This window comes from Ictidomys tridecemlineatus, chromosome 5 (assembly GCF_052094955.1).
Source record: "Ictidomys tridecemlineatus isolate mIctTri1 chromosome 5, mIctTri1.hap1, whole genome shotgun sequence".
Lineage (NCBI taxonomy): Eukaryota > Metazoa > Chordata > Mammalia > Rodentia > Sciuridae > Ictidomys > Ictidomys tridecemlineatus.
The window spans coordinates 68,481,615-68,553,703 of NC_135481.1; positions in this window are offsets into that span (position 1 = coordinate 68,481,615).

A 72,089-nucleotide genomic window follows, 5' to 3' on the forward strand; every position below is an offset into this window, starting at 1 on the left:
TCAATAGGTGGTTATGTTAATAAAAGTTCACAAACAAAGCTTGACCACACTGAAAGGTCATTAAATTTCTTACCAAAAAATAAACTAAGAAAAATCGAGTAGCAAGTCCATAATAAATGACTATGCTATAAATACAAAGAGATGGAAAAATTTATGCAATACAAATAACACCTAAAATAATCTGTGGTTATTTTTGTTTGTTTGCTTTGTTGTTGTTGTTTTGTTTTGTTGTGCTTTAGTGGTATGTTTCTTCATCTTTATTAAAACTTTCTAAAGAAGGATTCCCTATAAAAAGTTCTACAGATATATTAGTCTCCTATAAAATTTTACAAGGATGAAAGTTTATGCAATGTTTCTGAGTAAAATTGAGAAGGAACAGCTTCTTAAACAATTCCATTGAATTGTTTACTTTCCCTGAACTCTGAAGGCAGAGATGCCATATATTTTAAGCATTCCAACTATATGCTCATTAGACATGATGGTCTTCATGAGCCTATCTCTGAAGCTTAACTGTCATGCTGTCATATCCCTTACACTTCTTGTGCACAACAGAAATATATTGGCTTTCCCCACTGGAAATAAATATTCACTGTGGAATGTTGTCTGTGTTGAGTCAGTCTTTTATTCATGTGACCAAAATAGCTGATAAAACTTAGAGGAGGAAAAGTTTACGTTGGGCTTAATGTTTCAGAGTTTTAATCCATGGTCTGCCAACTCTATCACTTTGGCTTTGATATGAGACACAGTACCATAGCCAAAGGGCATGGTGGAGGAAAGCTGCTCAACTCATGGTGGGGTCAGGAAGCAGAGGTTGGTGGGTAGTGACCCTGCAGGGAAGATGAGCCTTTCCAGGGCACTCTGAAGTGACCCATCTCCTGCAAACACATCCCACCTGCCTATAGTTACCACACAGTAGCACATTCAAACAGAATGGACTGATTGGTTACAATTTTTAAAATATAATCATTTTGCCTTCCTTTGCACAGGAATTTTGGGAGGAACACCTCATATCCAAACTATAACAGTATCCAACATATCGAAATTTATCTGTTTTACTCTTAAAGGAAAATAATTTTTCTGAAGAAATTTTCTTAGCGTTATTTTTTCATCTGGTTTTAATTATTCACCTTGTGAGTCAGTATACAAAGACTTTCAAACCATACTTGGGATTTATGTTAATTCTTAAGAATTTCAGTTTTGTTTTGTTTAGGTGAGGAATTTTTTGTTGTTGCTGTTAGCCCAAGTATCAAATGTTTAGATTTCATGTTAAACTGATACCAGCATTAAGACATTTATCTTTTTTTTTAAGCTTTTAACTTCACTTTATTTTTTTTTATTGTTGGTCGTTCAAAACATTACATCTAACTTGATATATTTCACAGTTTGATTCAAAAGGGTTATGAACTCCCATTTTACCCCGTATACAGATTGTTGAATCACATCAGTTACATCAATTACATTTCCATTGATTTACATATTGTCATTTACATATTGTCATCCCCTCCCCTCTTCTCTCTCAACCCCCTCTACTGTAAAACATTTCTTCCACTTGTATTATTCTTCCCTTACCCCTCACTTCCTCTTGTATGTAATTTTGTATAACCCTGAGGATCACCTTCCCTTTCCATGCAATTTCCCTTCTCTCTCCCTTTCCCTCCCCCCTCTCATCCCTATTAATGTTAATCTTCTTCTCCTGCTCTTCGTCCCTACTCTGTCCTTAGTTACTCCCTTTACATCAAAGAAGTCATTTGGCATTTGTTTTTTAGGGATTAGCTAGCTTCACTTAGCATAATCTGCTCTAATGCCATCCATTTCCCTCCAAATTCTATGATTTTGTCATTTCTTAATGCAGAGTAATACTCCATTGTGTATAAATGCCACATTTTTTATCCATTCATCTATTGAAGGGCATCTAGGTTGGTTCCACAATCTTGCTATCGTGAATTGTGCTGCTATGAACATCGATGTAGCAGTGTCCCTGTAGCATGCTCTTATTAGGTCTTTGGGGAATAGACCGAGAAGGGGAATAGCTGGGTCAAATGGTGGATCCATTCCCAGCTTTCCAAGAAATCTCCATACTGCTTTCCAAATTGGCTGCACCAATTTGCAGTCCCACCAACAATGAACCAGTGTACCCTTTTCCCCACATCCTCCCCAGCACTTGTTGTTATTTGACTTCCTAATGGCTGCCAATCTTACTGGAGTGAGATGGTATCTTAGGGTGGTTTTGATTTGCATTTCTCTGACTGCTAGCAATGTTGAGCATTTTTTCATGTACTTATTGATTGATTGTATGTCCTCCTCTGAGAAGTGTCTGTTCAGGTCCTTGGCCCATTTGTTGATTGGGTTATTTTTTGTCTTTCTGTCTAATTTTTTGAGTTCTTTGTATATTCTGGATATTAGGGCTCTATCTGAAGTGTGAGGAGTAAAGATTTGTTCCCAGGATGTAGGCTCCCTATTTACCTCTCTTATTGTTTCTTTTGCTGAGAAAAAACTTTTTAGTTTGAGTAAGTCCCATTTGTTAATTCTAGTTATTAACTCTTGTGCTATGGGTGTCCTATTGAGGAATTTGGAGCCCGACCCCACGGTATGTAGATCATAGCCAACTTTTTCTTCTATCAGACGCCATGAATTCAGCAAAGTGGCAGGATATAAGATCAACACGCATAAATCAAATGCATTCCTGTATTTCAGTGACAAATCCTCTGAAATGGAAATGAGGACAACTACTCCATTCACAATATCCCCCCAAAAAATAAAATACTTGGGAGTCAACCTAACAAAAGAGGTGAAGGACTTATACAATGAAAACTACAGAACCCTAAAGAAAGAGATAGAATAAGACCTTAGAAGATGGAAAAATATACCCTGTTCATGGATAGGCCGAACTAACATCATCAAAATGGCGATATTACCAAAAGTTCTCTATAGGTTCAATGCAATACCAATCAAAATCCCAACAGCATTTCTTTTGGAAATAGATAAAAGAATCATGAAATTCATATGGAATAATAAAAGACCCAGAATAGCAAAAACAATGCTAAGCAGGAAGTGTGAATCAGGTGGGATAGCGATACCAGACTTCAAACTATACTACAGAGCAATAGTAACAAAAACAGCATGGTACTGGTACCAAAACAGGCAGGTGGACCAATGGTACAGAACAGAGGACACAGAAACCAATCCACAATATTACAACTATCTTATATTTGATAAAGGGGCTAAAAGCATGTAATGGAGGAAGGATAGCATCTTCAACAAATGGTGCTGAGAAAACTGGAAATCCATTTGCATCAAAATGAAACTGAATCCCTTTCTCTCGTGATGCACAAAAGTTAACTCAAAATGGATCAAGGAGCTTGATATCAAATCAAAGACATTTATCTTTTATTTATGTTGACTTTGTATACAATTTTATTAGGTATTTTATATTCATCTGCTGTTCAAAAAATTGCATGGGAAAATTTAGTTTTCTACATTTTATGAAAATTAAAATCTTTAAGTGGCATAGGTTGAAGCAGATCAACTTGAAATTTTATTCAATGATAAAGAAGCCTAAAAATAAAGGAAGAAAAATAATTCTTGGAGATTGTTAATTGAGATACTGTTGACAGAAGGCTGGAAAGATTTTTGACCTACTTATAATTTATTGCATTACAGTTTTTGTGGTCTTCCTACATAAAAGTGCTATATTTAGTAAGGCAGATTAAAGCTTTCATTGTATCACAGGTCACCACTAATATGGAGATATGGAGATATCAAAAACCACAATGGTTCAGATAAGAAAGCATCTATGGAGGGCAGTCTGGCCAAGACCCAATCTTACAGATAAAGAAATTACAGTAAGAAGAATGTGGGTAATTACAGAAAGTTACATTTCATTTAGGGACAGAACCAAAATGCTAATCTGAACTGGTCCTCTTATATTTTTAAAGGACAAGAATGAGGAAATTGGAGAAGCAGCATCAGTTCTTAAATTGACTGAAGCTTGTTCTTGTATTTTTCACTCAAAGTTTCAGGTACAGTTTGTTTCAGGCTTTACTGGTCCATGCTGATCTGTAGAATGATGGTAACTGTGAGAGTAGGTGGAGGAAGGTTTAAGCAGAAGTCAAAGACTTTCTCAGAATATTTTTAATGGCCATTGCTTTTTTTTCCTAATTTAGTGTATATTCCCTCTTCTGATGAAAAGCAAAAATATAATATTTAATTTTAGGAAAATCTTGTCCTTAATACTTTCCTATTGGGAAGTGAGTTAACTGAACCCTTTGTTCTGAGTTCAGACATGTCTATTAAACTATTCACTGTATATTTCTATTTAGAAACCTCAGGGGAATTTAATTTCAATATGTCTAAAGCTTTACTGATCAATACTCCTTCCTAAGTGGAATAATCAACAGAATGCACTGTGCCAACATCTAATCAGTTGCCCACACCAGACACTTCAGGCATCCTTGACACCTGGAGTCCGACTAGTTGTCTCCTATTATCTAAACTAACTCCTCATCATCCCCACCAAAATTTGAGTGCTTCTCCCCAATCCACCATTGAGATATTTGTTCCAGCCTTATTGTTTCCTATTTGCACTACTTCAATAACTGCCTGTTTGGCTTTCCTGCCTCTTTATTTTCTGTTTTATATCATTCTCCAAACAGCTCCTGAAATGATCTTTCTGAAACGAAATTCATCTTTCATTTCCCACACCCTACAGGATGAAGTTCAGCTCCATTACCCACAACATACTGAACCTCTAGATCAAAGTTATGTATTGAATATAAAATTTAATTTATTTTAAATTTTAAATTGGATTGAAAATTTATCGGATGTAAGCTACTGACCATCTCCATTTCCCAATTTGCTCATCTGTAAGTAACAATAACAACATTTCCTTCTTCATGGTATTATTCTTGAATTTTTAAGTATGTGTTTTAGTCAACTTTTTTGCTTCTGTATCTAAAGGATCTGACCAGAATAATTTTAGAGAGAGAAATTTTATTTGAGGGCTCATAGTTTCTGAGTTCTCAATCCATATACAGTCAGATCCATTTCCCAGGGCTCCACGTGAGGCTGAACATCATGGCTGAAGAGTGTGGCAGAGGGAAGCAGCGTACATGATGATCAGGAAACAGAGATACTCTACTCTCCAGATACAAAATATATGCCCATAGCCAGGCTCCCAATGAACCACTTCCTCCAGCCATACCCCACCTGCCTCCTGTTACCACTTAGTTGATCCATCAGGGATTAATTTACTGATTCATTTAAATCTATAACCTGATCATTTCCCCTGAACCTTCTTGCATTGTCTCACACGTGAGCTTTGGAGGGGCACCTCACATCCAAACTACAGCAGTGTGGAATCTGTTACACAGGTGTTGTCATTAATGGAATTGCAATGAGGTTAGTTCAAGAAATTGTAGATAAGTTGAAATTTACTTGAAACATATAATGAATGAGAACATAAAAAGATCATGTCACTTTTAAATTAAGAAATGACTTTTAATCTAGTAAACTTACAGAAAATGAATGGAATTATTACTATACCTTTAATAAGAAGTGGCTTTGATCATAAATGGAAGCAAAAAATAAGAAAGATAAAGAAAAAAGAATAAAAAGATGAGAGAAGAAGAATGGAAGAGAGAGGAGACATTACCTTAGCCCAAGTTTTTAAAGCAGCACCATATAAGCAAAAGAAATTTATTTTTTTAACAGCTCTGAAAGTTGCAAGTCTGAGACGAAGGTGCCAGTTTGGTCAGATTCTGGGCTACCAGACTGCCATCTTCTTCTCTGCTAACAAGAGAGAAGACCTGATAGCTCTCTAAATTCCCATTATAAAGGAATAATTTCATTCATGAGTGCTCCACCTGATGACCAAATTACTTCCCAAATTACCTCTCAAATTACCTCCCGAAGTCCCCACATTATTATAACGTCACATAGCAGGCTAGGATTTCAGCATTTGAACATTGGGGGTATAAAAACATTTGATTCATAGCAACTATTTTAGGGGGAAACATTTGTGTAGCATACTAAATGATGCCCAACATAGAATATGATTCAGAAAAAGAAGCTGATTCACTTGTTCTCAAGGACAGAAATATGCCAAGGAGAAAGATAAATATCATTAAGCATCTGAATCTGATGTCTAACTTTTCTTGACAGAATTTCTTTCATGTTTTCCAAAACCTTCAGATTTTTTCTTCAAATATTTTCCTAAAGGGAGATAACAGTTTGTACATTAGATGATGAATATAACTACTTCTTGAAAGTTTTGTACCTGGCTCTCTGAAAACTTGGTTGAAGATTTAAGAAATGGGTCCATTCTCAGTCTGATATCAAGTCATGATTCTCAATCTATGAGGTTGAGTCAGATGTTAAACTACACATAGGAAATCATTTACCTATAAGGACCTACCTCAACTTCCTCAAAGTCTTTCCCAGGTGACTCTTACTCTCCATGTAGATGGCTAACTTGACACTTCTAAGTAGGCACAACATAAATATTGTTATTTAAGATCATTAATTAAGTAGTGCTTTATTCTAGGTTCTCTTATTAAATGGCAAGGTGCTTATGAATATTCATCTTCTATCTTTTCATCCTGGTTAAAACATTTTATGATAAAGAAGATCTAGTCATGATGAACTCTTCTATTTGTTAAGGAAACATTTGGAAGCATATTGCATTTTTCTTCGGGTCAAAACCAAAGAAAGGCGGGGCACAGTGGCATATGCCTATCTCCCAGCTTCTCCAGAAGTTGAGGCAGGAGGATTGCAAGTTCAAACCCAACCTCAGCAACTCAGTGAGGTCCTAAGCAATATAGTGAGACCCTGTTTTGAAATAAAAAATAAAAAGGGGTCTGTGGATGTGGCTCAGTCATTGAGTCCCTGAGTCTAATCCTCAGTACAAAAAAAGAAAAAAAAAAACCATAATCTCATGTGTTTTATACAACACATATGATTTGAAATATTTTTACCTTAGTTGATAATACTGGCTATCATCTTAAAGCACCCACTTATTGACTATTTAATATATGCTAGTCATAGTTTTACACATTTTACATGCTTTTTTTAGAAAATACATTAAGATTAAAGGGATTAAAAGCATCATAAGGCAACTATAACTTTGATATTTCAGGGATTTTTATGTCAAGAATTTACAGCCTACATTGGTAGCTGTTTATGGAATATGAAAAATAAAAGGCAAAAATGTCATGCAAACAAGATATTGAATGTGTTATAGGACTTAAACTGTATGAAATTAACTAGATTGAGCTAAAACAAATCCATAATTTCTTTTTCTTGCTATATAGCCTTCTAAAATTCACAGACAGCCCTGCTCGGTCTCAAAGCATATTACAGAAGTGATCTGTTTAGGGCTGGGGATCTGCAAAGAGTAGAAAGAAATTAACCACATTGCTCCTTACGCTTTGTTCCTCTTCAAATGTGTTCTATTGAACCTCTAAGATTGCTGGCACTTAGATAATCAAGATGTATTAGCCTGTTGCTTTACAAAGTACAGCACACAGACCAACATCATTGCCATCACCTGATAGATTATGAGAAAGAGCTATCTAATAATCAGGCCCTTTTACACACCTGCTAAACAGAAAACTATTTTTAAAGATTCTCTAGATGATTTCGAATCATATTAAAAATTGGCAAAATTTGTACTACAGAATTTTTAGCTCTTTTTACTCTACATTCTCAGCTAAAGCAAAAAATGACTACTTTGGTCTCCTTAGGACATATAATTATATTTAATATTTTGAATTTAGATAGTACTTGCTGCAACAGAGGTATGAACTGTCAAACAAATATAAAGGTCCTAAGTTTTGGGTAAGTTTTGGTCCTAAGTTTGGGGTAAGTTTGTTTCTCACTATGAATACTCTGTTCTCACTTCTGCAGAAGTATCAAGGCCTGGACAATAACATGATCTAGAGCCCAATGTATTTGGTGATGACATATAGAATTCTATAGCAGGTGAGGTTAGTAGTTTCCCTATATCAACCAATTTTCATAATTTATATATTTTGAAAGTAATTAAAAATGGCCAATCATTTATTGTCATATCAACTAATTGGCCATGCCAAAGACCAATAGGAGAGAAGCATGCCTTTACCTATACTCTGGGCAGACTGAGGGACAGTTTTGGACAGCCATGTTCAGCTCGGTAATTGGCTTCCCATGGAGAGTGAGACTTGTGCTATAATATCACCGAAGGGTTTCTTAAGAATAGGAATACAAGCATCCCTTTTCCTTTTATTTCATCAAAATATTATTGTGCACCTAAGATTTACCAGGTACCCTTCTAATGATAAAATGATGCATAAGAAAGAATAGTTATTTATGTACAATCCAGTATAATTTTAGACTGAAAATTAGGTCATTTTTTTTTCTGGGCATAGAAATATGTTCTGTATAACTTCAAGACTCTAATATGAACTTAATTTGTTGATATTGACTAGTATCATAATGTTTGATGATATTTTGTTTTGCTTTTTGTGAGAAAATCTCTGTATATGATTGTAATCAATAATTTGATATATACACTTGACACCTGATACACATCTACTTGTAAAATGCAATAAAAGAAAATTATTCATTTATGTAGGACTATGAAAATAAAAAAAAGAGATTCAGAGAATGTCATTATCTTAGTCTGTTCAGTCTGCTATAAGAAAATTCCTTAGACTGGAAAGCTTATGCAGAAAAAAAGTGTTTCTCTCACAGTTCTAGAACCTAAGGAGTTCAAGCTCAAGGTGCTGGTAGAGTCTCATTCCTGACATGTAGACAGCCCCCTTCTCACTGTGTGCTCTCATGATTTTCTCCTCAGTATGTGCTCATGAGGAGGAAGAGCTTACTCCTCATACTCTCTCTCTTCCTCTTCTTATATTGATGCCTATCCCATCATGAGGCCCCAACCTCATGACTTAATTTGAGATTATTTTCCAAAAATCCAGCACCCAATTACAAACACAATGGGAGGTGGGCCTTCAAATATATGAATTTTGGTATGAAACAAACATTCAGTCCCTACCAGTCATACAGAATCCTAACGTACTGTGTAGGATGCTCCATGAGCAGAATTAGGGGAAAATATGGGAGGGAGGAGAAACTATTCTCAGTTCATCAACAATGCTCTGTGTTAGGGTCCTCAGGAATTGTTGGCTCACATTCCTTAATATTTAACGACTGCTTTAGCCCTTTACACAAATATTAGAGATACATGTGGTTCAATTAAAAAATATATTATAATTCAGAAGAGTGCACATTATAACTAGGGTCTGAATCCTAAAGACCATAGATGATAATGTAAAGCAACATACCTATGCACAAAAGTAGTGCTTATTGAAGTTTATTTCTGTAATATGTGATTTTTACCATCCTTCATCCTTTCTCATAAATAAAACCATTAATGTGATATTCAGTTAATATCTATCCTTCTCAAGTATGTAAAACTTGTAATGATACTTGGAGGGATTTTTGGTAAAAATTTAAGAATAAAAGGCCATTTTGATTTATTAACTTTCAATTTCTCCTCATTAAAGAAATTGCAGGGATGATGGAAGGAGACCCTCATTGTTATACAAAATATATGTATGAAGATGTGAGAGAGAGAAAAAAAAATAGTGTTATCCTAGATTAGGTAGAGAGAAGTGATGGGAGGGGAGGGGTGGGGTTGGGGAGATAGGAAGGATAGTAGAATGAAACAGACATTATTATTACTGTGTGTATATACGTGAATGCATGACCAATGTGATTCTTCAACCTGTATACTCAGAAAAATGAGATATCCCATTTGATTCAAATGTATGATATGTCAAGGTCATTGTACTGTCATGTGTAACTAATTAAAACAAATAAAAAAAGAAATTGTATGAACTCACAGTCAATGATTCCATCTTCAAGGTTCTGTTCATCTTCTTTTTGCTTTTTATTTGATCAATGACAGCTGATCTGTCTTCAGGAAAAAAAATCTTTCTGAAGTAAAAGTCTTTTCAAAATTATTTCACCAAATTTCTCAACAGCTTCTTTCAGGTATAATCACAAAATTTATATTTCTTAGCATGGAAACATGTTAAGATCATAACTCTATGGTTAATTTATTGGTACCACTTTTATACAAATCTGTATTCTTCTAGTGATATTATTGTAATATAATTCCTTAAATTCAACTTTATGTTACCTTGCCTCAGTGGCTCAAACCTATTATTTCCATTGCTGAGTATGTATTGCTTTTCCTCTTACTTGGCACTCAGAATTTAAGTTCAAATATTCATGTAGAAAGTCCAAAATTCATTAAATCATAAAGTGAACATTGATCAAATGTGGTTAAAATATGTTTTATTTGCTCTCCTGGACTTTGGACTTCTATTTGAGAATAAAATCCATGTGATAATAGATGTTCTAGCTTTATTCTAAGATATTATCAATCTTTCCTTTATTTATAAACATTAACCATAGGGTGTTCATATAAACCATATATGCCTTCTCTGATTAGTCTTATTTGACATTTCAAATTTAAAAATTTGAAGTCAATTTCCAAGTATGAAAACCTCAACAAACTCTATAAATAATTGTGGCATATTCCAGAATAATACAAGAGATTCATCAAAAACCAACCACAAAAAGAAGAGGAAAACCCAGTGAATCCTAAGCAATGAAAATTTGAAAAGGTCACTGAAAAAGCCCCAGGATTTGAAGAAACAAGTCATTAATGCCAGTGAATTCATTTAATTTGATCACTGTGCAATACACTCTCTTTATAGTCTATGAAATTAAAGAGATCTTTCTTACTTAAAAAACAAAATATCCTGCCTTGACTTTGCTGCCTCTCTGGTGAACATGATATTTTCATTGTCTCCTTTATGGTCAAAATGTTACATGCCTGTCCTCAACCCTTACAGTCATAATTTCTTAAGAAGTCCCATTGCCGTATTAGTCATACTTATGTAATGATGTATGTCCAAAGTCAATTGGACCCTATTTGCTAAAACTTATGTCTTTTTTTTTTTTTGCTTTTTTATCCTCTTTGACAATTCTTCATTCTTTGATACTATTGATTCTATTTTTTTTCCTTTTTTTTTAAATTTCATCCTGTGCTATTTTCCTAGAGATAGGTGGTCTACAATGATTCCCATCCTTTTGGCCATTTTGTTTCAGAATTATTATAACTTATGTTCCTATTCACCTCCTGACTTGCTCTTTCTAGGTCCTATATTTAATTATCGTTTTTTTTTTCCAGGTAAACATTCTCTTTCAGCAGTTTTATCCACTTCTGTCATTTCTTTAGGCTAAGTTTCTCCTTAAACATGAACTTTGGCAAATTTATCTCAAATACGCCCCTATAACAAACTGCATTTATTTTTCTAGCTAATTAATCGATACGATACTCAACCTCATAACATTTTAACCAAAAAAATTTAATCTCCCTTCAAGAACAGGCACAATTTCAACTCCTACATAAAATGATTTTTCAAAGTGTAAATAGTAACATGAATTAATATTAAAAGTTTATTTTCAACTTTTATCCTTATCATTGGGTATACCATCATATGGCACATAGGAAACTATAAAAAATTTCAGTCAATATTCTTTTAGTTCTTCATTGCAGCCTGTCTATAGAAGTATTTTTCATTTATAGTCGCAGAAATTTAAGTTCAAGGTCTTTAATCAATACTTAGAAGATAACCTACAAATGTTATGGACAATATAAATCAAAATGTACATTGAAGAATCAAAGGATCCTTCCAAATAATACAAACTGATCAGTAGCTTAAAGTATAAACTAAGATTACCCAATGAAATAAGAGGATTCATTTAATGTACAGGCACAAAACCTAGTTTATGGTGTGTTTGGTTGACAGAACATGAACAAATACACAGAGAATAAACCATGGAAATGTTCTCCAGGAATTGTATCCAATTCTCTAAATGGAAGGTGGATTTACATGACTATTGTGATGCCTGATTTTGAATATCAACTTGACTTGATTAAGGGATACTCATCTAGTTGGAAATGATTCAGTAGATACTTAACCTACACACCCGTCTACTAAAAGGGAAACCTAGGTGGTTTTGTTTTTCATCCAGATGATTGAACTACCCCTGGTGTGTCTGTGGGGTGCTTACAAGGAACACAGGTGTGTGAGACAGTGAATCCACCCTTAATGTCTGGCATCATTTCATGACCTGGGGCCCTAGATGTAACAAAAAGATGTGGGGAGGGTGGATTCTCACTTTCTCTTTCAGTGCCAGAATGCTATTCTTCTTCCTGTGGAAATCAGAGTTCCAGTTTCTCCTGCCTTTGGACTACTCCAGGACTTGCACCAGTGCCTCCAGAGACTGCAGGTTTCAACTATCAAGCTGAGAGTTTCTTAGTTTCAAGGTCTTCAGTCTTGAACTGAGCCTAGCTGAGAGGAAGTAAGACTGGGAGCAGGTTAGAGATATGTTTGGTTTTAATGAATATGAAGGCCTAACCCAAAAGGACAGACTGAATGAATGAAAAAGGTAATCTGAGGACTTGTATAAAAGTGATGAATTAAAATTAGAGAGAAAGAAGAGAGTCGTGGAGAGATTGGAAAAAGCAAAGATATAGGCCACTTTTGAAACTGAGCAACTCTTATTTTTAGCAGTGATAAGATTTAAGATTCGGGGGATAAAAAAGCCAAAGATTAGAAATAGATTGAAATAAATTGAAACATAGATTGATTATTCATAAATCTTTACAGCTAAGAAGTTCAATCTAGGGTGGAGTAAAAGTTTTAATATCACCCAGACAGATGGAGGCTTTTTCCTCCATACCTTATTATTTATTCTACTGTTAACAGGAAACCTCGATTCTCCAACTGCTGTGTTCTCTTAGGGTCTCTGCTATTGAATGTTGTTGGCTGGGGGACCTCCAACCTCCAAAAATATTCTTTTCTTTTTGTTTTTTCACTTTTCCATACAAATTTTATCAAGAACCTGCCAATTTATATATTAAAAAATCTTATTAGGATTTTGATTATAGAGTTGTAATTGCATTAAAACTATAGATAAATTTGTGGATAACTGATCTCTCAGCAGGGATTTTTCCAGCCTATAAATATGATATAACTCTATTTTTTCCCTGTTTATCTTGATTGGACATGCCTTTTAGCATGATGTTTGTGAGAATGAATGGTCTTGCCTTGTTTCTGATTTTATGGAAGGCACTTTATCTTTCACCATTAAATATACTGTAAGCATAGCTTTCTTCATTTCTTTTCTGCTTCTTGACCTTCTTTTCATCTTTCTTCCTTCTCTTCCTCTTCCCAGTAGACAGCTTTTATCTGATTGAACATAGCCTGAGTAATTCAGGATTAATTGCTCATGAAAAATTATGCTTTTAACATTTGTTAATTGTGATTTGCTAATATTTTGTTGAGAATTTTTGCATCTAAATCAGTGAAAAAAATACTAATATGTAGTTTCCATATGCATTATTTTTTTGTCTGACTTTTGTATTAGACTACTATTTTCCAAAGCACTTTTATATAATTTAAAATTTCCTCCTTTAATGTTCTGTAATTTTACCAATAAAGTTATGTACACTAGTAATTTCTTTTTCTGAAAGGTTTTTAACTACAAGTTTAATTTCATTAAAACAGAGAACTACACATATGTTTACTGATTCTTGATAATCCTTGTAAATTTGAGTTTTGAAACACATGGGTATGATGCTGTTAATAATTTCCCCTCTCCCATGATATCAATGCCTAGAACATCAGTAGAGCTATCTCCTTGTTCATTCCTCTCATTGGCAATTTCTGTCTTTTGTCCTATTCATTCTCATTAGAATTATATTAATTTTAAAGAAATTCTAAAAAAATCAGCATTTTATTTAAATCCCCTATTGTTTTGCTTTTCAAAATCATTTACTTCTTCTCTTTTGTCTAAAATTTTGTTTTATAATAAATTGACAAACTTTCTTTCAAAGCAATTTATCATTTTACATTCCTACTAGCAATGGACGAGAGTGTCCATTGCTCTAAATCCTTGCCTGTGCTTTGTATTGTTTGTGTCCCGGATTTTGATCATTCTAATAGTTTAAAAATGACAACTCATTGTTGTTTCAATTTGTGTTTTTATAACAATATATTATGGGGAATATCTTTTTATATTTTTGTTTGACATTTGTATATCTTCTTGGTGAGATATCTTTTAAGGTTATTGAGTTAGTTTCTGAATCCTAAGTTCTAAGAGTTGTTTGTGTATTTTGGATGACAGTTCTTTATCAGATATAACTTTTTCAAATATTTTCTATGGCAGTTACATTTTTTTCTAAAGAATTATATTCTATGCCTATCTTATTTGTAACTGCCAAGATTTCTTTTTATAGACATTTTTTTCAAAAATCCTTTTTGCACGAAAAAGTAAATACAAATATTCTTTTATGAGGATATATGATATATTAATAATGGAACTATGTTTACTTCAGTTTTTATGACATTCTTATATGAAATTTATTTGTGAAATTACAGGTTTTCAAGAAAAATATTCCAATGCATGATTCAGTGAATCATACTGTAGGTATCATTTCACTTCTATGCCAGATTTCACACATGCATCTTCTAAAGATCATTTTGGAAAACTTAGTGAAGTTTTTTGAAGATAAAATAATACTCTTTATACTTTGCTAATCCTTGAAAGTTGTATGTTAATAGGGTAATATAAACTATAATGGTGAGTCTTTTAATAACAGAGTTCGGGATTAATAGTACTTAAGACCTATGCTCAGTACACCACACACACCCAGTGGTGAACATCAGTGACACCATGCTCTGCTAGTTCTCTTTCTACCCAGTTTTGTTTCAGTATGTTTGTGGCCTACTTCTTTGATTCCCAACCTCTTAAAAAAACAGGGGACTCTGGGGTTTAGTCATGAGTGCCTATCTATTCTTAAGGTCTCTTCATCCTCTTAATGAACTAATTAATTTCCATTTTATGAAATGTTATCTATAAGGGTGATTATTGTACCTATTAGTTTCCAACTTATATTTTATGTCCAAACTCTGACCATATCAGTCCGTTTGGAAATAACTTTAACATCTTTGGATGTTAAACAAGTTTGGAAGCTTTAACATCTTCTTCTGGATATTTTACTAATCCAATCTCCTCATTTACTGAGCCAAATTCTTTGTCTTCCTACCCAAACCTGCTCCTCAAGTGATGTTCATTATCTCATTTGACAATAACTTCATCCTTCCACTTTGTGGGTAAAAAACCACAATCCTCTTTGATGCCTCCCTTACTCTCACACGTTATAACGAGTTCATCATTCTGCTTTCCCTGTTTCAAAAATGCCTTGTGCACAGTGTAACAATTACTCACCACCTCTCTTGCTACCTACCCTCCACTGAGCCATTATCCTTCCTGGCCTGGATTACTGAGACAGCCTTCTAACACGTTCTTCTGTTTCTGTCCTTCTTTTCATATTTTCTATGAAACACAGCACCTAGAGAAATACTTTTTTTTAAAAATGGAGGTCAATTTATCTCATCTTTTGCTCAAAATACGGCAATAGCTTCACTGAGAATATAAGTCAATTTGTAACAGTGGTCTGAAATCCCTCTGCCTTGCCCCATTTACTTCTGACTTCATTTACCACACTTTCTCTAATTATTTTGCTTCATAAAAAAAATTACATGGTTATTGAACCTCCCTTTGCTATACCACAATTACTCCCACGTTAGGGGGGATCTACCTTGATTGTTTCCTTCAACTGCATTCTTCACTCAGTTACCTAATATCTCTCTCACTAAAATTTATTTAATTTTGATTTCAAGTGCTATGCTTCTATGGAGGCCTATTCTGAACAACCTGTGGAAAACCATCAATTGCTCCCTCCCCAACACTGCCAACTCTACTCTTTCATTTTTTCTGTAGCATTTATTTATATAATTTATTTACCTAATAATTCTTATTTTGCATTATTATTTTTTAACGTCTATTTCCTTCCACTGGACTGTAAAGTGTTTAAGTACCTACTGAATGAGTAGAACATAAAAAGTTGAAAACTAATATCACTGGCACTGGATCATATTACAGATAAAAATATAAAAGTTTTAAAATTGTGTTTTGTTAATGCATGGTCATATAAATATTTTGAGTTAGTAATTATTACTGACCTGAAAGGGTCACTTGGTAACCACTAAACTGAGTGAAAACTGGTTCTGTGGATGATATACTATTGAATGTATAAACCATATTTTCTTTATCTCTTTGTCCATTTAAGGGTATTCATGTTGTTTCTGCATCTTGAGTATTGTGAGTGCTGTGGCAGCAAACATGGGAGGTCAAATATCTCCTCAGGATCCTAATTTTAATTCTTTCAGATATAGATCCAGAAATGGAATTGCTGGATCATGTGATAATTCTGTTTCGTTTTTGAGGATTCCCTATACTGTTTTCCATAGGAGTTGCATCTAGCATGATATTCAGGGTTTTCAGTTCTTCACATCCTCACATATTCATCAACTTATCTTTTGAGTATTAGTAACAGACATCCTGATAGGAGTGAGGTGGTTATAGTTCATTGTGGTTTTGATTAACATTTCTTTGATTATCAGCAATTTTGGACATTTTTGCATACTGTTGGCTATGTGTATGTCTACCTTGGGGGGGGGGGGAGTCTTTTCCAGTCCTGTATCTGTTTTATAAACAGAAACTGTTGTTGTGGCTATTAAATCGCCCTATAACCCTGTTGGGTTTTTTTCCCTTTGCTATGTAGAAGATTTTATTTGTCTGTTTGTTTGTTTTAATGGTAAAAGAATGAGTAATCATAAATCAGATCATCTTCTGCACATGTATACACATGATCTGCTTTAACATAAAATTATACATGAAAGTATTAAGGATTTTGTTTAATTATTTATTAATTCAGAGCTTTGAAAACTATGCAGCGATTTTTCCTTGTTAACAAACCTTAATATCCTTTACATATGATCTAGCCATATTCCCAAAGGATGAATTTTTATTAGTTCAAGCTAATCTTGGTGAATCCCATCCCTTGATAAGGGGAGTAATGTTTTTAAAAACCATTCTGACCAGTAAAGGATAATAATTCTATTAGAATCTCATACATTTTTCTTACTGTAAACATAACTCTGGAACTTTTGCAGTTATTATTTTAATATAAATAGAAATAGGTTTAACGTACATGCATAAAGTATTCACATTCATATTTAGAGTATAGTAGATTTTGTTTTTATAAAGTGAGCCTAACCAGGTATCATTGTCCATATCAAGAATTAGAAGATGACTGATATCCTAGAAGTCATTCCTCTGCTTCTTTCTTAGCAGTTTTTACATGCTATGGTTCAGTCCTGACTGTGTTTGAACTTTATGCAAATAGATTGATACAACAAATGCTCATTTTTATCTGGCTTCTTGTGACCAATATTATGTTTGTAAGATTCATCTGTGTTGTTGAGCTTAACAGTTTTCTAAAAAAAAAAAAATCTGCATAGTTGTATTCTGTTATCTTAAGATACAATAATGAATTTTTCTAGTCTGCTGTTGATAGACTTTTTCTAATGAATAGTGTTACTAATAATACCATTCAAACACATGTTTTAGAAAATATATGATTCGCTCCATAATAAATACCAGGACTTCCTTCTTTGTAGACAGACTACTCAACAATAAACACAAACCTACCAAAACATCAAGAAGAAATCTACCACTACTCTGATATCTCTCTTTCAAGTCAATGACCAAAGTAGTAATGTTCCTTCTTATTATATTTGAGTCTACTACAATGCTTAGCATGAGTTAATCTTTCTTCCTACACAGTATATTCCTATCTCTTCCCCAGTCTGGCTAAATATTTCCTTATGCCTTTGAATATTCAAATTGCAAAAATAAAAAAAATAAATAAATAAGCTTTAAAGTTTATTTATTCTCCACCTTTGAATCTTATTTTCATCTCTGAACCCCAGATGATTATGACCTGGATGTATATAAGATGTGAAGGAATGTACTTATAAGGGCACAAAGTCAATAGCATAAAGATAGTAATTTATTTATTTATTTATTATTTTTAATAATTCTTCAAACATAAGCAGACACACACTTATTTTCTCTATTGCTTCCTGCAAGTCTCTTACTATCCACCTTAAATTTTACTTTTTTGATGATGTAAGCAAGTCTATGCAAATTATTCCAAACTCCTTGATCTTTGCCCCCCTCATTCATTATGTTAAGAGAAACCTGAAAATTCAAACACTGGACCAACCAATTACCAATAATCTCCTTGATTAAGACAACCAGTAGTAATTTTTCAAAGGAAGCTCATGCAAAAATGTAAGTGGACATCATATATGGTTTTCTAAATTTTTCTAATTTTATAATGTTTTTGACATCTTAAAATGCTTAGTACCAGAACAGACTTTGCTTCCCAGGGATAGCCAATTATTACAGAGAGCAAAGGGGCTGGTTAAGTGGGAACTTGCCTTTTATATGCAAACTATCAATTCTATGTCTATGGTCCCAACCACCTCCTCATCTGCTTGGCACACACCAAACCAATATTGGCTCCTCCCTAACTCATCCTATGACCAGTTTCCACGCAACTAGACATCACCTTTATAGCCCTGCAAACTTGGAAAGTTACTCAGATTGGTCAAATCTAAACTGTTTATTCAGCCCTGATTTATCTTTTCTGAATAAGCCTCATGAAATGTTTGCCTAGCCTTTCCCATTGGTCCTGTAACTAGGCATTCTAATCTGATGTTTTCCCATGTACTCATCTCTTGAGATGTATAAGTATTGTAATAAAATTTTCTTTCAATGACATTGACCTCTCCCAGTCAGTACTGTCACCTCCATAAGTTATAATCCTATAGGTGTATTTTTAACACAGCAATATCTGCAAAATATTTTTAGTGTGACAAGCAGATCATTCTACTTCCACCTAGAAATTATAGGTAATTAAAATATCACATTGTGCTAAGAAAAATCATGCTTGAATTATAGTTGCATTTAATTTTGCGTGCATATGTGTTGTAAAAACGTAAAGAGGTTCTTTGGAAAAAGCAAACAGGTCTTTAATTCTACAAGACATTCTACCCAGTCCACTCCCCTACCTCTCTGAGCTTCGAGACCATCTGTACTGTGCTCAACTCTAATCACAGATTCTGAGGATGACCTTGTAGAAAACAGTGATCAAGTTAAAACACCCTCGAGTTTGGCTTAAATCCACATACTTATTCTTTATTCAACATTATTATTTCCTCCAAAAGCAATGAAAAATTGCCATCTCCAGACTCATCTCTAATTATCTTCTGAACCTTAGCCCCTTTTTCTCTCATGGTAATGGGAATCCCTCAACTTCACTTTCTCTCCTGTGAGGTTTCTCATCTCACTCCTTGCCTGCTGTTGCCATCACCACTGAAACATCCTCCCATACATCCCAAATTGAAAATTGTAGATATCCCTGTGATATCTGTCCTTGAAATCATCCATCTTCCTGACTTTAATGGATACCTGTCAGTCTGCTTTAATTCTGAGTTTTTATTAGACTTTAATAGATGTGATGATTATTTTCCTTTAAATGAAAGCTGAGGTTTAAATTGCTTTCTTTTGTCATTATGGCTTCTGCTTTATTAATCTCTCTTTCTAATAAAACTTTAAAATGTTGAAATCCTTCCAGATTTCAGTCTAGATTTTCTTCTCTTTTCATTGTTATGTTCCATCTCTAGCCACACTCCATTTCCCACCATGTTCTCAATTGCATTATATGTCTCAGACTGTTCAGGTTTACAACTCAACCTTAGATTTATCTGATATCTAATTCCTCATCTCTCTATTCTCTCTATATATAACCTCAGAAATAAACTCAAGAGTAAAATATTGAAGTAATTATATATTCTGTTCTCCAATTTACCACACATCAAAGGTATTTATTGAAAATGCTGATCAAAACAATTATTCAGGCAAAAATTATTGAGTTGTATCTAATATATTTTTCTCACTTTTTTCAAACAATTGTCAATTTTATATAGGACATACAATAAATTTTTTAAAATGTCTTTACTGCAGCAAGTTTATATACTAAATAGTGTAAAATTTAATTACAGTTTGATAAATTTGAAAAATATATACTCTTAACATAATAACTACCATTTGATCCAGCAAATATTTTATCATCCCAATAAGTTTCCTCATGTTCCTATCCAATTAATTTCTCCTGACCAGTTACCAAATACTGCCTTTATATACCAGATCACCATCATGTAAATATTGTATTTACATACAAACATATAGTATGTAACATTCATATATAATATGTAAGTATATATACTATATAATACAAAATATGCATATATTAATATACATTACATATGTGATGTGCAATTTTAACTTTATATTACATATTTTACTTTTCAAAGCAGGTTTCTTTTCCCTTCCCTTCTCTAACTTCTCTGAAATAAGATTTGTATCCACCCGATGTCTGTGGAATATTTTGAAATTTATTTCTGGAACTACCTTGCATATTGAGATAAATAGCCCTGTGGAGATCTGTTTCTTCATCTTCCAAGTCAGTTTCTTGGTGATTCAATGTCACAGCCCTCTGCAAATCTTGTTCATCATCAAATACTCATGATCCATCATTTCCTTCTGATTCATTCAACCTCTGAGTTTTTAGTTGTGGTAATTCTTCTCTAATAAGTTTAGGACAATTCTTCTATGGTACTCTGATCATCTGCAGGAGCTACTCAACTTGTAGAATATCTTGGTATTATGATTAATCTAAGTGAAGGTATTTATCTGATATTAATTCTAGACTTGCCAGGAGAAAATTTAAAATAAACTATGTCGGTATCATAATCAAGTACTTATGAATTTTGTCACGTCCCATGTTTTTTTAAGAACATCATTACAAAGTAGCCTCAGACAGAATTGGTTTTATTACTTTTCAAAATACAAAACTGTGTTATTTATAATTACCTACATGATTTTCATTTATAAACCAGTACTGCAACTCTAATACTCTAGACACTTAAACAAGGTGAGTTCTAAATCACAAACTTTCAAGGCATCAATGATAAACCTCTAAAGACTTTTCTCACACTAAAAAAAAAATCTATTCCTCTAGAAATCCAGTGTTCAGAGAAATTACTGTTGGTCAGTGCTCACTATAGGTACCATGAAGTTTTTCCATTAGGTCTCCGGTTTCAATTCTTATAATTGGAACTCTTTGTCAGCCCACCCTGAGTTGATTCAGAGCTTTAGTGCTATTATCAAGAACCTACTCTCTGCTCATCTCTTTGCTCTGCTATTCTTGGTGTGCCTTCACCCTCAGGCCATTTACAAGATGGCTGCAGTGTGAGGTGCTATATTTAGATACAAAAGGGGAAGAGAAAAATTATCTTTAGCTGCACTTTATCTAAGAAATAATTCACCAACACTTTTTTATGTGGATATTTCAATACCTTCTGCTGTGGTTCATTCCTTTTAGAACTCAGGTTGAAATTTTATCTCCATTATGAGGTATTAAAGAAGTAGGAACAGGTGGGACCTTCCAGAGGTAATTTGGGCTATGGCCTCAAGAAGGTATTAATTTATATAAATAATGGATAAATAAGTGAATAGGTTACATGGAGATTAGTTCTTCTGTAAAGGAAGTGTGACTGGGTTTCTGGCACTCCCAAAATTTCTTGCGATGTGAGGCCCTGCACTGCCTTAGGAATCTGCCAGAAAGATGGCTGTCACCAGATTCGCACCCTTGACCTTGCACCAGAATTGTGAGCCAAAGTAAACCTCTTTTCTTCATAACTTACCAAGTCTGCAGAATTGCATTATTAGCAAAAGAAAACAGACTGAAACATCTACTAGCAATTTTCTACCTGTGTAATATTGTCCTGTTCATCAATAATTGTCCATAGAACAATTAGAATAAAACTGCTAACTATAATAATAACTGCTAACTGCTAGATATTTTCCTTTCACTCAAATGGCTATAGTCTTTAAAGACTTACCAACCCATATTCTAAATTCTTAAAAGATGTAAAAATACTGTACAAAATGCCTTCTGTCAACCACACCAGGTCATCAAGACACCCTCCTTGCTGACCATTCTCACCAGATTTTTTGCTTATTTACTTAGTTACAAACTTCTTTGTATTTCACTAGCTTCTTACAAGATAAATTTATTGCTAAAATATTGCTTCTCTGTCTCATCTTTGGTAACTTTTGACAACTTTTTCTCAGCAATTTTAGGAAATGACCTAGATTTGTATTAGGATAGATCAATAACTTATACTTTATGTTTACTATGTATATTCTGTATAATAATAATAATTATTATTATAATCCTTATCCATTAAAGATAGCTCTTTCTCCACAGAGTCTAAGTTTCTGGAGGATAAATGCTATCTGAATATCTTGTTTTGCTGTGTTCTTAGAAAATAGCAGTACATGGCGCCAAGTGAAAGTCCACATTAAAACACACACTTCTACCAACAACAGGTTGCATTTAGCAGTGTGTGGCACATAGTGAAAGTACATATCAGACACACTCAACTTCTTGTTGAAAAGAGAGGTGCAAATAGTTAAAGATAACTTCTGTTTTGTATAGGAATAAGAGTGCTATCATTACTCCCGTGTCCATTTTCTGTTTTCCATACTTCTTGTACTCTTTATACTTTTCTAGCATATTATAATTTGACTCCTATTTCACATAAAAATAAATGGGAAACTGAGAAAAGTCATTTAACACTTCCAGCAGCAAAATTGTTTGCTTTTATACATGCATTATTTTTCTCTTTGGGGTTGGAAATTGTACATTTTATAACATCAAATAAAGATATCATGTAATCTTCCCCTGATGCATTTATCATTCATGTATAAAAGTAGAAATGATGAAACTCAAATCAATCAAGGATGATGTTTTTCTTGGTGAAGTAGTAAAAACCAGAGAACTAAGAATACATCCTTGGATTGATTGTACACAAGACTGTGTATAGCTAAGGAAGGGAAGATGTCCAGCTATGGGGTCGTAATAACAGGTTTTATTGGAATAAAGGTGAAACCAATAGACACTGTGAAATGACCAGAGGTAAGGAAACTTTTAGAGGTGGATTTTAGGTATAGAATAATTCAGTATGAAAAGAGAATCTATATGCTATCATAGATGTATAGGCTAGAGGAAAACTGAATAAATTGGCAAAAGACTATTTTGTGTGTGTATGTTTGTTTTTGCAAAATTTAAAATGTTACAAGTGTCCATGTGAACACAATTTTAAATGCACTAAAAAGATGTTTTAAATGTCCATTCCTTAAGAGAGTATTGAGAATGGACCAATTTGAGTATCTGGGACTATTTAAACAACATTTGCTTCAACAACTATTGATATGATAATTGTATGTAAAAAGAAAAGCTCTTGAAATTCCTTTTATCATTAAAAAGGAAGAATGGATTGTTGTTTTCCTGGGATTTACAGTTGAAAAACCTTATTTTTGTGGCAGAACCCTTTCTTAAACAGACTTCTCTAGAATGCACAAAGAAAATGAGTTTGTGTATCTGAATTGAATAATGTTATACTCTATGTGATTGTTACTGTACTGACATTACAATGTTATCATGTGAGATGTCACCATAACAGAAGAGAAAATTGTAAGAATTCATTGCATTTCAGAGGTCAGAGTGGAAAGACTTGGACTAACAGAAAGTGAAGTTTAATAGGACCGAATTAGATATATATAAAACATCATTCTGATAAGTGTCTTCTATGATAATGAATGATCTGGGATTGCGGTCATAAAACAAAAAATGAGCATAAGTGCCAAGAACCAGTCTTTCAAATCTTTAAGGTAAAAGCTGTTAATCACCAAACATAAAAGAAGGTTGCAGCATGTGTAAGTGCTTCAGTTTCCAGACCACTTCTTTAATTTTTTTTTTACTGTTCTTGAAATTCTGTTCTTCTAATGCTCAAGCTTGACCAATGAGTTCTAATCAAACACATCCTCACTATTAAACTGTGCCTCATGTGATTTTGATTAACAAACCCTAGTAAAGTATTTACAATCATAGAACTTTCTCTCATATACCCCATATACCTTTTACCGCATACGTTCATTACACTTGCAGCTTTGCTGTTACTAATATACAGTCGCACTTACTTCCGCAGGTAGACTAGAAAGATTTATTGTCACTCACTAATACCCTCTTTTGCTCATGGAAAAGGGGTTAGCTATGGTGAGAAAACTTATTGGATTTAGAGAAACAGACTGCCTGGGTTCAAATCCAACCTCTGTTACTCTGCTCTGCTACAAAAAAAATTAACTATACATAGACTTCCACTGGCTGATTCTTTCATATTTTGTAAAATATTGAATGTATTGACAACCTGTTTGTTTTGTTGCTAGATCCAAATAAGAGAAAATATGTGAATTATATACTGTATACTATACTCTGTATATACTATATACAATATAGTATATATACTATACTCTGCATGTGTCTCTGCTTCAAGAATAATACTCCTTGAGTACTGGTAAAGATTGATATCCCACCCTTGTTATTTTCAGTGACATGGAGGGAGACCATACAAATTAGAGAGGTTTAGATATTTAGAAAATTGGGCTCATTTGATGATTTCTTCCAGTTCTAAAATTCTAATATTCATAAGCAATATTTATATGTAAGTAAAATAAGGAAGCAATATTAGACAAGTCCCAGATTGTTTACTCAGGATATATGAATGTTCATTAAAACAAAACAAAACCCACAGTAGGTACATGTGTCTTTTCGTAATCATTTGTGTATAACTATTTTAATTATCACTTTTAGATATTATAAAAATAATAAGTACCAAAGTAAGTTGTAAAACTTGGGAGACAATACAACACTTATTGTTGTATTTACCAGACATAAGAACAGCTTACTTTTATAGCTTGCATATTAAGCAAGTCCTGAGGCATGCCTCATGCTAGCCCAAATCTTTCATCAACAATTAAGGTGAAGTAGTTTAATATTTTCCCAGAATTATTCTGAATTGCTTGTCTTCAAGCTATGTACTATGAAGCATTAATCAATGAATTTTTCATTCCCTTTTATTAGCAATAGTTAAGAATTCATTTTCAATTTGTCTGTAAGATGAGTGTTATTGCCCTTAAGCTATGCTTCTGGCTTGCTCTTTTAAAGTTATTATAAAATAAAATCTTGGCAATATTTTTGTTTCCCTGTAAAGTATCTTAGGTACCCTATTATTAAAAATTAATAACTCAAAATTTTACACACAAGCATATACATAATTTTGAGCATGAGTCACTACTAAATTTTATCTAGTAAACAATCATTAAAGTACTCTTTATAAGGATTTCTTAAATTATAATTATGTACCTAAAATTAATTCTATACAAATTTAAATTATCTTTTATATTGCAAATGGAATTTTTAGATTCCCTACTTCAATGCTTTCCAAACCTTATTCATTGTCGAAAATAGGTAAAATTTCTAAAATTACTTATCACTGAATTGAACTGTCTATATGTGGTTTGGCAATAAAATAATTCACTTTGTGTCTATATATTGAATAATTTTAAGAAAACAAAATACAAAACATTAATGGAAATGAACATATGACATAAATATAAATGTGAAAACTTTATATCTGCTTTTATTTTTGAAATAGCAATACTCAATGCCAAACCACTCAATGCCAAACCAGATTTTTAAGTGGTTGTGTCTTCAGGTACTTATTGTTAACTGTATTCAAGAAACTCTGCAAAAGTAGATTATGCTAATCAGTTCAGACTTCAAGAACAAATATCCACAGACTGGGTAGCTGGAAATCTGAGATCAGAGTACCTGCATGGTTTTTACTTTTTAAAAAAATTATTTATTTTGAAACAATGTTAAATGTACAGAAGACTAGGAATGGCAACAGAGTCACAAATTCTTTCACCAAATTTCTCTTACTATTAAAATATTACATAATATTGCTGCAATAAGCAAACTGAAATACGTTGATATTCCACTTTAAACTAAACTATAGATTTTTATCTGATTTCCCCAGTTTTCCAGTAATAAACTTTCCTTCTTCTAGATCCAATCCAGGATCCTGCACTTCCTTTAGTCATCATGTCTCCGTAGTTTTCTTCAATCTGTGAGAGTTAAACTTCCCTTATATTCCATAACAAGGATGCTTTTGAGCACTTATCAGTATTTTTTTTTTTTAAGTTTCCATCAGTATACACTGAAGTTAAGTATTTGGAGCAAAAGTACAAGAGAACTTATATGGTCTGTGGTGGCATCTTATCTTTGCTTGCAAGACATCAATATGTTTTATTACAAGTGGTGTTGATCTTCATCACTTGATGAAAATAAAGTCCAGCAATCTTCTGCAGAATAAATATGCCACTTTGCCTTCCCATACTGTATTTTTTTAGGGGGAATTTCCTCCAATCCACATTGAGTTCTTGATGAGGACTCTCCTTCTGGTTCACAGATGGTTGCCTCCTTGCTGCAAACCTCACACCTTGGAAAGAAAGGGAGGATCACGTTGAGGATCAAAGTTTCAACATATGAGTTTTGGAAATAGAAACATTCATTCCATAACATTTTACTCTGGCTTCCCCAAATTTGCTTTCATTTTATTTCTTCTGGTTTCTATTTCTTTTCTTTTTTTTTAAAAGAGAGAGAGAATTTTTTAATATTTATTTTTCAGTTTTCGGTGGACACAGCATCTTTATTTTATTTTTATGTGGTGCTGAAGATCAAACCCAGCGCCCCGCGCATGCCAGGCGAGCACACTACCACTTGAGCCACATCCCCAGCCCAGTTTCTATTTCTTTAGTCTAAATGGTCAGTGTAATTTGTGGAATGGTTAATTAACAATTCCATTTAAAAATTCATTTTCCTCCTCTTTTATTTTTTATAAGCAGTTGGAAGAAACAAGCTGCTCTTTCACATTGACTTAAGGAAAACAAAACAAAACAAAAACAAAAACAACTAAATATTCAGTTTCACCAACCACAAATTCTGTCTTCTATAAAACACTACAATATGGACACAACTCAACAACGTTCTTTCCACTGTGTAACAAGGGTTGATTCTTTTTCTCAATTGTTCAATAGCATGTTTCTTATTTCCATCTGAGACCTCACTGAAATGTCTTTTACTGTCCATTCTTCTATTGACATTCTGTTCCTAATTATCTATGTGTTCCTTAAGAAGATGGAGGTTTTTCTGCTCTGTTTCCTCTTTTATTTCAGAGCTTTCCTTCCAAACATCTTCTCAGACTTTTCCTGGAAACATTGGCATTTTTTGTAAAATATGTAAAAACTTTTGGAAGATGCCTTTTTTTCCCTTCTCACAGGGGCACTAAGTCCATTATGAAATGGGCATTTTATGATCCAGTCATCTCTGAAAGTCTCCCTCCCAAACATTACCTCACTATGGATTGAGATGTCAATAAATACAGCAAACATTCAGTCCCCAGCATAAATGATAAAACTAATAAACTAAAATTTTCCATTCTTCAAAAATAATATACAGAAAAAAGTTATATTTAAAGCATTTGCTTTTTCTTATTTTTTGATTATAAAAATTAATTAAATGTTAGATAGCATAGAGTTTGAATCCAAATAGATTATTTCATATTAAGCATTTAAGCTTTTGAAAATTATAGCAGTTCTCTAAATAATAGATTGGCATTTGCAGAAAAGTACCTCTGCCTAGCCACTGCTTACTCCTCTTCAAATCCCTGACATTGACAGTCATTTGGACAGGGCACCATGTTTTCCGTGTTTTAAAATCTGGAACATTCTCTGTAACAGTCACTCATTCCCCTTGTTTACAAGAAGCAAGGCACCTCTGCAGGTGGTTGATGATGTAGGTGTCCTCCTTGGCCATGCATGAATGCTCCTTGTGTTTACTATGAGCAGGTAATGTGTGTGTGTGTGTATGTGTGTGTGTGTGGCATAGTCTTATTGAGTTTCTCTCTGTGGAGCTTCTGATGACATCAAGAGAAAGAGACTCAGCCTTCTTGTATTGTAACATATTTGTGCAATTGTAATGAGAAAACTTTGGCTCATAATACTGATATTTTTCTAACTTTTGTTTATTATAAATTAAATATGAAAAAGACAATAACATTTAGGAAATGAATTATTATCTTAGTGACACTTTATCAATAGAGTATATGCTTTCTGATGTCTTGTTATCATATTAATATAGTATTAGAACAAAAAATTTTACAGTTCTATATATCTTCAATATTTCACAAATATTTGAATGTTTACATACTTTGTATTAGATGTTTTTCTAGTCACCTGGGTTCAAATGGTAAGTTGATCAGTTGTGAGTGTAGTATATTTACCAGGTAAGTCACGGAAGAAAAGCCAGATAGGATGGCTAAAACTACTTCATACTCCAGTGGAAACTGGGGGAACAGGGATGCTTTCTCTTACTGTGGGAAAACCTATCCTCCATATGTCTCTTCTAGAGAGATAGAAACCACTGTTTCTTCACACTCTCAGGGACACTTACAGATAAAGCATCCCTCCTTTTGGTGACTAATGAACAGAAAAGAAAAACACAACCAATAGAACCTCTCTAATGCTCAAAGAATAAACAATATAATGAAAGTAAGTCCATATGAATTAGAATTGATGATAGTCTTAAATGTTCCCCCAAGGTCATATGCTGAAGACTTGATTTAGAGCCTGTGGAAATCTTGGGAGGTGGTAGAACATTGAGGAGTTGGGGCCTAATATAAAGAAGCCAGGTCACTCTACAGTAGAATGAATCAGACCTAAGTTTCTGATGACCAGTGTAACTTCACATCATGTTCAATCACAAGAATGTGATCCTAATTAAAATAAGTCATATTCCATGTATGTATAGTGTGTCAAAATACACTCTACTGTCATTGGTAGAGTCTGTAAACAAGTCTGGATGGCACCTGGCATTTTGCCAGAGGGAGTGGTTTATGAAGTAACACCAGCGAGCCATTAAGTGTGGAGATTTCTTATTGGTTGACTGCTGTATCGAGTTTATGTTAATTAAGATAAGCTGTGTGGAATGTATAAATACCTCTGTTGTCCTACAATAAACGGCTCCTACTCCTGCTGTATCAATGTACACAAGTTGTTCGTCACCGCCCGGTTATTTTGCTTCAGCTGGACTGCGGCATGTCATGTATATCTAAAAAGAACAAATAAAAAAGAAAGAAGCTAGGTCATTGGGCTCATGTCTTAAAGGAGATATTGAGGCCCTAGCCCTATTTTCCTCATAATAGAAAAAAAATACACACACACAAATATATATATATATATATACATATATATGTATACATACATATATATATACATGTATATTATTAGAAATACAAGAATGGAAATAAAGATATTAACAGAAGGCAGAAATAAGCAAGATTTTCTAACTTAGAGGAAAAGTGGGATGAATGATCAAAATAAAAAATATAAAGTTAAGATATTACACATACATCACTGATGAAAAAAATAAAATGATGTTATAGAGGTCTTTATAGTATATTATATAAGCAGTCTTCTAAAAAAGATAAGGTACAATATTTTAGAAAAAAAAATCTATTCTTTTTCAAAATAATTTACAATAAGCTGATAAAATGTAAATATAACCAAGAAATATATTATACAAAATCTTACATCACCACTGGGGAAACTTATTTATATACATAATTATGTGTATGGATAAAAAAAACTATCTTTTTTAATCAGTTCAGAAAAAAATTCAATAAAATTCTGTGTATATATAAAAAATAAAGCTCTTAATAAACTAAAAAGTAATAGAAACTTTCTTAATCTGATAAATTGTGTCTGTGCAAGACCTACTACAAATATCTTGAGTAATGGTGAGATTACAGGAACACTACCAGTGAATTGAAATAAAGAGATATAAAGCATAATAATCATCAGAGAGTTTGTAAAAGTTGTTGAATATGATTTCAATGCAAAAAAAAATCAACAAAACCCTTACAAAAAATAAGAGTCAACACACCGTAGAAAGTGTGCTAATTATTTTATTCATAAAGCAATAGGTAAATGAATGTTGCCAAAGAATAAACATTAAAGTATAAAGAATTTGAAGTTTCTATAGGGATTCTGTAATCAAGACACAATGATAATAGTGAAAGGATAGATACATGTATCAACAAAATGGAATGGAGAACCCAGATAATTTGATCCATATATGATTAACTGTTATGTTTACAAATTTAAAATATTTTTATTATCACATATTAATAGTACATACGGTGTGGTTCATTGTTGTATTTTCATACATGCACATCAAATGCATTGATCAATTCCAGTCACCTTTTCCCAACCCTCCCACACCCTTCCATATCTCTAGTATCCACCATTATACTTTAAGATACTATGGGAGAGAACATGGGTGCTTGTCTTTCTGAGTTTGGCTTATTTCACTTAAAATGATGTCCTTGAGTTCCATCTATTTTGTTGAAAATGATAGGATTTCATTCTTTGTTGTGGCTGAATAGCATACTAATATAGATACTAGCTTGAGTAATGGTGAGATTACAGGAACACTACCAGTCAATTGAAATCAAGAGATATAAAACATAATAACCACCAGAGAATTTGTAAAGGTTATTGAATATTATACACATACACTCACACACAAACACACACACACACACACACACACACACACACACGTACATATCAGATTTTCTTTTGGGGGACACCAGGAATTGAACTCAGGGGCACTCAACCACTGAGCCACATCTCCAACCCTTTTTTGTATTTTATTAGAGACAGGGTCTTACTCAGTCCCTATTGCTGAGGCTGACTTTGGACTCTGAAACCTCCTGTCTCAGCCTCCTGAGTCACTGGGATTATAGGCGTGTGCCACCATGCCCAGCTTCACATTTTCTTTATATACTTTTCTGTTGGTGAGCACCTGGTCTGATACCTTATCTCAGCAAATAGGAATAGTGCTGCAATAAACATAGCCATGGAAGTATCTCTTTGGTATGCTTAGTTTATTTCATTTGTGTATATACCCATAGTTTGGATGGCTGAATCATATGGTAAATCTATTTTTAGTTTTTTGAGACACTCCTATGTTGTTTACATTGTCTGCCACAAATTTACTTTCCTGCCAACAACACAGAGCTGAGTGCTATTGTACCCATCTGTAATCCTAGCAGCTCTGGAGGCTGAGGCAAGAGGATAGCAAGTTCAAAGCCAGCCTCTAGCAACTTAGCCAGGCCCTACGCAATTCAGCAAGACCCTGTCTCTAAATAAAAAGTTAAAAAAGGGGAGAGGATATGGTTTAGTGGTCAACCAGCCCTGGGTTCTACCCTGGCATAAAAAAAATAAATAAATAAAAATCATGACATTTTCAGGTAAATGGAAGGAGTTGGAGAATATAATGCTAAATGAAGTAAGCCAATCCTCAAAAAACAAAGGCCACATGTTTTCTTTTATATGAGGATACTGATTTTATATGATATGAGGGGGAGCATGGGTGAAATAGAGGAACTTTAGATAGAGCAAAGGGAATGAGGAGAAGGTAGAAGGGAAGAGGGTAGAAATGATGGTGGAATAAATTAGACATCATTACCCTAAGTACATGTATAAGACACGAATGGTGTGAAAATATGTTGTGAACAATTGGTGTCTTTAAAAATTGTGCTTTATATGTGTAATATGAAATGAATTGCATTCTGCCATCATGTAAAACAATTTAGAATAAATAAGTAATTTAGTAAAAAAAAATAAATTCCTATTTTTCTCATCCTCATCAGTATTTGACATTTCATTTTTGTTTGTATTATAATAACTATTCTAACTTTGGTATGATTTCACCTTGTGGTTTATATTTGCATTTCCATGATGGCTAGTGATATTTAGCATTTTTTTATGTATTTGTTGGTCATTTGTATTTTTCTTTTAAGAAGCAAATATTCAGGTCATTTACCCATTTTTTAATTGTTTAATTTTTTTGTTGTTGTTAACTTTTTTGAGTTCCTTATATAAAGATATATTCCTTATATTCTGGATATTAAACATGTCTCAGATGTATAGTTGGCAATTATTTTTTTCTCAAACTGTAGGTTGTTTCTTCACCTATTTCTCATTATTGCTTTGCTGTGCAAAAGCTTTTTAGTTTGATGTAATTTATTATTTTCTACATTTTGATTCTGGTTCTTTCAGGGTCCCCACAGAAATGTCACCCCTTAAATAGGTATCATGAAATGTTCCTCCTATGTTTTCTTCTAGTAGTGTCAGAAGTTCAAGTCTTACATTTAAGTTCTTGGCCCATTTTCAGTTGATCATGTACAGGGTTAGACAAAGGCTCAATTTTAGTTTTGTGCATGTAGATATTCACTGTTCCCAGTACCATGCATTAAAGAGAGTGTCCTTTCTTTAATGCATGTTTGCTAACTTTGTTAAGAATTTGTTGGCTGTAGATGTGTGGATATATATCTGGAATTTTTATTCTGTTGCACTCATTTATATGTCTCTTTTTAAACCAATAGCATACTGTTTTGATTAATATACCCTCTGTAGTATAATTTAAGTCCTGGTATTATGATGTTTTCTGCTTAACTTTTCTTGCTAAGGATTGCTTTGTCTATTCTAGGCCTCTTAGTTTTCCAAATGAATTTCAAAATTGCTTTTTATATCTCTATGAAGAACATCAATGGAATTTTCATAAGAATTGCATTAAATTTGTATAGTGTTTTTGGCAGTATGACCCTTTTGACAAAGTTAATTCTGTTTATCCAAAAACATGGGAGATCTTTCCATATAAAGCCTTCTTCAATTAATTTCTTTAGTGTTATGTAGTTATCATTATAGAAATATTTTACCACTTTTGTTAGATTCAGTCCCAAATATTTGTAGGCTATTTTAAATGAGATAGGTTTCCTAATTTTTCTTTCAGATGATTCATCATTGGTGTATAGAAATACAATGAATATATTGATGTTAATCTTACATCCTGTTACTTTGCTGAATTCATTTGTGACTTCTAGAAGTTTTCTGGTGGAGATTTTTGAATCTTCTAAATATAGGATGATGTCATCAGGCAAATAGGGATAATTTAACCTCTTTAATATCCCTTTAATTTCTTTCTTTTGCCTAATTGCTCTGACTAGAGTTACAAGGACTATATTGAATAGAAGTGGTAAAAATGAACATGACTGTCACCACTAGAAGAAAATGTAGGTACAACACTGCATTATGTTAGCTTAGGAACTGACTTCCTCAACAAGATTCCTAAAGCTCAGGAAGTAAAATCAAGAATCAATAAACAGAACAGAGACAAATCAAAAAGGAAACAATCAAGGGCATGAAGAGAGAGAGATGGGAAAAGTCTTTACCACCTGCACCTCAGATAGAGTATTAATCTTGAGGTTATATTAAAAACTCAAGAAACTTTACACACACACACACACACACACACACACACACACACACACACACAATCCAAACAATAAATGGACAAAGGAACTGAATAGGCACTTCATAGAAAAACAAATATAAATGGTCAACAAATATATGAAAAGTGTTCAAAATCTCTAGCAATTAGAGATCCTATCTTACTCCAGTCAGAATGGCAATTATCATGAATACAATTAACAATATATGTTGGTGGGAAGTAGGAAAAATGTACAATCATACATTGCTTATAGGATTGCAAATTGGTGTAATCATTCTTCATATCAGCATGGAGATTCTTCAAAAAACTTGGAATGAAACCACCATTTGACCCAACTATCCCACTCCCCAGTCTATACCCCCAAGGACTTAAATAAGTATACTACAGTGCTGCAGCCACATCTGTGTTTATAGATGTAGGGCATGATGTAAAGTGGGGCATGTTGCATCAGAAAAGAGGAAACCTAACTTGCTGGCTGCTACCCGCTTCCCAGTCCTGGGGCCATATATGGCTAAAATAGCACCTAGGGATTAGCCAGAAGGCATTGCCGTGGGTTGTGATGAAGAATCAGACCACCTCAAGGATAGGCTCAGAACCCTTCTGCCCTCACGGACAGCTCCTGTGTCACCCATTACTGCCTGTAGGATGGGTGTACATGTGAACACTCCCCACCCTGCTGACCTTTACCCTGATTGGCTCTGTACATTATATTAGCGGTGTGTGTTTTCTCAATAAAGGAGCTCCTGCTTTGACTGTTCCCCCTTGGGCGTCTGATTGTCTTCCTGCAAAGGAGGGCTGGGTGCAGGCAGCCAGTCAAACTTTACCTTTCTTGGTTCTTCCTGTTTGGGGCGTGCTCCCCCAATCTCTCCCGCAGGTCAGGAGGGAACTGGGGGCTAAAACCCCCAACATATAGTGGCTCAATTCACTGTAGCTAAGCTATGGAACCAACCTAGGTGCTCTTCAACTGATGAATGAATAAAGAAAATGTGGTATATGTATACAAAGGAATATTATTCAACCATAAAGAAGAATAAAATTATGGCATTTTCCTATAAATGCATGGATCCGTAGGCTATTGTGCTACATGAAATAAGCCAATTCCAAAAAACCAAAGGTCAAATGTTCTCTCTGATATGTGGATGCTAACACATAACAAGGAATGGGGTGGGGAAGAGAAGTTCATTGGATTAGACAAAAGGGAATGAAAGTAAGGGAAGGAGATAGGAATAGAAAAGATGGGAGAATGAATTCAACATAACTTTCTTATATTCATATATGAATACAGCACAAGTGAATCTTCATATGTACAACCACAAGAATGGGATCTTAATTAGAATAATTTATACCCCATGTATGTATGACAAAATACACTCATTAAAAATTAAATAAGTAAAAAGAAAGAATATGCATATCCACAAACCACCTGAAAATCAACCTCACAGCAGGCTTATTCATTATCACCAAAGGCAATTGGAAATAAGACAACAATTGGTAGATGGCTAAGCAAAGCATTAATACATTTATAGTGTGTCATACTATTCAGTAATATAAAAGAACAAATTACTAGAATATTTGCTAATATGACAAATGACTAATGTCTTATGCTAGGTTAAAGCAGTTAAATTAAAATCATTCCTGTTGTATGAATCTATTATATAATATATGTAAAAGGCAAATTTATTGTACCAGTAATAACTGTGGATTTTAGGGCCTAGATGTGTGGGGAGAGATTGACTGCAAAGGACCTTAAAGAAACTCCCTGGGGTGATGGGCATGTTCTTCATTTTAACTGTGGTTGAGGTTACATGACTGTGCCTTATTTTCAGAAGGTATACACCTTGTGATGGTCAATTTTATGTGTCAGCCCAATTGGGCTAAGGGATGCACAGACCTCAGGTAAAACATGATTTCTTAAGGTGTCTCTAAGAGACTTTCTGGAAGATTTCCATTTAAATTGGTAGTTGGCACATACAGGATGATCCTCATATGAAGATGCTTTATTGTGGGCATCATATAATCTGTTGAGGGCTTAAACAGAACCAAAATAGAGGAAGGGAAATGTGAGTTAGGACATCCATCTTCTCCTACCCCAAACATCAGAGCTATTGGTTTCTGGGCCTCCAGACTTCCAATGATGACTGAAACATCATATTCCTTGGTTTTAAAGCCTTTGATTTTGAACCGGAACTGCCACACTGGCTTTCTGGGAGTCACCAGCTTGCAGAAAGCAGATCCTGAGACTTCTCAGTCTCCATACTAAGGTGAGGCAATCTCTCATACACACACACACACACACACACACACACATATATACCATTCTCTTTCTCTGGAGAACCCTGACTAATACATTCATAAACATTTAAAAAAGAGAACTTTACTGGATTCAATTTGTATCCCACTAAACTCGCTATTTTAAAAATGATGTGCAAGTTTTTTTGGCAAGAATATCAAAACATTCTCCAATGATATAATATCTGAATAAATAGATATTTATACCCAAAAAGCAGATTTTTATACCATATGGCAACTTATGGCAACTCAGAAAAGTCTAAAATGATTTTACATAAAACAAATTAATTTTTAGCAATTTAATAAATTAGTTATGGGCTAAGTAAAGGTAATGAAAAGAAAATATAAGCACATTGAAAGAACAAACTGGGGAGGGGAAGGAGTGAAGAATATAACTAAATAAAATAATGTGGAATTTATAATTGAATTACAGAATTATAACAGAAACTAAATGTCATAAACATATTAATATACATATGGAAACCTGGAAGGCAGGTGGCATTTAAAAAACTGAGTAAAAAGCAAGATTTGCAAATATATATATATATATATATTTTTTTTTTTCCTGAGATATGTGTTGTTTTTCCAAAATTAAAGTTAGATGCTTTGGGTACATTCTATCCAAAGTTAAATTCCTAGTTGATATAAACTCATAGTATATAATATGCAAACTTTAAAAGTTTATAATAAGATATTTTTAAAGCAGATTTTGAAAATCAGTGTAGGGCATTACATCTTAAGATATAAACAATGAGAAAAATATGATCAGTGTCAGAAGAATTGAGAATAATAGAATTTAATTCCATCTCTGATTTGTTGAACCACATAAATTAAATGAATTGATTGTTTCTAAAAATTAATACTGCTTGGCTATTTTGCAAATCAAGTTTCAATAGCAAAAACATTTATAAAGGATTAGGTCTTGTTTGATCTAATATGTTTGTTTGCCGCAGTCTGGCTAGGCACAAAATCACCAGCCACTCAAGCAGGAACAAACTTTATTTTTTGAAACTGCCGCCAATGCCCCGTATGCCCCCGGGAAGAATGCCGATGGATGCATGCGGCATTCTCCCAATCCTCAGAGAGGAAGTTCCTCCTCCGGAAATCCCTCCTACCGCACTTCCCCAACCAATGGGAACTCTCCAGGAGTCCTGTAGCAGGCCGAGGTGTACGCAGGAGTCCAATATCTATATGAATGTAAATCTTAACATAATCATATCATCTCAATGGCTAGCTGGCGTCACCTTTCAACCAAAAATGCCATGCATATTACTTGGCTGTGGCTCTTAGCATTTGTTCATATCATAAAAACAAATTGTAAATAGTAAAGAATAAATGGAATAAATAGAATAAAAATTTTATTGAGTAGTGGATGAGCCTTCTTGGGGCAAGTGATGCCAAAAGCATCTATTTATTCATATGAAATATGTTCATCAAATGACACAATTGGAAAAGAACCAAGATAGTTTGTAGGAAGCAAGAGTTACATGGGAAATTTTTTTCATTACTTATTGTATTATATTAAATCTTCACATTATTCAGTATTTTAGGTATTGATGGGAGGTATTTTACTCTGGAAAAATGTGTCCATGTTGACATTTTTGAATAAAGAAATAAACAAAGTATATATAACTAAAATATGTCAGATCCCCTGTTCCATTCATTGGAGAAGACATGTAATGTGGAAGTTCATTGTATTCTTATTTGCCTTTTCTAGTATGATATGGGCAAAATGTAATTTCCTCCTTAATGCCTTTCTTTCTCACCTCATTTTGAAGCTGTTTGAAGTATAACATCTTATATATGTTGAAGAAAGGGTGGATTCTGCTTATTACACCCTTACAGGAAAATGGGTGTGCCCATTTGATGTAGTTTTCATCATCTCTATGGAACTGATTTGATGATTTCTATAGTCTCATAATCCCCAAGGCAAAAAGTAAACATGTTTTATAAGAAATAGTTGAAATTTTTAACCTTTCATAATAACAGACTATATAAGATTCTGTTTAATATAAAATCATACCAAAACAAATATCCTTTATTTTATTCTACTAATGTCATATTTTAATATGATACTTGCCCATTAGGAAGGTTGTGTCTATGATGTTCAAAAATTTTTAGTTAATATCTCATCTAAACAAAAAGTATTGACAGCCATAACAATGGTAAACATAAGTACTATAACAGATTGTGTTTGGGAATAGAGACAAGCATATGTCTTTGAAATCTTGGGAGAATATACATATACAATTGTAGCATTTTTTTTTCCCCAGAAAATACAGGAAATAGCTTAATATTTAGAGAAAACCTTTTTCCAGATTTTTCAAGACAGACACCAAAATTTCTTTCTTTCTTTCTTTCTTTCTTTCTTTCTTTCTTTCTTTCTTTCTTTCTTTCTTTCTTTTTCTATTTTTTTTTTTTTACAGGTCTTAGTACTTTTTTCTTTTTAGCAGTACTAGGTGTTGAACCCAGGTCTGGCATGTGCTAGGCTAGCAGTTTGATGCTGAACTACAGCTCCCATCCCTGGCTTAGATTACTTGGAAGCCTATGTTAGGAATTTTTTTTTCTTTTTTCTTTTTTTTTTTTTTTACTGGTTGTTCAAAACATTACAAGGCTCTTGACATATCATATTTCAAACATTAGTTTCAAGTGAGTTATGAACTTCCCATTTTTACCCAAATACAGTTGCTCAGTTGGTAGTCACATTTACAGGTGGGATATAGCTATTTACATATGTCAGACTTCAGCTGTGAGGGAAAACTAGATTATCACACTTTCTCCTTGAAATGTGATTTTTTTTTAGTGTTCTTAGAGTTTTGTATACTTAGGAAGTATACAAAACTTTTTTCTAGTGTTCTTAGAGTTTTGTATACTTAGGAAGTCTATATATTTGGAATTGCTTTTGTCTTTCTGTCTTTCTTACGTAATTTGAATATATAAATGGAAAGTAAATGATAGATTAGATAGAGATATAGGTGATAGAGAAAATAGATTGCATGACTATTAATCTTAGCTGACAACTTAACTACATTGAGATACCTGGGAAATTGTTAAAGCACACTTTTGGATGTGTTTGTGATGGTGTTTCCAGATATGATTGGCATGTGGGTCAGCAAACTAAGGGGCAGTAGACCTGCCCTGAATGTGAACAGCACCATTCAATAGACTGGGGATCCTGATGAAGCAAAAAGCAAACAAGAAGTTTGCCTGTGCATGCAAGACTGATTTTTTTAGTGGATGTGGTTTGGGCTGCTGCCATTACCCACAGACATCAAACTCCAGTTTCTTCAGTCTTTGAATATAGAATCACACCAGCGACTCTACAGGGAGCTTCCAGGCCTTCAGCTTTGGAGTGGTCTGTTTCACTGCTCCCTCTTATTCTGAGTCTTCCATCTTCTTGGGCTGAATAGCTGCTGGTTTCCTCAGTTCTCCAGTGGGCAGATGGGTATTGTGGGACTAGGCAGCCTCTGGTCAGGGAAGATAATCTAATGAATGCCCCTTTATAGTTATGTATACATGCTATTGGTTTTGTTCCTCTAGAAAACCCTGACTATAGAGAATTTGAGATAATTTTACTCTCATATACTTTAGTAAATTAGTCATATGAAAATAAAAGGTAGACTCAGCAGATTGTGAGAAATAAGAGCAATTCAAACTAAGATAGTACTTTTCTCTAATGAAGAAGTTGGCCCAAATGTGGGTGCTCATTTGTGACTTTCATGATGGGTCTTTTTCTTGGATATTTTTAATAAAAGTTTAAATTATCTCCTGTCAGTTCTATGGTAGACAGAGTTCTTGCCTTGATGGAAACTTGGGCCAAATAATCCCTAAATCCAACCCCTATCAAAGTCTATGCTTATAATTTCTACTCAAATTATAGTTCTTTCAAAAATCTGTCAGCAGTCCAAGGGTTCATAGGGGCAGGGGGCAAGTGATGGGATAAAACATACATAGGGCAAAGTTTATGCTAGGACAACAATCAACAAGTCAACAAAGCATTCCTTTTTTTTGGTAAACAATCTGAAACAGTATTTCAGTCAGTCTCTGGAATGTAGGACAAGCTTGTGTATCTAGAGTCCTTTGTGATAGTTAAATATTAGGCATTCTGATAAGTACCCTTCTTTATAGTCTCCAGCTTTACTTACTTTTTGGTAGGGCTGACACAAGTGTACATCTTAGGTTAAATTTAAAAAGAAACTGTTTTTTTCTTTTTAAATGTTCATATAGAACTATGTTCAGGCTATCCTCTCCTGCCTGGTGTTTAAGACCAAGTTGGTCAAAACTGATCTTGTTCCTATCTATTCTTAAGAGTCAGTTGAGATTCCTCAGAGATCACTTCCCCCCCAACTTTGCCCTCTCCAGCATGAAATAGCTTGGAGATGTCATGGTCCATTTTTCCATGGAAATAGAAGATAGAAATTGATAGTGGGGAAATATGACAGTGGTCCCTTCACCTTCTGAATTTAATCCTCATTGCTCTAAGGCTTATTTTTTTTAAATGTTTTTGTTTTTGTTTTTCTTTTTCTTTCTTCTCTCCTCTCTCCCTCCTTAACAAGATTAGGGAGATAGTGTTATCTTTTCTTCCCCTAGTTAAATGCCCTTAAACACACCCAATACAGGAAGGAGATGCCTATTAAGGATCTGGGAAGTGAATATCTCCCAAATTAACAAGTGAATCCAGCAGCCCTCAGGGCACCCTGGGACCCCCTACCAGAGCACACTCAGAATGTAACCTTTGAAGGGTTCCTTTACACACCCCTCACCCCTGCGCCCTCCAGATCTGCAAAGTCACAGCCTTTGGTACAGGAGTCCCCTATGTTTCTCCTTTGCTTGCAAAGCAATAAAACTTTTTTTTCTTTTTCTCAAAAAAAAAAAAAAATCTGTCAATCCCATGCCAAAAGTTGTATGTGTAATCTATGCATCATGATGTATTACACAGTGAAATGATATAATCTTAAACTACAGAGATATAGATCTAGGTCCTACCCTTAGATATTTCATTTCCTCTCCACTAATAATTCTATGAATTTAGACAAGTTCTTTTCAGTATTGGGAAGTATATTTTCACACACAGACACAGACACACACACAAATACAGACACACATACACAAAATATATGTTTTAATATATGTTTTAATTCTAGATTAACCTATGTAAATTCAAGCTTTTATTGTTTGGAAAGTAGACAAGAAGATTTTAGATTGAGACAATAGGCATGAATCAACTATTCAGAATAAAAGACTGGAGTGATAGAAGATAAAAAATAAGAAATTTGCATCCAGCTATTTAATAGATTCAGGGCTCATACCAGGAGAAAGTAACTCATAAGGAGCAGCACTTAAGCTCAGTTAGCTAGTATTATAATTGTTCTCAACATGTGGTGGTTGGACCCACTTGTCAGGTAAAGTCAAGGAAGGTTAAGGAAGAACACTCTTATATGTGAACTACTCTGCCTTTGGCCAAGTAACAGGCACATTTTAAATTTTGTGGGTACATTTTGCCTTAATTAACTATATTTCAAAAATTTCAATAACCTTCTCTCTAAAACCCAAGATTTCTTTAGAGATTTTGGTATAATATTTGACTTGAGTGATCAATAACTACAAAGGATGGATGATGGATGGATGGATGACTTGCAAATAACCTTCAAATTAAGTTGTTTTTCACATGAGACATCAGGTATTGGTTTAGAAACAGACATATGTTATAATAGGTAAGAGTTAACAAATACACTGAAAATTTGAAGGAACCAAGATTTAAGGATGCTATGATTTGAATATGGTTTACCTACTTAAACCTCATATCAGAGTTTAGTTCCCATGGTTAAATATTAAAATAATATTTATCTGAGCAATTTTGAAATGTGAGGCCTTTGAGAGATGATTAGGATTAGATAAAGTTATCAGGATAGAGCCACATGATTGAATACCAGTGGCTTCATAGGAAGAAACCAGAAAAGACACCACACATATGCTCTCTACCTCATACCATTTGATGACCTGCACCTCCTCAGGACTCTGCCAACAATAAGTCCATCACCAATGCAAGATGGGTTGTATTATTTTCTTCATTTTACAAATGAAGTAATTAGGCCTTAAGAAGGAAATCAGAAAGGATATAAATAGCAAAGACTGATTTCAGAGGATGTATGTATAATATCAGTTTCATACTTATAGTGATTTTATGAATGAATTAATAGGCTCAGATTATATTTAATAAAATCATTAAAAAATAAGAAAATGTTAAAACCTCAAAATATTCTATGAAGCAATAAGATAATCCTATTTTAATCATTGAATATATGAATGATATCATAAAATGTTTGAGGAATAATACAAAATAATTAAAGATACCATTTATTTTACCTTACTGATATTGATTTCAAATGTAGTTCATAGTCCTTTAAATAATAACCACAGTTAATACATGGTTAAAGTCTTATGATTGATTGTTTACAATTCCTTTAACTTAAAAAAAAAAAAAGTGGACTCCAGCACATTAAGATGACTATGCTAAGAGTTCTTAGGGCAACAATAATGCTATATGTGTTGTTTTTTCAAGGTAGGTTAATCAAATTAATCATTGATACATTTCCTAACATGGAATATTTTCCTACTGTTGTAATTTTCAAACCTACGATAACTTTGATAGAATAATGTAAAAACTCTCTCTTTTCTCAGTCTTTCATGCACACACACAACACACACATATATAAGCATCATATGCATGGATGTACCTTTTTGTTGATTCAATTAACTTAAGTCATAAAAACCATGGTACTCCATCCCTTGATGCCTCAACATATGCTTCTTAAGAACATGAAGATGAGTGTAATTGATAATAATACATAATATATATTCTAAATCATAAAGAAAATATTTAAAATTAATATGACATTACCTAATAGGAAATGTATATCAAAATTTTCTTTCTTTAAATTAATTCTTTCTTTTTATCCTCTTTTTTTCCTTTTTGTATCCAATTAGCATTGCTCATGACATTTGGTTTTCATGTTTCATTTTTAAATTTTGATTTGTAGGGTTTCCACCACTATTTTTCATGACCTATGGGACACTGATGACATTGACATTTCTAAAGAATCTAGTCCAGTTGCTTTTCACTCTGAGTTGATCAAGTTCTAATCAGCTTCAGGTTAATTTTTTTTTTTTCAAAAATGTCACATGGGTGCGTACTTCACATTATGATGTGTACGTCACATTACATTCTACCCAGATATACTCAATGTCAGTTTAGGTAGTAGGCACCAAAAAGTAAGGTACGTTTTTTGTTTTATCAATAATAAGTAGCTAATGAATTATATTTGAGGCTATATCAATGTAATTGGCTTCAAAAGTACTTTATCTAATGATTTAAAAACCAATCGATTATTCTTACCAATATACATTATTACATTGGTTTGGTAGATTTTTTTGTTGGTTATTTTTTAATTAATTTCTTCCTTGCTTCCTTCCTATACCTTCACTGCTGGTATTTTTCTTACCTTGAGCATTTCTATGGACTCATGAATTATTTTCTTAAGTGCTAAAAGTTCATTTTCACTACTTATTTCTTTTGAGGCTATCATTGTACAAATTTGGCAAGTCAAAGCCTTTACGGTAGTTGCTTTGGACATGCCCTCATCAGTTTTTGGGCATGAGCTTGGTTTCTCTCTCATGATATTGGGACATTCTTTCCCTGTCTCTGGCCTGGAATCAGCCACCTCTCCAAGGATCCCTGATGCCTTTCAGTGGAGGATTATGTTTAGAATTTTATTTAGGAAGAAGACCCTGTCTGTTATGATTGTTACTATATTACAACATTTTTACTTTTAGACTTTGAGGTTCCTTCAGTAAAACAGGCTAAAATATGTATTTTTTCATATCGATTATAAAATAAACAAGAGAATTAATATATCCCTTCTTAGTCTTTCAGAACAACTTTTCTTATGTGTCTGTTGAACACAGAATGAAATTGGTCTGAATCTCTTTAATATGTGAGTAAACACTTAGATTAATAGAGAGGGCTGAATGTTTGCTGGAAAGTCTATCATATTATTTAATATTTACTCTTATTCTTTTTCTATGTGATTCATTTTTAAATTCTGTTTTGCAAGGGTTCCTAGTTTTTTTTCCTAGTTGTTAACCTTTATATTTATGCCTTTAATAATGTTCCCAGTTTTCCTTTTCCTTACTTTGGCTGCTACAATTTGGCTACCCATACTTAAATAACTTTCTTTGGCTCCCATTTACTATTGAGTTATTTTACTTTTTTAGGATATACAGCACTTATATATTTTCCACCTTGACCTCATTGTGTTAAACTTATGTCTCTAATTGAATATATTTAATTCTTAGTAGCAGTCTTTTTCCTGAAGTTTCTCCAGGTATATTTTGGTTGGGTGAAATTCTTTATCTTATAAAATATTCTTCAGGAATGGCTTAAGAGTACAGTATTCTCTGAGTCCTTACATTAAATATAACTTACTTTCTTTAATCTTGAACAAAAGCCCATCTTCACTTGAATTAACTCACTTTTTATTTTAGCCTCATGTAAAATAAATAATTTCTTTGAAGCTCAACTCACTTTGCACTAAGAATTTGGTCCCCAAATCCAGACCAAGAACATATTTCCCTTTTCTCCCCAAGACTTTCCCCAATGCTTCAATCAACATGAAAGTACAGATCAGAAGGCAGAAGAATAACACCTCCTCCAGGCAAAACTCAACCAAAAAGCAATGGGAGCAGTGGATAAATATTTCAGCTCTCCCACCTGTAGGCAGACACTTCTGGGAGGCATTTTCAACATCCTTCAGAGATGTGGTGAATTAGGACCCCATTGCTCCTGACAGTACCTCAATAATGCACATTAGGCTTTAACTTCAGTTTTTCTCCCTTCTCTGTCCTTCCATTTTACTGGAGTCACCCACAAATACTTTAAACTGCATATGCAAGTTTATCCAGGTTTCACTTTCAGAAAAAAATTACAATAAGTGAGTAATTTAAAGTTGTTTTATAAAACAGATACCATTGGAGTTATAGAAATGTATGGCTCATCAGCTGGCGATGCATGGTACACGGCTACCACCTTGTGAGTGGCAGTTTTAATTCTTAATTTATTATAAAGGCATCAATAGGCTCATGTGATATGAATGTTAAAATTGCTGTTGGTGTTGTTATTATTGTTGTTTTTTATTTGAGATGAAAGGATCTACCAATTAACTGTATTCAGCAGGTGTTCTCAGAGTATTCTAGCTTTATAAAATCAACAAGAAATGAACTAAAGTGGCAGTATATTTGAGTTCTGTGGTGGGTGGGCCCTATTATCCAGGGCTGATAGAATGAAATGTAACCTTGGAACTGATCTTAGTAGCTCAATGTGACTTACAGAATTTTGTACTAGAAAAATGAAGGCACTTACATTGTTTACATATCAGAGGTATAATTATATAGCAAGGTGTATATAATTACCATTATAACTAGTGAGGTTGGAATGGAAAGTAGGAATCTATTAATGAACATGATACAAAATGGTAGCATAGCCAATAATGGATAGCTTTATAGAAACAGGAAAAAACAAGAACTAGTGAATGACAGTTCCATCTAGTTTTCAAATCTGGGCCACTTCTGAGCAGTGGTCATCAACTGAAATGGAGATTGATTATCTTAAAAAAGATCCCTGTAATACTTCCACAAATAAATGCTCTCCCAACCCATCTTCAAATGTACCCAATTGCATTTATCAAAAATCACTGTATACACTGGGGAAAAACGTACTCAGATTTGAAAGTGAAACTAACGTGACCCCAAATTAGACTGGCAAACCATGAAACACATTGATAAATGTTCTGTTGCCTAAATCTGTCATACAGGGAGTCCAATGAATCTGTAGCTCCAACCTGTGGTTGTGTACCTATATTTTGAATATAGAATTGATATGAATACATTTTGAAGTTAATAGAACTTTCATTTTGGTTCCTTGAATGGTAGAAAAAGAAGCATCAGGAAACTGCTCTTTCTTCCCAGGTAACAGAAGTTATACCACAGATAGGGTGGCATTACAATGATTACAGTCATATTTAAAACCTTGAATTTAAAATAGTCCTTCCCAACATATTATTTTTGCCTTTATGACCTCTGCAAAAAGACAGATTGATTATGATAGATTAATATTAACCCGTATAATTTTAATTAAGTGGTGGTTCCAATAGTAAATGTCATGCTAGTTGTGTTTCTTTACTGAAACAGATAACCACAACTTCTTGTTCTTTTATTTTACTATAATTGAAGAAATCTCCTCCACCCTCAATCCATGTGAAAAAATAATCCATCCAGTAGCCACGGAAATATGAAGACTAGAATCCCATCTCTTAGGATATTAGTGATGACAGGAAAGAAAGTACCTGTATTTGACATATTTTGGCTAGATAAAACCAACTTTGTACATATTACAAAAACGGAATAATAATGGAACACTAATGTATTTATGGAGTCTAATATACCTCTAAGATTTAAAAGAACAGTTTAATCTTAGGTGGATAAATGAAAAAAATTTATAATACCTCAAAACACATTGAATTTACTAAAAGAAATGTGGTATCATAAACACTTAAATAGAAGCAAAATTAATCAAGTAATATCTTTGGGTAAAAATCAACCCACTTTTCAACATCTACTATAATCTTATACAAAATGAAAGCAACCAGAGCAAACAGGAAGGCAAAACATACAGTGTAGATTAAGAAACTTGTAGCTTGGCATGGTGGCCCCTGACTGTAATTCCAGTGACTTGAGTCAGGAGGATCACAAGTTCAAAGCCAGCGCCAGCAATTTAGCAAGGCCCTGAGCAATTTAGTGAGACCATGCCTTAAAGCAAAAGGGACTGAGGATGTGGCTCAATGGTTAAGCTCCTCTGGGTTCAACCCTCAGTACCAAAAAAAAAAAAAAAAGAGAGAGAGAGAACGAAAAAATTGTTTCTAGGTCGAATGTGGAAACTTCTGTTCAACAAACAGCTGTCATTCATTAAATAGTGAAGAACATCACCCTGCTTGGAGAAGGCAGCATTATTCATGAAGGATTCCCAAACCATGTGAACTGTCATCTTACACATAACCTTGTTAGTAAGGAAGTCCATTTACATTATCTGCTTCACTAAATTAGGCCAGACGCTGGGAGAGTAAGTTTGGTACATATCCAGATTCATACAATAATCTTCTGAGCTCCCAACAAAAAATAACAACTGTCTGCCAAAGAGTAACATCTGGGGTGTCTCTTAGCATAACCCCACGACAGTGAAAATGGGCACAACATCTAATTTTCATCTGTTGCATGTGCTAATTCTACAAATACATGTGGCCTCATTTGCTACTTCAAATAAAAGTACCAGAGCATCTGTTCAGGTAAGTCCCACTTCTAGCAAAGTTAAATGTGCTCCTTGGAGCCAGATTTTACATTATTGAAAGAAATATGATTTCTGTTCTTTTTTTTAATCAACAGAATTTGAATATTTAGCTTTGCTAAGACATTCTCCATAAGAATTTTTTTTTCTTAATTATTTAATACTGACAATGGAAGGCCTATTCAAAGTGATATAATTATCTCTAAGCAACTAAACTTTTACATTATTGATAATATAATATTGTTTTCTATGTGAACAAAGACAATTTGGGTAAACTCAGCTATCTATTCTATATAGTTCTTTGGCAGGTTTTATTTACTCCCAGGTTTCTTTTTTCAGTATAACCCTATTTGAAATATTTTATTTTCCCTGCACTTAATGACAAATATTGACAAATAGTTTATATTTGTGATGTACAAATTTGATCATTTGGTATATGTATCAATTGTGAAATAATCACCACAGTCAAACTAATAATGTCCGTCACCTGACATATTTATCTCTTTCCTTCCTTCCTTCCTTTCTTCTTTCATTCTTCTAGGGTAATAACATCGAGGATCTTACATCTTGGCAAATTGCAAGTGTATAATAGAGTACTATTAACTTTAGTCACTATGCTGTATATTAGACTTTCAGAACTTATTCTTTCATAACTATAATTTTACAGCCTTAATTGATGTTTTCCAACTTCCACTTCCCTATTCTTGTATACAGCAACTGGTATATACTTTCACTTTTGTCAAGTTGACTATATTCAATTTCATATATAAATAGGATTATACAGTATTTGACTTTCTGTGACTGGCTTGTTTCACTTAGCAAAATGTCCTTCAGGTGATGAATGGATAAAAGAAATGTGGCATATATACACAATGGAATATTACTCAGCAATAAAAGAGAATAAAATCATGGCATTTGCAGGTAAATGGATGGAATTAGAGAAGATAATGCTAAGTGAAGATAGCCAATCCCCAACAAACAAATGCTGAATGTTTTCTTTGATATAAGGAGGCTGATTCATAGTGTGATAGGAAGAGGGAGCATGGGAGGAATAGATGAACTCTAGATAAGGGAGAGGTGTAAGAGGAGTAGGGAGGGGATATGGGGTAATTAATGATGGTTGAATGTGATGATCATTATTATCCAAAGTACATGTATGAAGACACGAATTGGTGTGAATATACTATGTATACAACCAGAGATTCAGATTTTATTTCCTTTGAATATATACCTAGAAATGGGATTGCTGGATTGCTGGATCATATATTGGTTTTATTTTTAATTTTGGAGGTATTTACAAGCTGTTTTCTATAACAGTTGCATTCACCAAGAGTTTGAATTTTCCCACACCCTTTGACAAATGATCTCTCTTATATCTACTAGCCATGTTAAATATGACACCCAAAGAATAAGAAGCAAAAGCAAAAATAGGACAAGTTGTATTACACCAAAACAAAATCTTTTTTTTTTTTTTTGAAGGGGGTGTTACTTGAGATAGAACTCAGGAGCACTCCACTACTGAGCCACATCCCCAGCCCTACTTTGTATTTTATTTAGAGACAGGGTCTCACTCAGTTGCTTAGCACCTTGCTTTTTGCTGAGGCTGGTTGAACTCAAAATCCTCCTTCCTCAGCCTCAGGAGTCACTGGGATTACAGGCATGAGCCATGGCACCCAGTCCAAAAATCTTCATCTTGCAAAGGAGACAATCATCAGAGTGAAATGGCAACCTATCAAATGAGAGAAAATATTGTAAGTCTTTTATCTGATAAAGGGTTAGTGTACAAAATATGCAAGAAAGTCATAATTCAATGACAAAACCCATGAAAATAAATAACCTGATTAAAAAGTGGTCAAAGGGCCTGAAAGAATTTTTCCAAAGAAGACAAACAATAAATGTTCAATAGATGAATTAAAATGGTGCTCAACATCATTAACAATAAGAGAAATACAAATCAAAATCACAGTCTGATATCCTCTCCATCCTTTGAACTTTAGATGTCTTAGTCTCTCCAGACTCTCTGCTCTGACACCACCATTTGGAGAATGTGCTAGACTTCACCTCAGATTTCACTCTGCACTGTAGTTTGGGAAGTTTTTCAAGGAATAGGTATACAGTGTTCACATGAATACTCATCTCCCTCACCTTCCTTAATCAAGGTCCAATGTTTTGAATAAAGAAGAATGAAATCGTGTTATTTGCAGCAAAATGGATGGAACTGGAGGGCATCATGCTAAGCGAAAGAAGCCAGAGTATCATCTGTAACAATGAGTATCATCTGTTCCCTCGATATGTGGAATCTAAACAAATTAAATTAAATTACATTAAACCTGAAAGCAGGTTTCTAGGGATCAAGAAGGGTGCCAAAGGGAGGGAGATAGGGAACAAGAAATGATCAATACAAGCTGTATGAACGTAAGGAAATATCAGAGTAATTCTCATTTATATATACAATTAATATGTACTTAACGTATGTTAATAAAATAAATATAAATTAAGAAAGCATGTTTTATGCTGGGTATGTTCAGTCTCTGTACTTCATTTTGATCAAAGGAGGAACTTTTTGGTCTTATTTTCAGAGGAAAACAAAAGAAGGAATCTATTTTTGACCAACAGCAGAATACTCTAAGCTAATACGTACCCTCCGTCATTCAGAGTCTCCTAGGAGGTAATTGCAAGCTATGGTCTACTGTTTTTCGCATAAAACATAGAGGAAGCCATGTTCATTCCAGGAGGTTGGCCTCATTAAGAAAGAACAGTAGTTTTTAGGGGGTATTAGCTACTTCACAGATTAGTCATAACTTCAATGGCCAAGTCTTAAATGATTAAGAATGGAAAAACAGGAGTTTGTTATTTCTGCCTTCCTCTGTTTTTTCATGCAGAGGACACTTCGAGCTGTTCTGCCCTGTTTTATCACTTCCTCAAGGCAGAAGGGGTCTTTATTTCATTTGTAAATTTAGGTGCAGGAAATCAAGCCTCATTTCTCCTACTCTTTTATTTTAATCTTCAGAGCATGACCATACTCTTCCACTCTTCATGATGCAGTTTTTAGAGAGTCTCTCTGGTTCTGAGTCTTTAAGAAAATCCCAGGAGCAAATCTCCTGAAAAGTAAAGGAAATTACCAAGCACACCTCTCACATCTCTGTCTTAATTCTTTGTTTGTTGCTCTATTTCATTGTATTTCTCCTCAACACATTAAAAGCTCATATTAATAGGGTAACAACATTCTTGACAGGAAGGATTGTGAACAACCGAATTACATAAAAGGATAGAAAAAAAATATTTGAATTAGAATATCACTTATTCTATGGCTCCTCCAGTTTCTATTGCTACAGGATTTCGAAATTTCCCAAAAGTTTCTGAGGCATAAGACAAGAGGGAGTAGATGGTAATAAAAATTTTTCTAAATTTTAGAATAGGGTCACATTTAAAAAATTTATTTTAGTGTCTGCTCTGAGATTTTTCCATATTTCAAATAGCTTAGAGACATTCAGTGAGAATAGTCATTCTTTATAGCAGGCAATAAGAAAATTTCACATCTATACATGATTATCAAGAGAGCGTTTCAAAAGTTCAAGAAAGAATACAGAAGCAGACAATGTTTGTAATCTGAGCAGGGACAGAGGGGAATGAGAGATCAGTATCCAAAACACTGTGCTGGTTTTCTTAGAGATAGAAGTTCAGTTGCTACAAGAGTAAAAAAGAACAGGGACAAAGAGATTGGTGCTTATCAAATTTCTCCTTTCCTCCCTTTCCTTTCCTATTCTCCCTGGCAATTGAATTGAGGCCAGGTGACTAATTCTGGACATTGAAACACTAGTAGGTAGGATTTGATACTTTCTGGTTAAGGCATTGAAAAAACTAAGGGTAATTTTTCAGTTTGGTCTTTTTATCCTTAAAGACAGAGGAATTCACTTATTTTATAATGTGGGATGCTCTGATTTCATAGAAATCTGAGTGAATCTAAGGACCCAAGATCTCACAGGACTCATGCGTATGAGGAAGAAGTATGGTATGTGGAAGAACAAACTTGTTGAATCCCTGATATTTTGGATATCTTCCTTGCCACAGAATAGATCAGCCCATTCTGATAAATACCAGCCCCAAACCTAAAGAGATACAAGGTACAAAAAAGAGCACAAGGAAGCAATGTGCATTGGAAATAAAACAAGGATAAAGTTAACAAAACTTGTGAATAAGATGAAGATTAAACTTAATTTTACAAAACTTGGATATAAGTTTAGGTCATGCTTCATGTTTACACTCTATATAATTTTCATAAATATATTAAAATGAGGCTCAAGGAACCTAAACTGAGGATGGGAATATTATATAAAGTTAGCAATCAACAAAAGCTGGTTATGAATAATATTAAATTAATGTCTAATAATATATTAATAATGACAACATATTTTCAAACATGTGGTAAGAAAAAATATATATTTTTTATTATGACTTTTAGAGTAAACATGCTTTGTTTTTCTGAAAGTTTAATCTGATACCTTAAAATTAAGAAGATTAAGTATTGATTCTGCTGGAACTCACTTAAGTTAACCTTTTGCACAATTTATTTACATTGTCTTCTTGCAAAAAGACCTGTAATGCTTCCAAACCTGCTGTCTTAGAAACTCAGGAATGAAGCCCTATTTTTATTTAAATTGCAGTATCATAGAATACTAACCTTGTCAGATTTTATTTCTCTTTGAGAAAGAAATGATTTGAATGCTGGATATTTTAGGGAGTTCACTTTGATTAACAGTAGCTAAGAATGATTACTTTTACTACATGTAATGCAGGAGTTATTAGAGGAGGGGAAATTACCCTAGGATTAAAACAATCAAAAGAAACAAAACTGTTTGAGTCTATGTTTCCTGTAACTAGAAGTAGACTACAAAGAAAACAAAGACTCAAATATTATTTAATCTTCTTCATCCCATATTCATCTGGGTGTTTTCACAATTCCTAGTTTCAAATGAATCTTACCTGAGTTCAGGGAAGTAGTAGTCTAGACCACAACATGTGGCTTTCACTTTCTCTTTGCCCACCCTGGCTCATTGAGAAGAAATCTGTAGTCTCCAGGAATCTTAAGGCAATCATGTGTCTGATGCAGTTTCTGTAGGCATGCAGGTTGAGGATTTTCTTCCTAGAGAAAGAAGACACCGGCAAGAGTGCTTTGATTTTTGTGCCAGAGTCTTGAAGAAACAGCGGTGATGTCACTGTCACTGGCCTGCTATCTTGCTTTTCAATGCTGTTGTGATGGGACAGACAACTCTACCAAGCAGATAGATGCTAATTGTTCTGTTTTTAACAGCCTATGAAATTATAGATAAGTACTTTAGTTCATCCTATAAGTGCTTTAATTAGTCTACACATCATTACTCTGATCCCCTTGTAACAGCACACAGTTGTGGGTTTATTGAATTAAGTGAGCAAATAATCTAAAATAAAGCACTAATAATGCTGTATCCAATTACTCTTCATTGCCAATCCACCCTGATCCCAACTTACACACCTTAATTCTTTCCTTTTAATCAGTTCTTTCCCAGAAGGTCACAGATTTCCTCAAACACAGAGAACCGCATAAACCAAGCCTATCAGGCTGACAGGCCTGCTGGACTTCTGTCTGGATTTACCAACCACAGTTTAGACAAAAAAAAAATTGTGGATCTTCTATGTTACACTTTAAAAAGAAGTACTTACATAAATAGCTTTCAGGTAGAGAGATAAAATCATCAATATCTGATTCAAAAATTATCTGTATTAAAATCTTCTTGTCAAACTTTATTTCTTCCTTAAAACAACCACAACAACAACAACAACAACAAAGCCTCCATGCAGGAAAATAGTTTGTCTTTTTATTCCTAGCATATTTTGCATTTGAATGGATCAAAACTGTCTTACAATAACCATGGATAATTGGCGATGATTATTTTCTCTATTAATTACTTACTTTCAAAGTAAACAACCTAAAGAGAACTTCCACTTTTGAAAATTATATTCTAATACAGTGTTTCCATATCAGCTGAAAAGTGTGCATATCCAACAAAAACTATAAAGTCTTCCATTTGTATTTTTGCTCTATTAAAAATTAAATACAAATACAGTCTCTGAGTGCATTATTGAATGGCAGAATTGAAGTAAGTTGCTTATTTTTCCTGAAAAATTTAACTGTTCATAATTGTTTCATATAACTTTCTGATATGGAGAGTAAATTACTATCATCAATAGTCATCCTACTATGCAGTAGCACACCAGAACTTCTTGCTCCTCTCCGACTGTATCTTAGGACACATTGATCAGCCTTTCCCCATTTCTTTACACCTTTTTCTCTCCAGTCTCTGATAACCACCATCCTACTCTCAACTTTCATGACTCCAAAACTTTTTAGCAGCATGAGTTCTGAGAATATTAATGTACTTTTAATGATGCTGCTGACAACCAATCTGGAAAAGAGGTGTGTGGGAAGTGGGCTGTATAAGGTAGAGGCTGGAGAATTGAGTGAGATCCTGTGGACTTGTCTTTCTGTATGTGGCCTATTTCACTTGATATAATGATCTCCAGTTCCATTTGTGTTATTACAAATGACAGGATTTCATTCTTTGTTATTAAATATTGTTAATCAAGTTTTCTTCATCCATTATGAACACTTAAATTGCTTCCATGCCTTGGCCATTGTGAATATTGCTGCAACAAACTTGAGAATGCAGATACTGATTTTACTTCCTTTTGTTATCTATCCAGTGATTGCTAGACCATATGGTAATTCTATTTTTAAGTTTTGAGGAAACTCCATACTATTTTCCACCGTATTGTGCTAATTTACTTTCCTACTTATAGTGTGCAAGTGTTCACTTTTCTCCACATCCTTACCAAAACTTATTATCTTTAGTCTTTTGATAATAGCCATTCTTACTAGAGTAAGGTAATACCTCTTTGTGATTTTGTGGTGCATTTCCTTGATAATTAGAGACATTGAGCATTTTTTTCTTTTTTTGCCATTTTATGTCTTCTTTTGAGAAATATCTATCTAAGTCAGTGTCATTTGAATAGACTATGACTGTGTTAAGAGGGACATATTTTCTCATAGCTGATATTTAAAATTTCCAAGGCATAATTATAGTAAAAAGCAAACTGTCTTATAGCTAACCATTTTCAAATTCTTGAAAAACAAATATGAATCAACTTTTATGTGTAAGAATAGGCATGTATTTTAAATATTAGGAAGTTGTACAAAGGTAAATGGCCTTTAAAAGAGATTGCAACTAATCTCTTAATAACATGCAGAGCTTTTCACAATATACCAGATAGTTGATCACCTGCCAAAACTTTTTAGCAGCATGAGTTCTGAGAATATTAATGTACTTTTAATGATGCTGCTGACAACCAATCTGGAAAAGAGGTGTGTGGGAAGTGGGCTGTATTAGGTAGAGGCTGGAGAATTGAGTCAGAGGGAAATTACATAATTAGTTTCACTTATTTCCAGGAGGAATGACCTGTCTCTGAATCTGTAATGACTGTTCTTTTCATCACCTAGATAAGTTATGCTTTTCTAAAGTTCTTGGTAATTTTTCTAGCCCTACTGTGGAGGAATGGGATTAAAAGAAAGAGGTGAAGATTCTGAAGAAAAAACTAGAATAAACAGGAACCCAGTTTAGGATTATTCTAAAATGGTTCTATCATGCACATAGAAGCAAAGCTTGCTAATGGCCAGGGAATTGACAAGATTAATAGGCAAGAACGTGAGCTGCCACCTAATATTTTAAAGTCCTCTGCGTATGTGGATCCAGTCTCTAAAATGAAAAGGCTAATGATATTAACATTTATATGGTTTGAACCTAGTCAGAGATTTAAGATCTAGACTGCCAATGACATGTTGGTCTCACGAAATCACTTAACTCAGCCTTTGTTTGAGAAACCACAGCCCAATTATCATTTCACATAGGAAAAAATTCTAATAGCTAAATCTCAGGAGACTTGTAACTTCCAGAGGACAACTGTGCACTCACCCATGTTGTGTTATAGGGCAAAGAAACCATCTTGTGGACATTTTCATTCCCTGTGCCAATTGGCACTCTTCTTTGAAGAGTCATATTTATACTCATTTAGAAATTAAAAAAAAAAAGTAAAATCAGAAATTTTATTCTGTCCTTTACATGATTAAAAATTTGAACATTATGCATTTTCTATTTTAAGAATTCTCTTCTATCCAATAGTTTGATGCTAGTAGAAAATTCAAATTCAATGTCTTGATAGAATTATTATTGTACTTCCAGAATTATGACATGATTCAATGAAGAAACTTCAACATAGACTATTACGTTAAGCCTATAGAATCTACATCAGTGCATATGAATTTAACTGGGCACATTTATCCAATTAAGTGTTTTATGTTTTTTATAAAGTTTTATGAATTTTATATTTGAGAAATATTACTATTAATGTTATGAAAAAGTGTCATTAAAATAGAGATTTACAAGCCAGGCACTGTGGTATATGTCATAATCCCAGCAGCTCAGGAAGCTGAGACAGGAGGATCACAAGTTCAAAGCCAGCCTCAGCAATGGCGAGGAGCTAAGCAACTCAGGGAGATCCTGTATCTAAATAAAATAAAAAATAGGGCTGAGGATGTGGCTCAATGGCTGAATGGCCCTGGGTTGAATCCCTAGTACCAAAAAAAAAAAAAAAAAAGAGAGATTTACAAATGTTATTAGATACATCACTAATTACTTTTATTGTTTTTTATAAACAATTCTACTGAATTGTGCACCAATACCTTTATTTATTCCATTGTTGATAGCAAAACACTTGTATTTGTATCCTAATATATAATATTACCAAAGAACAGAATCTTTAAATTGGTATTTATATTTTTAAAATTTATACAAATGTCACAATAATGTTTACAAATAAATTTAAAAACTTTCAAAATTTCAAAACTGAAATGGTAGTTACCTTATTTTCATAATCATATTTCTTAGGTTGATAGCATATTTAAGAATCATAAAACAGTGGTTATGTATATTTCAGAAAGCATTTCCCATTAATTATTTCCCACTGAATAAAAAATAACAGACTAAAAAATATTGGACTAAAAAATCTGGTTCACTTTTGACAATTTCTATTTGAGCCACAAAGCTTATAAAATCACAGGGGAAAATATGGATATTCTATTTGTGGCTGAATTGTTAAATAATAGAATACCGCAGAGAAATTAGGCCACATTTTAGGTAAGTGAATCAATAAAATATAGATTTATTTTTATCAGAGTACATCATTTTAGTGATATGATTTTTGGTTATTCAAGTAGATTAAATTTAAGAATTTCAAAGCAATGCATTTTAATGTAAAACCATGAAATAAATTACTGTGGATTCTGACCTAGGAAACAATGTCACTTGCTCTTGCATGTAAAAGCATTTTAGTCCTTACCTTTGTTGTACTGTGTCTTTTCAGAAGATGGGTTTTCTGGAGAGCTGGAGAGCTAACATTAGGGCCAATACTCAGAGAAGGTTGGCTCAGGCCTGCCAATGCTTTATAACTCCTCATGAACTCATTGTTGCTGAAGACAACCAAAGCTCAATGTTGGTAAATATTATATATTCTTGTTAAATTCTTATTAAATATTCCCCCAACTTCTTTTTTAGGGAAAGATCTACATGTGAATTTTAGGAAATGTAGGCAGTTGACTCAAATTCAATCTAGTTTCTCAGCAATATTCTGAATATTTCCAAATTCTCATTAATAGTTTTCTTCAGTTCTTGCTCCCAATTAACCTTTGTCATTGCTTTAATATATAAAACATTGCACTTTCTACCATTTGCATTTTTATCTTACTAATAACATTTTCATCTCCAACTTTTGATGTCAAATCTAATTATTTTGAGATCACTATCATCCAGTTGTAAAACTACTGTTAAAGATAACTCCTTTTCATTAAAAAATAAAAATTACCTTATTATTGTTCATTGATCAACATCTGCTATATACTATGACCCTGATTCTCTTTGTAAACATGCCTGGTATTTCCAAATTCTTAGCCAATGATTCTCTAAATATGCCCTAAAGTCACTAAGTGATTCTTGATTTAATTCAGCTTGTGTTTTTTACCTAGTGATATGCACACAAAATTTAATTATTTTCCATTTAAATTTGTCTGGAAATATTCATATCATAATAATAGTATGTATACAAATAAACATGTTAATACAATGGCATATATTTTACATGTATCACACATAAACACACACATACACACACACACACATAAGTATTTAGTGCAATTACGAGTTTAAATAAGGCTAAAGCCTATATATTTTCCAGGAATAGTATTAAGGTCTTTGAGATAAATAGGATTATCTCATTTACTTTTTTAAAAATTCTGTGCCATAGGCACTTATTTTCATTTTACAAAACAGGAACGATTTGTTATCTGTGTTCCCTGTCCCTATCTAATTAATTACTTGTGTGAATTTACCTTGTTCCTTTTTTCTCTCTTATTCCATATCCTCATTTCCTAACCCTGCTCCAGAGTCAGTTCCTGAAATTATCAAGACATGCTCCCTCCTCAGGGTCTTTGCACACTTATTATGCTATTTCAAAATTGAATAATCTGGAGCAAAATCTACCTCACAAGTGTCTCTTATTGAGTTCATATGTTTATAATTTCATCATTTTAAAAGATATTCATGCCACTCTCAACATATTGTTTTTAAAATGCCTATAAAGGTGATCTCCAGATTACCTCCCTACATTAAGAGAAAGGTCCTTTAACTTTACAAAAATCATGACAAATAAGAGATCTCAAACAGTATATAATTATCATATTTAAATAGGATTTGAGTCTCTAACAGTTGTTTGGTGTTGAGCTTCTAAATCAAATTTAATTTTTCTATCTATGAGGTTTTTAATATTATTGTGCCTTATAAAACTGATAATAGCATTGACAAAACCAATAATTGATATGATTTGCCTGTATGAAAAAATAAAATCATTCTATAAATACACACATAATAATTAATAAGAATCAATTGTCTAAAATTTGATTTAATACATTACTATATCAATACTTTTTTAGACAAAGTTATCATTTATATAATTCCTGTATTATTTTTACAACTACTGGACAGTGAAGAAACCCCTTGTCAGAACTATTGAAGTCTTTTTTGGGGGGCAGTGTCTCACTGTTGTCTTGAAGGGGGCTTGAAAAAATAAGTCAGGTAAATCAATGATTACATTAGAAATAGTCTCATGGCTTTTTGTGTTTGCCTCTTGTGACTCACCCTTATGTCTGCATAGCCAACAGAGTTTAGCAGCAGGGATTAGCTTGCACAGAATAGTTTTATTCTTCTTGAGATTCCATCTAAAATGAATAGAGAATGAGAGCCCACCAGCTGTTTATTTCCCTTAAGGCTGTTCATCTCATCCTATATAAAATTATTTTATTGTTAAAATATTTCATATTTGTCTCTAATGCTATATAAATTATTTAAAAATAGAAAATTCTATTTTGTCTCCAAAATCAACTGAATGAGATCTTTCAATCTCAATCAGAAGTACATTTAAAATACAAGAACATCCATATGTTAATATTTTTGGCAAAATAAATCAGTCTTTTTTAATGACACTATTGGTAATATGAAAGAATTTTAACTATTGAAATGCGGTTTTAGGTTTTATAATAATATAAAGCTAAATGAAATACAAAAGTGTCCATCCCCTTCAGAACTGTACTTAAAACAATTACTCAGAAAAGTGAAAATCTTGTTCAAACAATATTGCTGAGAAAAACAAATGAGAAAAGTTCTATGGAAATTATTACTATAGCTATATAATAAGAAAAAACAAAACTAAGCTTATACTTTACAGCCAGAAAAAAACTTTCCATTGTCTTTTTCATATTCTCCTTTCTTGTTACTAGTTTTTCATCTAACTTTTCTCTTTCCATTTTATTTTCATATGTCCTTCCAGCCCCATCTCTAAAGAGGTTACATTTTGGAGTTATATGAACTACATAAAAGAGAATCACTAAAGAAAGTTAACAAAAATATGGTAGCCTTGTGATAAAAGTAGTTAGTCGATAGCATGACTGTAAATAATCAGTCACATAATTAAGTTTCCTGAGGTCAAAATCTGCTTATATAATCCATACAAGGATAGTATATGGCAGTGAATGAATCGCTATTATTTATCTGAAATTTTTTTCCTTTTCTTTTCTTTCTTTCTTTCTTTTTTTTTTTTTTTAAACAGGGGAGAGCACACAGTCCCCTACTACCACAAATTGTGCAGTCAAGTTTCCCACATTTGGGCAAATTACAGGTTTTAGAAGTAAAATTTGAAAACTTCCATCAAAATATTTTTCAAATTCTAAAGACAATATATATTAAGGTAATAGCAGTCAAAAGTTGGCACTAAAACAGAACTACATATGAAAGCTGTGATTTCACTCCATGAAACATTTTAGATAACAATAAATCAAATTCCTTTAAAATAAAGTTTATCAGATTTTGAGGAAACTGAATACAAAATAACATGCAGATAAACACTATTTTAGTACTGAATTAATCTCAAAGGATAGAAATAAAAAACAGACTGTTCAGAAATTTGGTATGACCCTAATATATGGACCATTTTCGCATCAATTTAGAATTTTGGTTTCCTGAACCAAAGCAATTTAAAATAATTATTTACTTTGCATTTATTAGCCTCAACTTGCTCCAGCCCAACATGAATTTAAAAACTCTTTCCCTTTAAAATAAATGTTCAACAATTCTAACAGTTTTCTTTTACATTTGTTTGTTTTCTTCACCTATTTGCTAGCTCTCATGCCCTTTCATATTCTATGTCTGGCCATTTCCAACACTTCACACATTTATTAATTTATCTGACTGTTCATCTAAATATCTTAGTAAAACTTGAGTATGAAGAAATCATTTTGTTCCAGAGCATTTGAACAATATGAAAATCTGTTAATTTAATTCTTGCTCTTTAACCTAACCGAACAAGATTTCACCAGAATATTTTGCATAGCGTTTTGTACAGAAATGCCATGCGTATTATTTTTATTTAAGAACTGGTTAATTAACATGAAGAAAAATAGACATATATAAGTTTCAACTAAGGTTTTATCACCATCATAAATATTTTCTTAACTCCCTCAGAATTTGTTCACTCTTCTCTATGATTCAGCAATGTTTTCTGCATAATTAGATTTTTATAAGTACTCTAATGAACTAGACTATCTCACTATTTTCATTTTTATTAGTAGACTTTGAACTCCTTCAATGAAGACTATTGTATTCATCTTCTCATTTCCAGTGTTTAACCTGTTATTTTGTACATTGGGATGTCTACAAATTCTTATGTGTATTCAAAAATTTTAAATAGACCTCTTTAAAATTTTCTGTGTACTTATTTTAAAAATTATATTAATATTAGAAATTAAACTGAAACAAACCTATGAGGTAATATTTAACTATAAAATTTGTCAAATGATTTATAAATTCCACAACATGTGTTCCTCGTTAACTCTGCCATGCTCTCACAGGCTGTACATGTTCCAACTCGCGGTAGTTATAAACCAGTCCTAACTGAAGCCTGTACATCTTAGTCTTAAATAAGTGGATAGACCATCACTTCCTCCAGTAGATATGAAAACTAAACAGATGTTGCTTCACAAATAAAATTTAAATAGAGGACACGTATTGTTACAAATAATTTAACATAACACAACCATCTAAAAGCATATTTTGGATCTGAGACAATGTTTCTAATCCCAAAGAAAATTAAAATCCTGTCACATGGCTTTAGTGTAAATAATATAGAGTCTCTTCTGCTACCTCATAAAACCCATAGTTAAAAAATATAAACATTTTATTTCCTGTGATAGTAAGATATTTGAAAGTCACACAGTACATTGACACAAGTTTTTATAGTATGACACATAGTATATTCCTTCTCTACCATAGAAATGAATATAAGTAGCATGTTTACCTATTAAATCATACATAAGAAAATCATAGACATACATAGCCTATGAATAAGCAGATTTCAAAACAAAACTAATGAAAATATGATCGTTTCAAAACATAGGGGGATTTTAACAATTTCCCAATTTTTAAAAAATAATAGTTTAAATAAAATGTGGAAAGCTATTTGCTTCAGTTAACGAACATCCATGAAAGTAGCTTTTTATAAAACATTGCTAAGCCCTGGATAAGAAATTGTTCCTACAATTAAAGAGCTTCAGTTCTGACAGATGAGAACATAAGAAAAATGGAAAGACACTTGTAATATAAGATAGCAAGGAGTATTGTATTTTATGGAAGCACATAGCAATGCACCATTCAAATACCCCCTGTGTTGGTCACTTCTTTATAGCAGTAATAGACTTTGATTTAATTCTGAGTTCTGATTAATGAAAGGAATTATTAGTAATCTCAAATTCACTGTTAGAATCCAGGTCTGGACCCTACATGGTAACAGTACAAGGCTTTCTAGTGCTGATTGTAGTTTCTCCTTCCACTACTCTTGGAACTATAACAGTTTCATGCTAGAGATGAAAAATGCCTCCAATTTAATCCGAGAAGAAACTTTGATTAATACATATTTTAGGCCGCTAAAGACCTCATAAGAAGCCAGGCATGGTGGTGCACACCTGTAATCCCAGTGGCTCAGGAGGCTATGGCAGGAGGATTGTGAGTTCAAAGCCAGCCTCAGCCACTTAGTGAGGACCTAAGCAACTTAGTGAGACTCTGTCTCAAAAGAAAAATGATTAAAAGGGCTGGAGATGTGGCTTAGTGGTTGAGTATGAGCACCCATGTTCATTCCCTTGTAACAAAACAAACAAACAAACCTACCTGCCGAGAGCAACACAGAAGAAGAAAAGTTTATTTGGAGCTCCCAGTTTCAGATCCCTCAGCCTACAGAGGGCCAACTCCATTGCTCTGTGCCTGAGATGATGCAGAACATCAGAGTGGAGCAGCTCAGAACATGGCCACCAGGAAGTGGAGAGAACTCAACTCACCAGACACAAAATTTAAACCAAAAGGCATGCACCCCAGTGACTCACCTCCTCAGGTCACACTCTACCTGCCTAGAGTTAGCACTCAGTTAATCCCTATTAGTGAATTAATAATCTTAACTTTAGGTTAAGATTCTCATAACCAATCATTTCAACTCTAAACTTTCTGGCATTATTTCACACCTGAGCTTTGGGGGAGCACTTCATATTTAACATTAGTATTAAACTCAGTATGTTTTCTGATTTTAAATGTAAGTGCAACATTTTTTTTAATGACTGAACAGTGATGATTAAATCATAGATTTGAGAAAAGAAAAAAACTTAATAACCCAAAATGAATTTAAAAGGAAAGAGATGTCCAAAATAAATTTACTTTCAGAATTTCATCTATCAGTTTATTTAATATACATCATTATAACTTTATTACTAATATAGAAGAGAAATGAAGCACTTTAAGTATTGGAGAGTATTAAAAAATAAATAATATATCACATGAATATAATACCAATTTCATCATCTAGAGAATATTTGAAATTCTTATGATTTTTTTGATTTTTAAAAACATTTTAATATAATACTATTATTTTAAACCAGTAAGTAGAAATACAATGACAAATAGAGATAGAGATAAAGAGGTTTTTTTTTATTTCATTATTCTTAAGAGATACTCAAAATCAAAGAATAATAAGTGGTAAGTACATTATTATACTTGAATTCAACAAGTTTGATTGAAGACTTGTGACTTGAAAGAAGGAGCAAGAAAAGTAAACTATAGGAAGATAATGCAGAAAACAAATAGAAGTGGTTGATGACAGCATCATACCATAGAAAATTATCTTCTATAAAATTTAGGATTAGCTATTTACCATGGCATATTTAATAGGAAAAAATTACTCTCTGTGGGAAGAAATCTGCTCACTAAACATAAATCATTATCCAAATACCTTCACAGTGTCAAATAAATATTTTCAAAGGAAGATAAGATGAGAACTGGTGGTGACAAGAAATACAGGCCAATTCTCTGGGACCCTTCACTTTTAAAAATGTGAACAGGAGATCAAAATTTAAAAAGTGAGATATTAGTAGTAAACTCAATTATCATGAAGTAAATTTAAGTGATACGATGTTTCAATATGCATTTTAATTGATGGAAAGTTATCTAGTGTCAAGAATAAATATAGAAATTATTAAACAATTTAGCTCATAGTCACTTTATCCAGAAATATGTCAACAAATGAAAAACACGTTAAATCTTTTAATTATCCTAACATTCAATCCTTCTGTATAATGGCCACATATAAAAACACTGAAGATTTAAGTGAATTTTAATTATTCTAAAATGTCAGTAGTTTAAAATAGCCATAGTACTTATGGCCTGATGGACAAAGTGAGCTGAGAAGAATATCCCCTTTTTGCAGTCACAGTGTCACATGGGTGGCCATAGAAGTTATATCCACAGGACAGAAAGCTATCAACAGCAAAATTGAGATCAGCATTTCTAGCTTGATACCACAGAGCCAAATGCAGCCTTATAACTAAGCAACATAAACTTTAATGTAGAGAATGCTTCGGGCTTATCCAATTTGCGGCATTTTACAGTCTCAGTCGTATATGTTAATATACATCATAAAAACAATGCCTCCAAAAGTGAGTCAAAGAGAGGTAGGGGGGAGGCTGCTTTCTGCTGAACATTCTAGGAGAGAAAACTCAGTAGTAGAATTCTTACGATTTCTGTACTCTCTTGCTTAGTATGGTTTCTTACTTCTGAATTGGCTCTTTCATTACTTATTATGAAAGAGTGGAATAACATAATTATTTACAAGTACAGGTGATAGAACACTCTTTGTGTGAAAATTCTATTCGTTAAAGAGACAACCTTCAGAGGCATCTATTTTAAGGATGGCAAAGTGAACAGAATCAAATTTCTAAACTTAATGACAATGTCAGTGTAGCTTATGAAACCATAACAATGTGAGAAGAGCCATCTGGTGAGTGCAGCATGCATGTAATGTATGGTTAGCTTCAGTGATTCTTCCGAGTTCTCCTCGTACTGTAATACGTGTGTGGCAGAGTGCCACTCAAACTAAGTAGAATCATTCAACTGCCTTGAATATAAAGTAAAGAATATAATGCTTGAATAGGCAGGCTAGTTGCACATGAATTTTGATGCAGATGCCCAGTAAAAACCATTTCTGATAACTTGCAGTAGAAAACAACCTAAAGAATCAATAAAGAAAGGTTTATGTCTACAGAACATACAACTGTGTTTATAGAGCAATGATTTCTAACACAAGCACAGTTTTTCATTACTTCCATCAGTGCACTGGGGTTGGTGTCTGCAAGAGGCTTGGTAACCACTACAACCAAAATATGATGTGGAACACATATATATGATCATAAATATGAATTATGTCTGGGTATACATATACCTGTGTACATGCTTTGAAATAACAACACCTTCTGAATATAATTTCTGAGAAGGAAATAGGAACATGCCAGAACTTGGGTAAAATCCTATGAATTTTGAAATATTGTTTGATCATACAAGTGGTTTTTCTTATCTTTTGTTTTTCTACTTAACGAGTGGAATAATGGGTGAGAATTTTTGAAACAATGGGGAATTTGAATCTTCTCTCTCCCTACCCTCCCTTGTCTGTATTCTTTCTAGCGCAAGAAACTACCGAGCCTGGTCACTACTGATTGAGAGAAAAGCCTGTGACACTCTGGGAATCCCAGTGGAAAAGCTGCAGTAGCACATTCTTCTTTCTGGGCCAGCAGAAAATTTTCTAGAGTTTATTTTGTTAGTAATGAAATCTGAGATAAAGGTCAGAATTCTGGTAGCTTTAGAAGGATTTTGACCTCTGTAACCTGTAAGTAAAGTTGGCACTGTCCAATGTGAACCAGGTCTGGTCTCAGAGACTACCAAGAACCAAGGCAAGACTCTGATGGGAAAATCTTCCAAGACTGATGGGCAGTACAACTTTCTCCCTCTGCCTTCATGGAAGAATGACAGACAGGCTGCTCATGGATGCCCTTCATCTGGAGTCATCAACTGGGACTTGAATCCCAGTAAGGCAACAGAGAAAAATATCAACAGAGTTTGGGAAGTCAAACCACCAAGAAGAGGGGGGAAAAAATTAATCTCCATAAAGTAGAGAAGACAGAGTGGCAAACATCATCTCAAATAAAAAAGTAAAGATTTATAAAAAATATAAATAAATCACAAAATGCATAATACTTAAATGGTAAATCATTCTAGTGAATTTATTGTCACTATTGACATTTAAGGCCAGGAAAATGAAGGGAAACAGTTTTTTCCCCCTCATTATAGAACAAAGAAATAAAGAGATGTAGCTGGGACTATAGCTCAATAGTAGAATGCATATTAGCATGTGTGAGGCCCTGGGTTCAATCCCTTATGGTAAAAGAGAGAGAGAGAGAGGGAGAGAGAGAGAGAGAGAGAGAGAGAGAGAGAGAGAGAGAGAGAGAGAGAGAGAAGGAAGTTCATCTATTAGAGAGATAATGAAGTAAAACTAACATATAATCAGTATAGATTTTAAAATATTAAAAAATAGATGAAGTAATACCAATTCAATTTAGTTTAATTTGAAAACATATACTCCTGGTTCCAAGAAATATGTGGTTTAAAGATTTAAAGGGTAAATAAAGCTCTGGAAAGTTTTTATTTGAAAATAGACATGGAGGCTTAATCTAATAACATTCCTCTAATAACATTCTTAAGTATTTAAATAAAACAAATCTTCTATAAGACTTCAGATAAAAAGGAAAATTAACCTACAGAGGAAAAAGAAGTCATGATGGTATATGATATCACAGCTTCTGTGCTGGAAATTAGAAGATGGTGGAGAACTACTTGTAAGAACATTCTCAAGGAAGAAGTGTAATGAGATAATTAAGAATTAAATCAGAGGAGTGACCTGAAGATAAGGTCAGGAGGAAATAATTGGTATATATTTTACACATAAGAGTAGATAATATTTTTAAAGATTACTGGCAATTAAAACAAAAATTGAATAAAGAATGGAGAAAATTTTAAAAGCATTTCCAGATGTACAAGAGAAAAAGAATAGTTAACAGCAGGTGAACAAAGTAAAATAAAAGAGAAAAGTAAAACAACCTATACTAACTAAAAGAAAAGAAATAAAACAAGTATATTTCACTGTAAATATAAGGAAATGCATTTAAAAACAAAAACTATACTGTTATTAATAAATGTATTAAAAGTAAAGGGAAAGGTTCTGGGATCGTGGCTCAGTAGTAGAGCGCACGCCTAGCACATGCAAGGCCCAACATATAAAAATAAATAAGTAAAATAAAGATATTGCATCCAACTACAACTAAAAAATAAATATTAAAAAGAAAAGTAAAGGGATAAAGGTTGTATATATGTACATATGCATATATGTCAAAGGTAAAGAGGTAATGTGTATACATATACACACATATATATTTATACACAGTAAATAATAAATCAAGTAATAAATAGAAGAATTTTAAATATTAAAACTAAATAATACCATTACTTCTATGTTATAGTATTTGCAGAAAACTATGTAAAACTTTGTAAAATGTAGAGTCATCAGAAACTCAAGATTAAAGGCAAATAAATCAGTACAAATAAAGCTATAGAGCAACATCACTTAAAATATAAATGCAAAATTATAAAAATCATAACAAAATATTGTATTTTATCAAATATAATACATGAGTTCCAGGTGGAGTTTATTTAAGAAATGTAGACTACTTCAATATCAGTAACTTAATAATCTACTATATGATGATAATAGACAATTAGAACAAAACAATATCACTTTGCACTTTATATGCACTGGATAACATTTAACATGCATTTTAAAGTAAGGATGCTGCAATAATCAGGAGTCTAAAGAAATTGCATAAAGGAAATAAAAGACTACTCCAAATTCTAGAAATAACATACCAGACCTGATGAGCAATTAAAGAAACTTGAACTAATATTAAGTGAATAACAATGCCTATTATTACAATCATTACTTATCATTGACTTAACATTTTTTATTTGATAAAACATTAGCAGGAAAATTACACAAAAATTTAGAAAAGAAATTAAACTGTACTTTTGCTGTTATTGATGTTGTTATTTACCTAAAAAATCATAAAAGCTCTGTAAAAATTTACTATAATTAAGAAAATAAACAAGCAATATACTTTGATATAAGATAAATGCAATAAAGAATTGCTTTTCCTCTAGATTAGCAATAACTACCCATAAATACAAAACAAAAAATATTATAGTAGAGAAATATTAAATACAAAATAATTAAAAGGAGGAAAGACTATCAATATATGGAATAAAATGACGATAACATTTTCAGTTTACAGAATATTAATATGTCCATGAATGCAATTATAATTTGAAGTCCACTAGTATTTTTTACTTTAATTTAGATTCAGAAATTTTATATTTTATATGAAAGAATAAATTCTGTGACTATCTTAAAGGTATATAAATAAATAACAGTTAGAGTGACATACCGTAAAACTGCCATGTTCCAAACAGTTTTGAATAGTTAAGAATAGAATTTCTAAATAATTCTCAGTGTTTAAGAGTATTTCATATATGATAGATGACTTAATACTGTTGTTATAATTGACTACTTACCTGAGGAAAAACATTGGGTCCATTTCTCATATGATTATGAAAAGAGCTTTAAAATTAATAAAATAATCTTTGGAATATTATAGGAGATCCTGTAATTAATAATTTAGTTTTACAAGTTTTGTGCATGGATTTCCATGACATCTTTTGAGTAATAAATGAAAGACAGAACAACTCATACTTGAAACACATTTTGGTCAATCACTGACTCCCAAATCTATTGGTAAAAAAAGGATCCTTTTAAGATTATATGGTTAAGTTAAAAAAAAGTATATATACATATATATATATATGTACATACTAAGTTAAAAATGTGAAAAACTTAACATTAATGAGGAAAATGGGGAAAAGGGGAAAATAGGAGAGAGTAAAAAAAGGTAAAAGATTGTTTCTACAAAATTACCTAATGGCAGTGTGATCATATTTCTACATGATATAATTAAAATATTTTAAATTGAAATTTTATATATCAATTATAAAATAAATTATAAAAATAGAATTATAAATGAAATATTTCAGTACATTTGTGATTTTTAATTTCTAAAGAAAACATCAGTAAAGCAAAAATTTACTAAAAATATTAATCAAATCATATGATTATAATAAGTAAGAACTCAATAGGTATTCATGACATTAATTAATACACATATAATATCTAAATTGAATACACAAAATAATATCTAACATCTTTTCAAGATATATTGTGGGTTTTAATTCCAGAAAAGAAAATCTTCCATCAGTAACTCTCATGTAAGTATTTAGAAGAAAATACTGCAAGGACAAACTAGCTATAAAGATACAAGCCTGAAAGTAGTCAGAGATCATAAAGATTCATTTTATTACCACATCTATGCCTCTGAATGTGGGTAGTATATTCTGGTTTCTTTGAAAGTCTAGTTCACTCTCTCTGGCTTCTTTAACAGTGCCAACATTGGTAAATAAGAAACTTTCCTCTTCAACCTTTTTTCTACTATCACATTTCAAAACAATTATTTAAAAATAGTCAATGATCATGTGCTAACTTCTCTTTGGACAATTATCTATATGTCTTATGATATTAGATGCAATAAAAATGAACTTTCAGAAACCTGCTTAGTGATGCATACAAAAATGCTACATTTTTTTCCATTTAACTGAAAACAAGAGCATAATTCCCCATATTGTTTTTTTCTTATTTTATTTATCTATTTTCAGTTTCATTAAGGTTTGGTGGATAAATAAAATTATATAAATTTATGACACACAGCATGATGTTTTGATGTATGTGTATTTTGTGAAATGACTAAATCAAGTTAATTAGTGTATCCATCACACAATCTGTGTGTGTGTGTGTGTGTGTGTTGCAGAGAACATGTAATATCTACTCTCTCAGAAATTTTAACCTGTTTGCTATTTTTATCTATAGTCAGCAGACTGCATCACAGATCTTGAGAACATATTTCTCTTGTTTTACAGAGACCTTGTACCTTTTAAAGAAAGTGTCTTCTTTCCTTATCCTACTCTCTCTAGCCCCTGGTCTCCTTTCTCATTTTTGAAAATTAAAAATATTTTAAATAGAGGTAAGCATGATTCTGATATTTTCTAAGTTGTAACACGGAAGAGCATGTTGTTCATGCTTCAACTAAACTCCAGAGATAACAATGATAGAGATATGCCTTTGTTATAGTTAAAGCTTTGTCCCAGGGTTTCATAAACTGACTTCCAGACCACTCAAGTATAATTGAATCAAGTCTTTATCGAAGCACACCGGTGGCGGCTGACCAGAACATAAAGCTGTTCCCCTGATCAGCCCAGAACAATTGCAAGGGCACTCCTTATAAGCCTGAAAACCGCAAAAGGGATATTCAGGGGGGTTAGCCAATGCAAGCAAGCCAGGTTACAGAAGCAGGAGAGTGCAGTCAAGTGGAGGGAAGCCTAACCAATCACAGTTAGCCCAGTCACTCCAGTTACAGAAACAGAGCTCCGTTACCCTAGTTACAGAAACAATACCCCATTAGGTAGTTCCGTGTTCTTAAAGGTTTCTATAGCAAAAGGAAAAGAACATCTTGCTCCAGTCATGACTCTTCTACTTGGCATGGTTGTTTTACAGAATGAAGTCATAAAACAAAATGGAGTCACATTTGCTCCTACTATCACACCTTTGGTCTCAGAAAAGGGAAGTCAGATAGTCATAGTTAAAGAGAGAGAGAGTTACGATAGCCATAATTCTTCTCAAAGACTAACAAGATAGAGGTGCTTTAATGAAATATTATGGGGTTTGTGTCAATGGACTTCATTTAACTTGGGTATTCAGAAATAATGAGTACCCCAAGGGGTAGGAAATATCAAAAGTAATAAAATTACTTAGTAATATCATGAAGATAAAACTATTGTACCAAGATTAAATGTACAGTAAGCACTGGACTATAATTCAAATTTTAACAAGTCGCTTAATCTTTGTTCTTAGAAAAATTAAATGGTTTGAAGTTAAGGATATGAAATAAATATTACTAATATCCACATTAGGATGTTTTCAATGAATCTCAAATTTACTTAGATTGAAATATTAACAACAATCTGTTAAATTTGATATCTAAAAGTCAATATTTTCTAAGAAGCATTTTAGTTATTTGTACTAGTTTGAACTCTTAATAAAATCCAAGGTTTGCTTTCATTATCTTTGTATCTTTGCACAGGTGTCTGTGCATTTGGAAGGACAAACATCTCTTCCATTCTTTGCAAAGTTATTGCAGTAAGTAGGCAATAGTTGCCTCCAAGATCTCGGTTGAGTGGGATTGTGGCTGAGCCATGTGGCTATTGCTGGCTTTACAGGTGGAGTCCATGATTGGTGGGTTTGTTGCCAGAGGCTCAAGTGGGCATGGATCCTTCCTGGTCTCTGAGTTCACATTCTCTGACTATGAATCAGTAAGTTGTCATGAGGATGTGTGTCTACTTCAAGTTCCACAGATAGCAAGCCTATTGCCAGGTGCAGTGACAGAGCAATTTATCCCTAATCCCTAGGAGAGCTTCTGTTCGGACTAGCAGAAGGACATACTAGATGAGTTCTTGGCCTGTGGACACAGCTGAGAGGGACTGGAATCAAGTCCTTGACTTCACTGTTTATTCTGCCATTTGCCTTCCATACCAAACCTCTTCTGATTTGAATGCCGCTTTCCCCTTGATTATAAGCCTGTGTCTTTGGTTCAGAAATGCACTATTGCTTTCATTTTGTATCACTGATCCAAATCTGACTTTATCATCTGTGACCCTACAAATCAGAAGCAACCTTGAAACACATTCAACAAATCTTTGTGTCTCAGAGACAAATCCTGAGAAGGGACAGCATTGCAGCTAGAATGCACCAGGGTAATAGTGAAAAAAGAAGAGTTGTGGGAAAGAGGACTTATCTTTTACGTCCATTTTTGGTTGTGAGTAGTACCGTTGAGTTTATCTCTGCTAGAAATGAGAAAAACGGGGGTCTGGGAAAATGAGTAGTTATGTAATGAGACATATTATGAGCCAAATCAGTCTAAAAGTATTATAAAAAATGCATTAGAAGAGAGTTGGAAGAAAATGGAGTAAGAGAGGCTAATACTAAAGAAATGCATTTGCTTAAGAAAAAAGTATTAGACTTAACAATGCAATGAATAATGAACAAAGAATTAAGGAAAATTGTTAATGTCTGCAAACCATATTTAGAGATCTCACACAGTGTATAATGTATATGGAATACAAAATATATGGAATACAAAAATCATTACTTAGAAAAGTCCAGACACATTATGTCTGATACCTCCACTAATGAAAAATAGATGGTAATCAGTCTTAAGGTTTGTGATAGTTTTGTTTGCATATTTAAGAATAATGCATAGAGTGTTATTTAATATATGATCTCCCACTGAAATATGTAAATTTTCCTTGTCAAGGCACGGGTTATATGAATGTTAAACACCTCACCCTTGGTATCTAGAAGGAAAAATATTAGTAAATAGAGGTACATCATAGAGAAAAACTGATCAATAAAAGACTGTTGCACCAGTTAATGGCTGAGAGAGATTCCTGTGACAGAGAAGATGATAAGCCACCAACTATTGCCTTTACTCGTTTACCGGAGTGCTCTCAGATTCCAAAATTATAAAGTTTGTCCTCTCACCAGAGACAGAAGTAAAAGAAGGTAATTTCAAAAAATAGACAATCTAATTTAATATTCTTCATTAGTATTCTTCATTATTATAATATGGAAGATACAGATATATATATATATTATATATACACATATTACTTAACTGCAAGAATATATCTATACATGCATCTATTTATATGTGAG